The sequence below is a fragment of the Rutidosis leptorrhynchoides genome, chromosome 2 (assembly GCF_046630445.1).
Source record: "Rutidosis leptorrhynchoides isolate AG116_Rl617_1_P2 chromosome 2, CSIRO_AGI_Rlap_v1, whole genome shotgun sequence".
NCBI lineage: Eukaryota > Viridiplantae > Streptophyta > Magnoliopsida > Asterales > Asteraceae > Rutidosis > Rutidosis leptorrhynchoides.
Window position 1 is genome coordinate 17,834,582 of NC_092334.1, and position 72,089 is coordinate 17,906,670.

General features: G+C 34.4%; 4 protein-coding genes across 4 annotated transcripts in view; 1 reads left to right on the forward strand and 3 right to left on the reverse strand.

The window, feature by feature from the left end:
• Positions 1-2,653: 2,653 nt before the first annotated feature.
• On the reverse strand, positions 2,654-3,643 carry LOC139887657 (uncharacterized). The gene is made up of 2 exons (XM_071870726.1): positions 3,058-3,643; positions 2,654-3,012 (listed from the first exon to the last, which is right to left on the reverse strand). The coding sequence occupies exons 1-2, from the start codon at positions 3,641-3,643 to the stop codon at positions 2,654-2,656; spliced, it is 945 nt and encodes a 314-aa protein (XP_071726827.1).
• A 7,109-nt stretch (positions 3,644-10,752) lies between these two features.
• LOC139887658 (uncharacterized) lies at positions 10,753-13,220 on the reverse strand. The gene is made up of 5 exons (XM_071870727.1): positions 12,949-13,220; positions 12,168-12,855; positions 11,790-12,084; positions 11,585-11,679; positions 10,753-11,427 (listed from the first exon to the last, which is right to left on the reverse strand). The coding sequence occupies exons 1-5, from the start codon at positions 13,218-13,220 to the stop codon at positions 10,753-10,755; spliced, it is 2,025 nt and encodes a 674-aa protein (XP_071726828.1).
• Positions 13,221-13,229: 9 nt separating this feature from the next.
• LOC139887659 (uncharacterized) lies at positions 13,230-30,283 on the reverse strand. The gene is made up of 4 exons (XM_071870729.1): positions 29,852-30,283; positions 14,138-14,198; positions 13,729-14,016; positions 13,230-13,645 (listed from the first exon to the last, which is right to left on the reverse strand). The coding sequence occupies exons 1-4, from the start codon at positions 30,281-30,283 to the stop codon at positions 13,230-13,232; spliced, it is 1,197 nt and encodes a 398-aa protein (XP_071726830.1).
• A 25,929-nt stretch (positions 30,284-56,212) lies between these two features.
• The window catches only part of LOC139887660 (uncharacterized mitochondrial protein AtMg00820-like), a 16,900-nt gene continuing 1,023 nt past the window's right edge, over positions 56,213-72,089 (forward strand). The window contains exon 1 of the mRNA XM_071870730.1: positions 56,213-56,572. Coding sequence (XP_071726831.1) covers positions 56,213-56,572 — 360 coding nt within the window. The remainder of the gene's footprint in view (positions 56,573-72,089) is intronic.

The window sequence follows — 72,089 nt, forward strand, 5'->3', positions numbered from 1 at the left end:
TTAATGAATATGTCACTAATTTGGTAGCTTTGTAATTGTTACTCGAACATTTTGTGATCGTTACTAAATCAATTTGCAATCATTCCTAAAACACTTTATTGTGTATGTGTTTCACAACTGTGCAACACTTTAAGTATACTAGCAATTTGCAATCTAACATATCAAGAAGTTTGAATGAGAACTAAAAAAAAAAAAAATGAAGGAATGCAAGTACCATTAAAATAAAGGGGCACATTGCATAACCTGTAAATATCTAATTTAGTGGGAAATTTAATATCTGTGGGGAAAAAAAGAATATTTAAACAAAAAATCCCTTCACTTGCTCAAGTACTAGATACGGAGTACATTCCAAAGATCTCTTCAACTAACACCATCTCTTTCCTTGCAAAAGCTTCTCAACCGCCATCATTTTTCTTCCAGACATTCCTCAGCTACACGCAACCCCTTCCATGGCGAATTCAGGTAATTCCTTTTTCTCAAACAATATTTAGGTTACTTTACAGTTGACGATGCATGCACTCCACCTACATACCAATGATTATCGATATGAAACCCTAAACAAAATTGCTCACACATTATAATCACATAAGTGCAGTTTGTGCCATTAATTTGCACATACATTTATTCTTTGTATTCACCTTTGATTGCACGCTAAACTTACAGCTTAAGTGATTCGCATCTTGATACTTATGAAATGTGTTTTAAGATTTATAATTGTTACCTTTGTTTGAATTTTTTACACATGGTTATTGTAGCATTAGTGATTTTAGAATTTTTTTACACGCAACTCAATCAGGTTAGTGCCTTTTCTCAAACAACATTTAGGTTACTTAACAGTAGGCGATGTGCTTTACATTCATACCAGCTTTTGTGGATATCAAACCCTATAAAATTGTACTCTACCTTTTTAATCACATAAGTGCAATTTGTATCCTTAATTTCGATTTGAAACTACTAATTTAGTTTCTTGCTTATTAAAGCATTCATACTTTTACATCATTTATAATGCTTTGAATGCTATCATGAATTTAAATTCACATTGAATATAATTATAAATTACATTACCTGAAAAACACATATATGGATGCAAACAATGAAGCATGTTCAAGTCAAGCATCTACAAGTCCGACCCGAACACGTGCTCAGGAGCAGTTAGCATTCGCTGAGCGATACAACATCTAGGGCACCGTCGATATTACGTACACCTTCGTCAAAATCCCACACGGAACATTTTGGGTGAGTTGCTTACATTTCAAGATAAATTAGTTAATAACATTTGTTTAAATATCATTCACAAATAATTAGCAACTCTTGAACAATTTTTATCTTGGTATTATTCAGGAACTCCCTGCAGAATTGAATCAACTTAGAGAGTTCGAGGCTGGATGGACCTATCCGTGCTTGGATCTCAATAGCGAGGTGCATATGTGGGGTTTGATTCAAGCTAGGGGTACAAGGAAGAAAGAGTTGTTGGTTTACATAGGCTGGCTCAAGTTTCTAGCTGCAAATTCATATGTTCCAGGTGATAAACTGATGATAGGATTCTCCAGAAGGTTGCGGAGTTTTTTTATCGTCCTGGACAGTAAGCGCGCGCTTTAGGAGTTTGATTCAGGGTGGTAGTTTTTTGAGGCTGCAGCTTTAGCCTTCTTTTGTACACAAGTATTAGTGTAACTATGTTTTGGGGATGTGCCCATTTTGTATGAACTTGTAAGTTCCTGTCCCAAAAACAATTTAGGATTTAGGCTATCCAGATGTTTGTAAATTTCATTTCGTAAACAGTTTAGCGTACAAGCTATCACATGTTTGTACTTGTATGTTTGTTATAACAATGTAATATTTTGGGATGTACATTATGTTCGTAACCAATAGCCGACTTTCGGTAACTTTTACGCCATGCAATACTTTGTCAAGTAAATACAATGTGCGGTTATATTCGATTTGTAGTCAATAACCATCGTGGTCGCATATAATTGTAAGCAGCGTAGCGCGCACCCCTTTTCATACCATAACTAGCATTGATTCCTTCTATTAATTAAATTTATTAATTTATTAATATTCTTAAAGTAAAAGTATTAATATATTTTATTTATTTTATAGGTTTATCATCCCTTATTTTTATTATTGAATATAGAAATAGAATTGTGTCGAAACTTTATGCAACTTGATGACGACGTGAGTTGGAAATCCTTATCGGCAAACTTGTTAATTCCTCTATCTACATCCTTAAAATAATTCATTGGGTCATCTAAAGGTTACCCACTAAAGTGAATCATTAGTGCATAAGTGCATATTCAAGAAATGTGAACTGTAAACACTAGTGCTACATTCTAAATTAATATATTATCATTTCTTTATTTATAACTAATAACTATATAACTAGTAAGTATAAGGATAATGATATTATAACTATAATATATTTTTATTGATTCTATTAAACTTCTTGGCATAAACGTATTTACTAATAATTTATTTATTTTATATATAACCATTAGTTTCAATATACATTTAAAATTACGGGTATTACAACTCTACTCTCCTTAAAAATGATTTCGTCCCCGAAATCAACAATAATCAAACTGTCACATAACTTGGCAATTTGCGCATATCAATACCAATATCAATTATTATAATAATGTAATTATTAGGTTCTACCTTAACACGATCCATCAGTCCTCAATGCGAACACCCTGCCGTTGGTAGTCACTCCTCCGGTATTATCACGTTGGCTCTTGCAATCTCTAGCGACATGTCCCGTTTTACCACAATTATAACAAGCTCCAGTTTCTTTGTAACACGTGTTTGAAGGATGACGTTTACCACAAGTTTTGCATAGGGTGATCTCAGGATCCCCGTGTTTATTACGTTTTGTGTAATGATTATGCAAATTTCCTTCTTGACTTTTCTTTTCATCTCTATATTGGTCATTTTCGTTTCTCTTCCTGTAGCTAGCCGCCTTTGATGCTTTGTAGTCTAATTCTTCCATTTCGATGTTCTTAGCAGCATTTGCAGCCTCTGCCACGTTAGAAAATTGTCCATTGACAATCTAAGATCGAACACGATACTTCACCGCCCACTTAAACTTTTCAGCTTGCTCAGCTGGTGTTCTGGCTGCAGTGCCTAGAAAACTTGCAAGTCTAACAAATCTGGCCATAAAGTCAGTAGTAGATTCGTCCTCAAGTTGACGAATGTTATCATACTCTCGAACGTACGCCTCTCGATCAGCTCTAGAAAAGTATTGTTGATAGAATTCTTGACGAAACTCGTTCCATGAAAGTGCATTAACAAATGCATCACCTCCCTTGGCATGCTTGATTGCTTTCCACCATCTTCCCGCATCACCCTCTAACTTATAAGTAGCTAATTTCACCTTGTGGTTGTCAACACATCCCAAAACCTCAAAAATTTTCTCCATGTGAGCAATCCAATTCTCAGCATCAATCGGAGTCGGTGCTGAGCTAAAGGTTTGTGGTTTCTGCTTCTGAAATCTATCCAACCATACATGAAGATCGCCAAGTTGTATTGTTGTTCCACCAGAACCTTCAGATGTGTTTGGTGGGGTTTCGAGTGTGGTCGCAATGGCATTTACTGGAGTGGGTTGTTCGCGAATGGCATTTACAGTTTGAGTGACTATAGTAGGTATCATACTTGATAATGCTTGATTTATTGCAGTTCAAGATATTCGGGTCCACTGCATTCTCATTTGATCTCGGCATACGATGACGAGTTGTGCTTTGAACCTTACGACGGGAGTTTCTTTTCAAAGCATTGTGAAAAGGAGGCATCTATAAGAAATAAAAAGGTTGAAATCAAAACCCTAATAAGGATACCGAAAAGGAAATTAAGAGAAAGTTGTCGAAAACAATAGCGGAAGTGTAACCAAGTTTCACGGGTCAACACCGGTAAGGTTTCAACAAGAAAGAACCCGGCTCTGATACCATAGCTGTAACACCCCATTTCGTAACCGAAAATGGATGTCACATTAACGATAATCAATAACACTTATTCATCAATAAACAAAACATTAATTGTCTTCAAATGAACCAAACTGAAAGTACATTACATAATTCATATGATAACGATATTAATATTGAAAGAAATCTTGAACAAACTTTTCCAACGGCTTCAACTTCCCTATAGCTTTGTTCCTTATGTTCCTTGATAACCTGCCGTATGGAAAGAAAATTGCGGCTGAGCAAAAGGCCCAGTGCGCGGATACGAATAAAAGAAAATATATACGTTTTATAAAATAATTTGAGTAACGAAAATGAGTTGGCGATGAACTGAACAAGGATAAATATCTATCAATGAGATTCAAACGAATTTAGAGTCAATGGGATTTTTACAAATCCAGAGTCAATGGGATCCAAACGAATCCAGAATCAATGGGGTACGACAATTCGAGCTCAATACAATACAATACAATGGGTACATGGACTGCAGATCTAAGTGTACCAAACAATGGTGAAGAAGGCATTGGGCACTACACCTTCATTCACAACAATATGATCCAATACAATAACTACGGTTAACCAATACGCCTCCTAAAAACCCTACACCACAATGAGGAGACGCCGTAAAAAATCACACCATTATAGTAGTGTCATGCCATCGGTGCCACAATGACATGCCTATGGGCACCTCCATAGGAAGTTAATAGCTCGCATACCCAGAATAGAATAAATAACGCTAATCAAATATTTGGCCATTCAAGTGAGGTACTAACAATGAAGGCAATGACAATAACAATGAGTTCAATAATTAAAGGCCCAATAACGATTTCTCGAGGGTCAATAATTAATAGGAGGTCAATAACGTATAGAGTTCAATAACAATTACCGATCAATAAGATTAATTAAACTAATACGATCAACAATATGGATCAATTCAATTTTATTATATATACAAAGAAACATCAGTATAAAAATATGTTGGTTATCCGTGCAAAACATAAACAAAACAAAATATCATAAGAATTACTACTACATGGTAGTTAACAAACGAATTCTAGTGAAGTATCACGGAGTATATATATTTATAACTATATATATAATGAACATGAAGTAAAAGCAAATCTTTAGTCAAAATTGATGGAGATTCATATAACTACTTCAAATATTTTACTCCGTTTGAACAATTTTGTATATATTTAGTACGTAAAAGAAATTAAAATTAGAATCCGTACCTTTACAATGAAACGAGTTATTACCGACTAACGTAATGATCAAATCTCTCTTGGTGTCTATGTTCTTCGTTTTTCATAATTTGTGGTGATATACATATATATATTAACATGCATGAATATGAATAAGAGACCCATATAAAGAGTGTATATATATAATATAATATATATATATATATGGTCGGTCATTAACAATTATTATTTGACTAACAAAGTGATATGACTATGCGAACCCATGTGTTTTACCGAATTTGTGTCCATTACCATTATTTAATTTCCATTCATTGATACCATAACTAGCATTGATTCCTTCTATTAATTAAATTTATTAATTTATTAATATTCTTAAAGTAGAAGTATTAATATATTTTATTTATTTTATAGGTTTATCATCCCTTATTTTTATTATTGAATATAGAAATAGAATTGTGTCGAAACTTTATGCAAATTGATGACGAATGAGTTGGAAATCCTTATCAGAAAACTTGTTAATTCCTCTATCTACATCCTTAAAATAATTCATTGGGTCATCTAAAGGTTACCCACTAAAGTGAATCATTAGTGCATTAGTGCATATTCAAGAAATGTGAACTGTAAACACTAGTGCTACATTCTAAATTAATATATTATCATTTCTTTATTTATAACTAATAACCATGGTTGCAAAAATCGGGAGAACTCGGCGAGAACTCGGAATTTCATTCCTGGCGAGAACTCGTTTTGAAATCGGCCAAAAAATCGGTCAACGACCAAAAATCGGTCAAAACTCCAAAAAATCGGTCAAATCTCGGAAAAATCGGTCAAATCTCGGAAAAAACTCGATAAAATCTCAAAAGTCAACGAAAGTCAACCGCCGATAACTCCCCGAGTTCTCCGAGTTCTCGTTTTGGAGACCCTGCCGAAAACTCCCCGAGAACCGATTTCTGCAACCTTGCTAATAACTATATAACTAGTAAGTATAAGGATAATGATATTATAACTATAATATATTTTTATTGATTCTATTAAACTTCTTGACATAAACGTATTTACTAATAATTTATTTATTTTATATATAACCATTATTTTCAATATACATTTAAAATTACGGGTATTACACTTAAGGTCTTAGATGTCACCTTGCATCTTGTAATTAGGTTTGAGTGTTTGTCAAAGAGAACTCTTAGCAAACCTATTAAGTAGCTTACACACTTGATCAATCAATCGGGCTAAATAACAAAACTTACATCCAATACCGAGGGTAAAAGATCTAGATAAACATTTCTCAATCTTGATTAATATCACAACTATCCTTATTTGTTTCTTTTCCGATTTGATAAACGTTAAAATACCAAAAACATTTCCTTTGTAAACTAGAACTTATCTTGATTCGCCCATCGTTAAAGGGCAAACCAAAATATCTTGTACCTTTAGTTATTATTTCCTTAGTTAATCATAATTTATTTTTCAATACTAGTTTGGCTAATATATTGTCCTTGGAACGATACACGGATTTACCATTTACTATACTACTCCACGATCGGGTACACTGCCCGTAAGTGTGTGTAATTCTTAAACCGGTACTTTTCCAAACGATAATTTATATACACTATTTCTCACATCAAGTTTTTGGCGCCGCTGCCGGGGACAATAGTGTCAAAATAGAATTGTTAACTATTTCTTGATTAAGTAGTTTCTTAATTTTGATAAATTGACTTTTATATTTGTAGAGTCGGTACGGTTAATGGTTTTGTTAGGTGTGTTTTGACAGATTTCTAGGTTGCATATGCCACATACCCGTACTTCACAATCTCCATTGTATACACCACATCCAGAACCAGAAAGAAAGCTTGGTATAATACCACAAGAAGTACTTGACGTGTTTGAATCTTCAGAGAAGCCACAAAGTTCTTATTCGGAATCATCAAGCACCACCAGGCCACGTTATTCTAAAGGTGAACCCATTGATCCACCAATCTTTGAAATGGCGGATGAAGCTCCAAAACCATCCATGGAGGCCAAGATGAAGGCCACTCGAACTGGTCAAGGAAGTGCCATTGCTCAGCCCTCCATTACGACTGGATTCGAAATCAAGGGACCTATTCTCCAAATGATCAATAACCAATGCCAATTTGGTGGGGATCCGAATGAAGATGCTAACGAACATGTTCGTATTTTTCTAGGAATTTGCAGTTTATTCAAACTTGCAACTGTCACCGATGATAAGATTATCTATTTAAGACTTTTCTCTTGGACACTCAAGGGAGATGCACGCGATTGGTTCGATTCTTTACCCGAGGGTACCATTACCTCTTGGGAGGAAATGTTGGAACGGTTTCTTAAAAGATTCTTTCCGGCTTCTAAAGCCGCAAGACTCCAACAAGAAATCACTCAATTTTGTCAAAAGCCGATGGAAACTTTGTATGAAGCATGGAATAAGTAACATCACCATCAGCCCGTAGTATGATATTGTCCGCTTTGGACACAAGCTGATCACCGACGGGCTACCCGCGCACGAGTACAACCCCGGATCGCACTTCTACCTCACGGATTTGCTTCTCGGGTAAACACCCTCAAAACGCGTCATACCAGAAGAGGTATCCACACCCTTATAAGGAGTGCTTTGTTTTCCTCTCCCACCGATGTGGGACGAGTCTGTTACAACTCTCCCCCCCTTCGGGACACTGCGTCCCCGCAGTGCACATCAATGCGTGCCCCAGCTCTGATACCACATGTCATAACCCGACCTTAACCATAAGGACGAATACAATAACATATGATTTCATCGCGAGGTATTGACCTCTATATGCGACATTTTTCAAAAACTGCATTCGTTTTTACAATACAAACCACAGCTTTTATTACAAATACAAGGTTTAAACAACTTAATAATGATTATCGTTTAGCGATAATCTTAGACTTACAAACTTTACATGTGATAATAACAATACGACCTCCAACATATTTTACATTACAAATCCTCCGATATGCAGTTTTATTTTTGACACAAATATGCATACTCAAGATCTTGCTTAAATTCAACATGTTGCAGCGGAAGCTTTTAGTTATCACCTGAGAATAAACATGCTTAAAACGTCAACATAAAGTTGGTGAGATATAGGTTTAATGCCGGCAGCGTTATAAATATAGACCACAAGATTTCATATATAAACATTTTAATAAAAATATTCTAAGTTGTTGAGCACTTGATAACCATACTTAACATTTAATCAACGTCGCATATTCCCTTTATTATGAAATCTTACTACACCGTACCAAGTGTAGTTACCGAAACGAAGTACTGTGCAACCGTTGAATACTGGTCGTCCAGTCCGGTTGGGATTGTCAGGCCCGATAGATCTATCAACAGGATTCACGTTTACAATACCTCATGTAAATAATAGTTACCAAGTTACAGGGAAGTATGCCAGTGGTACAACTCAACGTAGAATATATATTTTTAATCACTTGTGTCCATAACGTAAATCATAAAATGCATGTATTCTCATCCCGAAATATTTAGAGTTTAAAAGTGGGACTATATACTCACCTTTTCCTTGAAGGTATTTAACTCGACTTGGTCTCCGATAGATATCACGAACCTAACCATATATATAATATATCAACATATTTTCTTTTCAAGTAATCGTTACACATATATATATATATATATATATACTAATAATACTTTTAATATTTTCTTAGTCCGTAGTTAGCAGTCTGTTGTTAATGGTCCATAATTAGTTGCTCAATAAAATAAATAAAGACCCCATCGTATTCGTATTGATCAGAATTAATCTCGACCCATGGTACCATGTTGTCAAATGACGTGTTGCGTACATAAAGTACCGTGTTGTCAGATGACGTGTTGCGTACAATCATGAGGTCTTATGATTAATCTTCTCGTGTTGTTTACGGGTGGTCCTGGAATATATAAAATCAAATCATAAGTAAATATATATTAAATATTATGTTAATTAGCCAAGATATGATTATTCCGATTTTGTCATAATATGATATATTACAGGTTTTGAAGTGTTTTAAAAATCAAATTAGAAGGATCTATTTAGTTTGCGAACAGGTTTGAAATCATTCAAACTATGTTCTTGTTGTTAAAAATTTTATAACACAAAATAAGATAGCTATATAAATATGAATAGAATAAGATTATGAATAAGGTTACTACCTCAAGTTACTTGGATAAAGCTACTGGAAAAGATAGAAAATAATCTTGATCAAACTTTCTTATGATGATTATAGGTTGTTCATGAAGCTAGTTCTTCATGAGTATTTGCTGAGATTGTGAAGAACACTTAGAGTTCCTAAGAGTGTGTTTTTGTTTGGTTAGAGAAAGATGGTTGTAAGAATGAAATGAAAAACCAAGGTGATGGTGATACTTATAGGACAGTCTGGTTGTTGAGGGAACAAGGACAAATTATTGTGTTGAATTTTTGAGTAATAATGTATGCTAGCTTACAAATAAGATTCCCTCTTATCTAGGGCAGATCTAAAGCTGATAAGGATATTGATTTGATGTGTATTTACCAATAGTAAATACGTATGGATGATGGGTATGATACGGTAAAAGAAGCTCAAAATCGGGCTTTTATTTTTGGTCCAACCGGGCCAAAAATAAAATTTTAAGACATTTTTAATAAAGCAATGTTAGCCCAAAAAAAAAATTTCCAAGCTGACCTGGCAGCTCGACCCCAGCCAAGGGCTCTGCCCCTTGGACCCTGCCAGGGGTTGCCACCCTTTGGACCCCGCTTATCGGGGGCGCTGCCCCCGAACCCCCGTCATAATCAAGATAACTTCAAACAAGTGTGCACTCCACACTTCCCCAAACTTGTTCGATATTTATCAAGATTATTTTGGTTACAAATTAATCCCATTACACTTAAATCATATTGGTGACATAAATCACAACACATTATAGACTGTAAGTATATATGTCAAAGAACGTTACATATAGTTATCGTTTTGAAAACTTAAGTTAGTGGTCTCAAAGTATACTTATAACTCATTGTTGTTAGTTCACAATGAAATGTTAAACCATCCTTAAATCATGTTAAATATGTATAGATATGTACATATACATAATCGTATAATTATCGTGTGTTATATAGTTAGTGATATCATCGGTCAAATTGGACGGTCAAACGTTGTGTAAAACTCTTTTCAAAAATATAAGTCTCAACAGTTTGGATTGCTTATCATGTTGGTAAGGTTTAATTTATGTAAATATTAATCTCATAAGTATAGAACGATCGAAAAATTCCGGGTCGTTACACAAAAAAAAAATCATGTAAAGGGTTGATGTAAGATTACCATCTCATCGATTAACATGCAGCAGCACCCGGTTGGCGCTTGAGTGTTAAAATTGTAAGTTACCCACTTCCGGTAATTTCTTGCAGCGATAGTCCTATGTCTATCGCCTGGTGCAAGCTGTGCCAACGCTGTAATTTGTGCCATAATGTGAAACAACAAAAAAGAAATAACATTATAATTCCCAAAAAATTATTTACTATATACATAATGTTCCTGCGGACGTGTTGTTTTAATCTACAGTATGAGCAACCGGGGTTGCATCAGAATCAGCAATTGTGGAAAGGATCTGTGTAGACGATATTTTTCGCGACGTTTGCCTTTTGACCCTCATGCTGCCTAATAAGTATTTTCAAACCATCCGGTGATGTAGCCCTTGAGAGTGAAACGTACAATTGGCCATGACCGAAAATAGGTTTAGGTAGATAAACACCTATTTTGTTTAGTGACTGCCCCTGGCTCTTATTTATGGTCATGGCGTACGAAACTTTGAGCAGGAACTGCTGCCTTTTTAGAACATAAGGTAACGTTGGTTCTTTGTGGATGAGGTTCATCCTCGGAAAGAAGACCTTTTCACCAACCCTTGTACCCGTGATAATCTCAGCTTCAACCGATTTAGATAGGAGCTGAGTGATTATCATCCTGGTACCATTACAAAGGTTGCCTGCGACATTAATATTCCGCAACAAAATAGCTGGTATCCCTGTTTTTAGCTCCAAAAGATGCGGTGGCAGGCCAGGGTAATTTAGCATGTTCAAGTACTCTGTTGGATATAGTAGTTCGGACTCACCACCGTCATTCCCTTGTGGTGTAGCTGTATAATAACTTGCATACGTTGTAACCGGACCATCAACCATATCGATGACCAACTTATTTATAGTGTCTGCTGCATCATTTTTCGGACAAACTATCACCTTTTGATGTAATTCTGTAGCATTTAGATTCTGTAATGTTTCACGAGGATAGATAAAAGAAATTATATTTGCCAATCCATTGTCATCATCAGGAACACAGTAGGCATCAGGAATCCGTACCTAACTACTATTAACCGGGTCTTCCAAATCACGTGTTCCAATCTGGCCATTTCCAATATCTAGTAACCATGTGGAGAAAGCATCGTTCGTTTCTTTTTCCGACTGTGTCAGGCCTGGTTGCATTAATCGCATATTTTCGGTAAGCACAAACACCTTGAATTCCTGACACAAATATGAAGATGTAATGCAAGAACGCACTATTTACGATTACTTTCCTTTTTTATGAACGGGCAATGTTTGTTTAAAGTCACCGCCAAGAATCAAAGACTTACCTCCGAATGGCGAGTTTTTGTTGCCGAGAATATCTCGCAGGCTGCGATCCAGAACTTCGAAGCACCGTTTATTATTCATGGGTGCCTCATCCCACACAATAAGATCGGTGCTTTCTATCAGCTTAGCCATCTGTGTGTTTTTGTTTACATTGCACATTGACTCATCGGTGAGGTCAATTGGCAGCTTGAACCGAGAATGAGCAGTTCTGCCCGAAGGCAGCAACAAAGATGCGATTTCGGATGATGCGATAGCAAGAACAATCTTTCCATTTACCCTTAGCCCCGTGATTATGGCCTTCCATAAGAATGTCTTGCCCGTGCCACCATGACCATAGACAAACACGAGTTCTATTTTTTGTTCAATGAAGCATCACGTACCAGCTCGTAGATTGTTTTCTGCTTCGCAGTCATCCTCGATTCTAACGGAATGCGCTCACTATCAAGTGATTCTAGGTCGTAGTTTCTCTCCTCCATGATCAACCGGTTTGCAAGATCTAGTAGTAGGTCATCTGGCAGAGATGGCAATGCGAAGTCGCTGATTGTCTTTCCACACTGGTTTAGGAGAATTTCAACTTCATATAGAACATAATTATGTAGGTCTTCATTGTTTATGTATAGTTTTTCCATCTTCAAAGAGGCTGCTGCTCGCAGAGGTATGTCGTCAGACATTATTTTCCAGTGCTTTTCCCAAAGAGCAACCGAATTCGAGACTATACAATACACCAGAATGTGGGCAAAAAGTGACCGTAGCTGAGAAGCTATGCCAGAAACTGATGCTTCTTCTAGCGCTATAGTCCATTCTTTATCATTACCAAGTAGCCCAGCGGCCTCGCAATCCGAACGGTATGTCTGATGTTCAACCTGGTTAACGGTTCTAATATCTGCAAAACTTGTGCAACCCTTTTGATGGCACAAAAGCATCCTTAGAAAAAAAGCCTCTCCGAATGCGGGATGTATATATGATATCCTTTCAATCGAAGGCTTGTTAATATTCGCCCTATGTTTCCAGGTTTTTGGTGTTTGATACCAAACAAATTCAGACGGAAAATCCAAATATGTTAGGTGCCTGCCAGTGGAAGAAGAGGCGTTATAACGTAGCCACTCTGTTAAAGTAGTTTTCTTCTTTTCTGTGTTGTCAACAATTTATTGAAGCGATTGCTTGCCACGAAACTTCATAAGCTGCATATTCTCTAAATGGACAGCCACGATCTGAACGGCTGGTTCCCGATGATGAATTGGGAAGTTAAAAATGCGCCAGCAAGCCTCATGCAGGCAAATGAAGCGAGCATCTATGAAATTCTGGATTTCATCTGCTGGTTTAGAGGCCTGTGGCCTGTTGCGGCTGTTACTACCAACTGGTTTGGATATGCGAGCAGCAATGCGGTCGGTACCCTTTGAAATGTACTTGAACGGGTATTTGATGAGACTCATTGAACCGCATCATTCAACATTTATATGAGCTTGGAAAGTCATACAAAGTAGTCTATTGTAAGGAACTACATAACTATTATCGAGTTGGACCCCCGACCGCGTTGTATACACACTAGTATTACGCCTTTGGTAGTATGCACGACCATCAACATCAAAGAAGGTTTTTTCGTTGTATTTTTTGGGAAATTTTTTTGTGCAGGCAGAACTTTCCATGCATGGTGCGCGTGAGTTTGCAATGCCACAAGGTCCGTGCATCATAGTCGCGGAGATCACTGCATAACCAGCGAGGTCGGTTCTCGGGTCAGGAAGTTCAGCAGATATGTAATCATCTATTCTTTCGCTTATAGGTGATGAGGGTGAGGAATGCAACCACACCAATCTGTGACAATGCGGCAACCCTCTTTTCTGGAATTCAATGGTATATACTGGAAAAAAGGAAGAAAAAAAGTCAACAACGGGCAGCATCAAATAAATACAAAAGTAAGGCAAAAATGAACTGTACTATTACCTGCTCTTAAATCACCAAGTGGGCTGTCGTCTTTCAAAAACCTAACAAATTGTTTGACTTTGAAATGGAAAACACGCGCGACAATATCAGCCCGGTCTGATGCGGTTAGCCGAGGAAAAGGCTGCAGATACCAAGCTATTTCGGGCCACCTAACATTGCAAGTGAAAGTGACATAGAACTGTGGATTTCCAAAGACATGACAAATAGCCAGCGCGTCAAGGTAGTGGCTGTACATATAACGGGGACCACCGGTGAAAGAAGCTGGGAGAATAGTTCTGCTACCCACGTCTGTACATATTTGATCACCTCTGCTAATAGCATCATATAAACCCGAAAGGTAATCTTTTCTGATGTCCTTCTACTTCTTCCGAATGTAATCCATCCGATCTAATTCAATACTATAATAGACCGTGACAACGTATTGCTGAAAGAGTCGCCCGAGCCTCAACATGAGGCTGTAAGATTGGAACCTATCATGAAGCTGGTAGCAATATAACATATTCATCGTCATTTTCTTAACCCGACCACCAATGGAACCTGGAGCATTAACTAACTTTAAATCGGTATGGAACCCTCGCTCGCCAAAAAAGAACATCAATGGAAATTGCAGCGACATATACAACGGATGGAGTTTGTTAACCCGCCTTGGGTACTCAGTCTTCGGGTGGATTATTACATCGTAATCCGAAACTGCCTGTGGGCCAGTATCAAAGACAATAGCTGAAACGACCCGTCCATATTACTATAAATGCAGTACGTTATTCATTGGTCCCATAGCGAGGTATTTGACCTCTATATGATATGTTTTTAGAAAATATTGCATTCGTTTCATAAAAAAACACACCATTATTATACATAATGCATGTTTTAAACAGGTGGGTAATTATTTAAGGAATAATCCCCATATTACATCGGTTTACAAATACTACACACGTGCCATAACAGTCGAATATATTACATGGCAAAGGTTTTATTGAATGCAACACTTCATTTAAACAAAAGCATGAGACTCCATGCACAGCTTGCTCAGATAATGCAACAGCGGAAGAGTTTCTTAAGGACCTGAGAATAAACATGCTTAAACAGTCAACACAAAGGTGTAGTGACCCGAACTTTTCCATGTTTATATATATATTAATTGAGATTGATATTTACATGATTAAATGTTTCCAACATGTTAAGCAATCAAACTTGTTAAGACTTGATTAATTGAAATATGTTTCATATAGACAATTGACCACCCAAGTTGACCGGTGATTCACGAACGTTAAAACTTGTAAAAACTATACGATGACATATATATGGTTATATATATAGTTAACATGTTTTTATTATAAGTATGTATCTCATTAGGTATTTTAACAATGAGTTATATACATAAAAATGAGACTATTAATTTAAGAAACTCGAAAACGATATATATAACGATTATCGTTATAACAACGTCTTACTAGGTACATATGAATCATATTAAGATATTGATACACTTGGTTAATTATGTTAAATGATAAGTAAATATATTATTAAGTGTATTAACAATGAAATACATATGTAAAAATAAGACTACTAACTTAATGATTTCGAAACGAGACATATATGTAACGATTATCGTTGTAACGACATTTAACTGTATATACATCATACTGAGATATATTATATATCATAATATCATGATAATATAACAATTTAACATCTCATTTGTTATAATAAACAATGGGTTAACAACATTCAACAAGATCATTAACCTAAAGGTTTCAAAACAACATTTACATGTAACGACTAACGATGACTTAACGACTCAGTTAAAATGTATATACATGTAGTGTTTTAATATGTATTCATACACTTTTGAAAGACTTCAAGACACTTATCAAAATACTTCTACTTAACAAAAATGCTTACAATTACATCCTCGTTCAGTTTCATCAACAATTCTACTCGTATGCACCCGTATTCGTACTCGTACAATACACAGCTTTTAGATGTACGTACTATTGGTATATACACTCCAATGATCAGCTCTTAGCAGCCCATGTGAGTCACCTAACACATGTGGGAACCATCATTTGGCAACTAGCATGAAATATCTCATAAAATTACAAAAATATGAGTAATCATTCATGACTTATTTACATGAAAACAAAATTACATATCCTTTATATCTAATCCATACACCAACGACCAAAAACACCTACAAACACTTTCATTCTTCAATTTTCTTCATCTAATTGATCTCTCTCAAGTTCTATCTTCAAGTTCTAAGTGTTCTTCATATATTTTACAAGTTCTAGTTACATAAAATCAAGAATACTTTCAAGATTGCTAGCTCAATTCCAATCTTGTAAGGTGATCATCCAACCTCAAGAAATATTTGTTTCTTACAGTAGGTTATCATTCTAATACAAGGTAATAATCATATTCAAACTTTGGTTCAATTTCTATAACTATAACAATCTTATTTCAAGTAATGATCTTACTTGAACTTGTTTTCGTGTCATGATTCTGCTTCAAGAACTTCGAGCCATCCAAGGATCCGTTGAAGCTAGATACATTTTTCTCTTTTCCAGTAGGTTTATCCAAGGAACTTAAGGTAGTAATGATGTTCATAACATCATTCGATTCATACATATAAAGCTATCTTATTCGAAGGTTTAAACTTGTAATCACTAGAACATAGTTTAGTTAATTCTAAACTTGTTCGCAAACAAAAGTTAATCCTTCTAACTTGACTTTTAAAATCAACTAAACACATGTTCTATATCTATATGATATGCTAACTTAATGATTTAAAACCTGGAAACACGAAAAACACCGTAAAACCGGATTTACGCCGTCGTAGTAACACCGCGGGCTGTTTTGGGTTAGTTAATTAAAAACTATGATAAACTTTGATTTAAAAGTTGTTATTCTGAGAAAATGATTTTTATTATGAACATGAAACTATATCCAAAAATTATGGTTAAACTCAAAGTGGAAGTATGTTTTCTAAAATGGTCATCTAGACGTCGTTCTTTCGACTGAAATGACTACCTTTACAAAAACGACTTGTAACTTATTTTTCCGACTATAAACCTATACTTTTCTGTTTAGATTCATAAAATAGAGTTCAATATGAAACCATAGCAATTTGATTCACTCAAAACGGATTTAAAATGAAGAAGTTATGGGTAAAACAAGATTGGATAATTTTTCTCATTTTAGCTACGTGAAAATTGGTAACAAATCTATTCCAACCATAACTTAATCAACTTGTATTGTATATTATGTAATCTTGAGATACCATAGACACGTATACAATGTTTCGACCTATCATGTCGACACATCTATATATATTTCGGAACAACCATAGACACTCTATATGTGAATGTTGGAGTTAGCTATACAGGGTTGAGGTTGATTTCAAAATATATATAGTTTGAGTTGTGATCAATACTGAGATACGTATACACTGGGTCGTGGATTGATTCAAGATAATATTTATCAATTTATTTCTGTACATCTAACTGTGGACAACTAGTTGTAGGTTACTAACGAGGACAGCTGACTTAATAAACTTAAAACATCAAAATATATTAAAAGTGTTGTAAATATATTTTGAACATACTTTGATATATATGTATATATTGTTATAGGTTCGTGAATCAACCAGTGGCCAAGTCTTACTTCCCGACGAAGTAAAAATCTGTGAAAGTGAGTTATAGTCCCACTTTTAAAATCTAATATTTTTGGGATGAGAATACATGCAGGTTTTATAAATGATTTACGAAATAGACACAAGTACGTGAAACTACATTCTATGGTTGAATTATCGAAATCGAATATGCCCCTTTTTATTAAGTCTGGTAATCTAAGAATTAGGGAACAGACACCCTAATTGACGCGAATCCTAAAGATAGATCTATTGGGCCTAACAAACCCCATCCAAAGAACCGGATGCTTTAGTACTTCGAAATTTATATCATATCCGAAGGGTGTCCCGGAATGATGGGGATATTCTTATATATGCATCTTGTTAATGTCGGTTACCAGGTGTTCACCATATGAATGATTTTTATCTCTATGTATGGGATGTGTATTGAAATATGAAATCTTGTGGTCTATTATTATGATTTGATATATATAGGTTAAACCTATAACTCACCAACATTTTTGTTGACGTTTTAAGCATGTTTATTCTCAGGTGATTATTAAGAGCTTCCGCTGTCGCATACTTAAATAAGGACGAGATTTGGAGTCCATACTTGTATGATATTGTGTAAAAACTGCATTCAAGAAACTTATTTTGTTGTAACATATTTGTATTGTAAACCATTATGTAATGGTCGTGTGTAAACAGGATATTTTAGATTATCATTATTTGATAATCTACGTAAAGCTTTTTAAAACCTTTATCTATGAAATAAAGGTTATGGTTTGTTTTAAAAATGAATGCAGTCTTTGAAAAACGTCTCATATAGAGGTCAAAACCTCGCAACGAAATCAATTAATATGGAACGTTTTTAATCAATAAGAACGGGACATTTCAGTTGGTATCCGAGCGTTGGTCTTAGAGAACCAGAAAATTTGCATTAGTGTGTCTTATCGAGTTTGTTAGGATGCATTAATGATTCTGGACTTCGACCGTGTTTTCTTTAAAAATGATTGCTTAACATTTTTGTTGGAAACTATATATTTTTAACATATGAATATTATGTGATATATTAATCTCTTAACGTGTTTGATATTATGTGATAGATGTCTACCTCTAGAACAAGTCCCATTGACTCACCTAATAATAATGAAGAGTTAAATGTAAATTGGAATGATTCGTGGACTGATTCACAAGTTCCCGAAGAGGAACCGGAAGAAGAGTCGGAACCGGAAGAAGAATCGGAACCGGACGAAGAATCGGAACCGGAAGAAGAATCGGAACCGGTGGGGGAAATAATAAAACGGTTAAGTAAAAGAGAATCCTCAACCAACCGACCAAGGTTAATTATGGTCAATGGTGTTTCCGCCAAGGAAGCAAAATATTGGGAGGATTACCAATTCTCCGATGAATCGGATTCCGACGAGAATTCCAATGATGTTATAGAAATTACCCCAACTGAATTTAAAAAGGCAAAAGAAAATAATAAGGGAAAGGGCATAAAAATAGAGAAATCTAATTCCAACCCCGATGAACTTTATATGTATCGTCAACCCCCGAAGTTCTTAAGTTGTAACAATGACCCGGGAACCTCTAAACCACCAGGTTTTTCTAAACCAATGTGGACAACGACGGCTCGTATTAGGGGAACATCATATATCCCTAGAAACTTGGCAAAACGAACCAAAACCGAAGAAGAAGAAACGAGCAAGTCGGAATAAGATAGTTGTATTCGTGTGGTGTAATATATGTAATATAGTGTTCTTACAACATGTAAATATTAGTTACCAAGCTATTAGGGAAGATATGCAAGGTGGTGCAACTCAACGTAGAATATATTTTAAGTACTTGCGTCCATAGCGTAAAACATAAAATGCATGTATTCTCATCCCAAAATATTCTTAGAGTTTAAAAATGGGACAATATACTCACGGTAGTAAAAGTATATTAATAATAAGTTTTCAACTTATTAAAAATATGGTCGTCGTCCTTGAATTCACGAACCAATAACAATAATAATGATTCAGATAATAATACGACATATGAATAAAATAAAGCAAGTTCATAGAATACTTATATATTAATTTTTAACGTTTTCATGTTAGTAGTCCTTTGTTAGTAGTCCAAATATAGTCCAATAGTCCAATAGTCCAATAGTCCAACAGTCCAACAGTCCAATAATCGGTATGTATATATAATCTTAGAATTACCCCACGGCGTATTGTATATGTATTGTTATAGACTCAACCATGACCCATGGTACGCGTATTGTCTTAGAATTAACCCAGACGTATTGTGTACATGGTGTCTTTCGATTTATACGAACGTATTGTATACGTATTGTCATGGAACGTACCAAGATTATAATATTTTGTTATACTAATGATAACATGTCCAAATATATATAGGATATAGGAAAAGTTCGCAAGGATATGGTTAATATAGTTTTTATTTGATAAATTTCGTCCATATAAAGTTAATTTTAGCAGGTTTTGTTTTGCTCGCTAAATATTCATTACAACTCCGTTTAAAGTGAATCAAATTGCTATGGATTCCTTAAGAAGTTAATTTTCCAAAACCAATTCGAAAAGTTCAGCCCAAGAAGTAATTTTTAGAGTTTTACCCTCTTTTTGTGCCGGTGGTCAGATTTGGAAGAATCCCGGCATCCACCCGATATATGATTTTTGATAAAATACTTTCACTTTGTCTAAAATCATGAAAAAAAATTACTGGAAGTCTTATTTACATATATTAACATATTTCCAAAGTCTTAGCCTCGAACTCAAAGTCTAAGATAGGTTTTTAATTCCCAACCCAAAACAGCCCGCTTTCAACCGAATAGAGATTAAACGATATATGTTAAGTTTCAAGGTGTTCTTCATGTGTACAAGTTATAAGTTCTTATATTAACTTAATTTAACATCATAATACATATAAATAAGTGTTATTAGAGTTAAGCTAGAAAGATTAGATTAGTTTTTCAAACAAGTTTAGAATCAACTAAACTATGTTCTAGTTTATAAACTCTTATATAGATAGCTATAAACATATGTATTGAACAAGAGTTGAAGTAGAGTTTTTTTACCTCAAGTTTAGAATGTAAAGTTGCTAGAAAGAAGTAGTAGAACAAAACTTGAGAGAGTTCTTGCAAGTGTGTGTGAAAATTGGAAGTAAAATTTGAAAAATGAATGTGTAAAAATGAGTTAGAAATGGTGCTTATTTATAGGCTCATAAATTTGGTTTTTAGTGAAAAATATCTAAGATGAATTAAAAATCATTAGGTCATGCATGACATAATACATCAATAATTGTAGATTACTATTCGTATATACCAATAGTAAATACTTCTAGAAGCTGCGTATAATACGCGTATAAATGCTGTATAAATACGTAATTGTAGATTTCTATTGGTATATATCAATAGTAAATACTTCTAGAAGCTGCGTATAATATGCGTATAAATACCGTATAAATACTATATAAATACCGTATAAATACCGTATAAATATTGTATAAATACCGTATAAATATCGTATAAATACGAGTAGAATTCTTGAGAAAAAATGAACGGAAAATATGAATATATCTATTCCTTATTTGTATATTATTAAGTGTATTCAATACTTTTAAGGATGTATTTATACTCATAATATATTGTATGTAAATACATTTTAACATAAGTTAATTACGTCGTTTAAAAAGTAACGTATATATTGTCCGAAAACTCTTTAAATTAATAGTATGAAAAGGTATATATAATACCTTATTAATATACTTAATGAGATATTTAATTATTATATTTTCAAGCTAAATATATATATATATATATATATATATATATATATATATATATATATATATATATATATATATATATATATATATATATATATATATATATATATAATTAATACAAGTTATGACGTTCGTGAATCGTAGGAATAAAAGGGTAGTCAAATGCTTATATAAAACTCTCTCCGGAGGTTCAAGACTTATTAAAATTCATTGTTTATCAAGTTGGAAATATTAAATAATGTAAATAGTATAATCAAGTAGTCGGAAAAATCCGGGTCATCACCGTACCTATCCGTTAAAGAAATTTCGTCCCGAAATTTGAAGTAGTACCTATTCAATGGGCGGTGTTTGTAAACAGATGTGGATACTTCTGTTTCATCTGGTCCTCTCTTTCCCTAGTGAACTCGGGACCTCTTCGAGCATTCCAACGAACCTTAACTATAGGTATGTTACTTTGCTTGAGCTTTTTGACTTCACGGTCCATGATTTTGACAGGTTCTTCTATAAAATGCAGTTTCTCGTCGATTTGGATTTCTTCAAGAGGAACAGTGAGGTCTTCTTTTGCTAGGTTCGAGACGTGAAAGGTATTGTGTACTCCAGCAAGTTGTTGTGGTAGCTTAAGTCTATAAGCCACTGGTCCAATACGTTCGATGATCTTGAATGGTCCTACGTATCTTGGGTTCAGTTTACCCCTCTTACCAAAGCGTATCACACCTTTCCAAGGTGACACCTTTAACATAACCATGTCATCAACCTGAAATTCCAATGGCTTCCTTTGAACATCGGCATAGCTCTTTTGACGACTTTGGGCGGTCTTTAATCTCTCCTTGATTTTCACAATCTTTTCTGTAGTCTCCTGTATGATCTCGGGACCAGTTAGTTGTCGGTCTCCTACTTCATACCAACAGATCGGGGATCTACACTTTCTTCCATAAAGTGCTTCAAATGGTGCAGCTTTAATACTCGTATGGTAACTATTGTTATACGAGAATTCTGCTAATGGTAGATATTTATCCCATCCGCTTTCGAAATCGACCACACATGCTCTAAGCATGTCTTCAAGAGTCTGTATAGTCCTTTCACTTTGTCCATCGGTTTGCGGATGATATGCGGTGCTTATATCTAAATGAGTTCCTAGGGCCTCCTGTAGTGATTTCCAGAACCTTGACGTAAACCTACTGTCACGGTCGGATATAATGGAGATAGGTACTCCATGTCTAGAGACAACTTCTTTTAAGTATAGTCGTGCCAATTTTTCCATCCCATCCTTCTCCTTCATAGGTAGGAAATGTGCGGACTTGGTGAGACGATCGACAATTACCCAAATGGTATCGTAACCCCATGTAGTCTTTGGTAGCTTCGTGATGAAATCCATTGTAATACATTCCCACTTTCATTCTGGGATTTTTGGTTGTTGCAGCAGACCTGACGGTTTCTGATGTTCCGCCTTGACTTTAGAGCAAGTCAAACATTCTTCGATGTACATTGCAATATCAGCTTTCAAATTTGGCCACCAAAAGTGCGCCTTAAGATCTTGATACATCTTTCCTGCTCCGGGATGTATCGAGTATCTTGTTTTATGTGCTTCGTCTAGTACCGATTTTCTTAACCCTTTAAACTTCGGTACCCAAATGCGTCCAGCAAAATATCGGGTTCCGTCTTCCCGTGTAACAAGCTGCTTATCTATCCCTTTAAGCATCTCATTTCCAAAGTTTTCTTCAGAAAGAGCTCCTTGTTGAGCCTCCTTAATTTGGGTGGTGAGGTTCGTACGAATCTTCATATTCATTGCTCGTACTCGAATTGGCTCTCTTTCCTTCCTGCTTAAAGCATCTGCTACTACATTTGTTTTCCCGGGATGATAGCGAATTTCACAGTCATAGTCGTTTATCAGCTCGATCCACCTACGTTGCCTCATGTTCAGTTGTTTTTGGTTGAAGATATATTGAAGGCTTTTATGATTGGTATACACAGTACATTTAACCCCGTACAACTAGTGTCTCCAAGTCTTTAATGCAAACACCACTGCTCCCAATTCTAGATCATGAGTCGTATAATTTTGTTCATGAATCTTTAGTTGTCGGGATGCATATGCAATAACCTTCTTTTGTTGCATGAGGACACAACCAAAACCTTATTGCGAAGCGTCACAATAAATTACAAAATCATCGTTTCCTTCAGGTAACGATAGAATAGGCGATGTAGTCAACTTCTTCTTCAATAATTGAAATGCGGCTTCCTGCTCAGAAGTCCATTCGTACTTCTTCCCTTTGTGTGTTAATGCTGTCAATGGTTTGGCTATCCGGGAAAAATCTTGAATAAACCTTCTGTAATAGCCAGCAAGACCCAAAAATTGGCGTATTTGTGTTGGAGTCTTTGGGGTCTCCCACTTTTCAATAGCTTCAATCTTGGCTGGATCAACCTGAATTCCTTCACTGCTGACAATATGACCAAGGAACTGTACTTCCTTCAGCCAAAAGGTGCACTTAGAAAAATTTGCGTATAACTGTTCTTTCTTTAACAGTTCCAACACCAACCTTAAATGTTGTTCATGTTCTGTTTCATTCTTAGAATAAATAAGAATGTCATCAATAAAGACGATAACAAACTTATCTAAGTACGGACTGAATACCCTATTCATGAGGTCCATGAATACAGCTGGTGCGTTGGTCAACCCGAACGGCATGACCAAAAATTCATAATGACCGTAGCGTGTCCGAAATGCGGTTTTCGGAATATCTTCGTCTTTAACTCGCAACTGATGATAACTCGATCTTAGATCGATCTTGGAGTACACACGTGATCCTTGCAGCTGATCAAACAAGTCGTCAATTCTCGGTAATGGGTACCGATTCTTGATAGTTAACTTGTTTAGTTCACGATAATCTATACACATGCGGAAGGATCCATCTTTCTTCTTAACGAATAAAATCGGAGCACCCCACGGTGAAGTGCTTGGTCGAATGAATCCACGGTCCAGTAGTTCTTTTAACTGGCTTTGTAACTCTTTCATCTCAGATGGTGCAAGTCTGTATGGAGAACGAGCCACTGGTGCAGCTCCTGGTACTAGATCTATTTGAAATTCTACAGATCTAAATGGAGGTAATCCCGGTAACTCTTCCGGAAAGACTTCAGGAAAATCTCTTGCCACAGGCACATCATTGATGCTCTTCTCTTTCTCCTTCGTTTCAACTTTATTAACATGTGCTAAGATAGCATAGCACCCTTTCTTCAAGCACTTTTGGGCTTTCAAACAGCTAATAAGTTTTAGCTTTGAGTTACCCTTCTCTCCATAAATCATTACTGGCGTTTTATTCTTATGAGGAATGCGAATTGCCTTCTTGGCACACACAACTTCAGCTCCTATTTTGGACATCCAGTCCATGTCGACTATTACATCAAAACTTCCTAATTCTATGGATATCAAATTAATTTTAAACACTTCTCCAGCTAAATTTATTTTACAATCACGGCAAATTTTATCGGCTTTAATTAGTTTACCATTAGCTAACTCAATCATGTACTTAGCATCTAGAGGTAATGATGAACAATTTAATTTAGCGTAAAAGTCTCTACACATGTAACTTCTATCGGCACCAGTATTAAATATAATAGATGCTGATAAGTTATTAATGGTAAACGTACCCGTAACAAGCTCCGGGTCTTCATACGCCTCTCTAGCATTAATATTAAACGCTCTTCCACGTGCAGGTCCATTATTCTTCTATGGATTCGGGCACTGGCTCTTAATATGACCCTGTTTCCCACACCTGTAACAAGTAACAGTAGCCAAGGCAGTTCTATTTGCATTGGTTGCAGGAGTCTTGGTGCCATTTGTATTTGTAACGAGAACCCTACAATCTTCAGCCTCTTCGATCACAATTGTTGCACACCACATTACAAAAACCAGAGTGATGTTTGTGGCATCTGTTACATAAGGGATTTCGTCCTTTGTAACCCGAGCTTGAACCACTACCCGCACCTTGCATGGTTTCCTGTTTCTTGAGAGATTGTTGTTGGTGACCTTGATCACGGTTTCCATTCCACTTTCTTTTGTTATCTGATACCTTGGCATTGGTATTTGATGCATTCTTATCCAAAATGATCTGATCTATTAGCTCGTTTGCCATGGTGATAGCTTCATGAATTGTCTTAGGTTTGGATGCTGTAACATTGGCCTTGATGTTTTTTGGCAGGCCATCCTTGTACAATTCAATCTTTCGCTCTTCTGTTGGTACCAATTCAGGACATAACAAGGCTAATTCCATGAATCGCCCGTTATAGTTGGTAAGTTCCGTGCCGACAACTTTCAGATTACGTAACTCGGCTTCCATTTTCCTAACCTCGTTCCTTGGGCAGTATTCGTTGATTAGCATATTTTTCAACTCCTCCCAAGGAGTATCATATACTGCATCGCCCCTACAGCTTTTACATAGTTTTTCCACCATGTAAGTGCACCATCTTGTAATGTGCATGAAGCATACGTTGTCCTATCCCCTTCCGCACAACCACTAATTTTAAATATAGACTCCAGCTTTTCGAACCATAGGGTTAAACCGACTGGTCCTTCTGTTCCGCTGAATGATGAAGGTTTGCAACCTCGAAACTCTTTATATGTGCATCCAACACAAGGGTTTGTGTTGTTTGCTGCTGCTCTTGCCGCTTCAACCCAAAGCACTCGGTCGTTTACGCGTTGGTTGATAAGCTCTTCAATTTCTTGTTCCGTCATTCGATTCACTCGAGCCATGTTTCTTCAATAAACATATAAGATAATTAATCACATAGAATATTATAGATGTAGCGAGTAATTAATGGTACATCGTGGCATATTAATAATATGAACCCATTATTATAAAAGCCTTTTCTTCTTATTAGCATTTTATAATTATTTCTAGGGTATTACCTACCCGTTAAAGTTCATACTTAATAGCTTAGTACAACAATTAACTACTACCATCCAAATAATATTCTATCATGAAAAACTAATGCATTATCATTTCACGCTTTATTCATCAATGCATTATGGTACAACAATACAATACCACTTATTCACATAAATTTATTTTACATAAAACATATGTAGGATAAAGTAAAGCACACTAGATAATATTATATAATGCGTGAAGTGATGTCGTAGCGGAAATGGTTTTAAAAATGAAGGGACCTCTTGTTATCAGGTACTGGCATAACGCTTATTCGAGCGGTACGTTTATATCTTGGTCGGGGTTCTGAGGTACTTGATACCTCAATAGAGTTGGTAAGACAAAGATGATTAGGGGTAGAAATGTCAGGAGTACTTTGTACAACAAATGCTTTATTAATTTCCGGATTTGGAAATTTTGGTTTGGTGACTACAGGTTCCTTTCCCTTTTTAAATTCTTTCTCGGTAATCTCTTTTACTTCCTCCTCCTCCTCAGGATCGTTTTCAGGTTCTTTCACTTCCGGTTCTTTCTGAAATTGTGAATCTTCCCAAAATGTGTCCTCTTTCGGGTCTTCATCATCATCAGACAAATTGATGATCGATACCTTTGCTGAAGATTTGGATTCGATTTCGGAGTCGCTGAAAGTGAATACTAATTCGAAGCTAGATGCAGACATCTATCATATAATAACTAGTGCGTTAGTAATATACCACATAACATTTACATTTTAAAATATTCAATTTCTGACCAAAAATGATAAGCAATGGTTTTCAAAACAGACGCGGTCAAAGTCCAGACTTACTAATGCATCCTAACAAACACCGGTTAGACACACTAATGCAATTCCTGGTTCGCTAAGACCTCCGCTCTGATACCAACTGAAATGACCCGTCCATATTACTATAAACGCAGTACGTTATTCATTGGTCCCATAGCGAGGTATTTGACCTCTATATGATATGTTTTTAGAAAATATTGCATTCGTTTCATAAAAAAACACACCATTATTATACATAATGCATGTTTTAAACAGGTGGGCAATTATTTAAGGAATAATCCCCATATTACATCGGTTTACAAATACTACACACGTGCCATAACAGTCAAATATATTACATGGCAAAGGTTTTATTGAATGCAACACTTCATTTAAACAAAAGCATGAGACTCCATGCACAGCTTGCTCAGATAATGCAACAGCGGAAGACTTTCTTAAGGACCTGAGAATAAACATGCTTAAACAGTCAACACAAAGGTTGGTGAGATATATAGGTTTAAAGCTAGCATCGATATAAATATAGACCACAAGATTTCATAGTTATAAACATTTCAATAAAGATATTCTATAAGTTGTTGAGCGCTTCGGTAACCATACTTAACCAATAATGTGGCATATTCCCTTTATTATGAAATCTCCCTACACTGTACCAAGTGTAGTAAAAACGAAGTACTATGCAACCGTTTACGATACTAGAGCGACTAGCCCGGTTGGGGTTGTCAAACCCGATAGATCTATCAATAGAATTCGCGCTTACATGTTCTTACAACATGTAAATATTAGTTACCAAGCTATTAGGGAAGATATGCAAGGTGGTACAACTCAACGTAGAATATATTTTAAGTACTTGCGTCCATAGCGTAAAACATAAAATGCATGTATTCTCATCCCAAAATATTCTTAGAGTTTAAAAATGGGACTATATACTCACGGTAGTAAAAGTATATTAATAATAAGTTTTCAACTTATTAAAAATATGGTCGTCGTCCTTGGATTCACGAACCTATAACAATAATAATGATTCAGATAATAATACGACATATGAATAAAATAAAGCAAGTTCATAGAATACTTATATATTAATTTTTAACATTTTCATGTTAGTAGTCCTTTGTTAGTAGTCCAAATATTGTCCAATAGTCCAATAGTCCAATAGTCCAACAGTCCAACAGTCCAATAATCGGTATGTATATATAATCTTAGAATTACCCCACGGCGTATTGTATACGTATTATTATAGACTCAACCATGACCCATGGTACGCGTATTGTCTTAGAATTAACCCAGACGTATTGTGTACATGGTGTCTTTCGATTTATCCGAACGTATTGTATACGTATTGTCATGGAACGTACCAAGATTATAATATTTTGTTATACTAATGATAAGATGTCCAAATATATATAGGATATAGGAAAAGTTCGCAAGGATATGGCTAATATAGTTTTTATAAGATAAATTTCGTCCATATAAAGTTAATTTTAGCAGGTTTTGTTTTGCTCGCTAAATATTCATTACAACTCCGTTTAAAGTGAATCAAATTGATATGGATTCTTTAAGAAGTTTATTTTCCAAAACCAATTCAAAAAGTTCAGCCCAAGTAGTAATTTTTAGAGTTTTACCCTCTTTTTGTGCCGGTGGTCAGATTTGGAAGAATCCCGGCATCCACCCGATATATGATTTTTGATAAAAATACTTTCACTTTGTCTAAAATCATGAAAAAAATTACTGGAAGTCTTATTTACATATATTAACATATTTCCAAAGTCTTAGCCTCGAACTCAAAGTCTAAGATAGGTTTTTAATTCCCAACCCAAAACAGCCCGCTTTTTACCTAATAGAGATTAAACGATATATGTTAAGTTTCAAAGTGTTCTTCATATGTACAAGTTATAAGTTCTTATATTAACTTAATTTAACATCATAATACATATAAATAAGTGTTATTAGAGTTAAGCTAGAAAGATTAGATTAGTTTTTCAAACAAGTTTAGAATCAACTAAACTATGTTCTAGTTTATAAACTCTTATATAGATAGCTATAAACATATGTATTGAACAAGAGTTGAAGTAGAGTTTTTACCTCAAGTTTAGAATGTAAAGTTGCTAGAAAGAAGTAGTAGAACAAAACTTGAGAGAGTTCGTGCAAGTGTGTGAAAATTGGAAGTAAAATTTGGAAAATGAATGTGTAAAAATGAGTTAGAAATGATGCTTATTTATAGGCTCATAAATTTGGTTTTTAGTGAAAAATATCTAAGATAAATTAAAAATCATTAGGTCATGCATGACATAATACATCAATAATTGTAGATTACTATTCATATATACCAATAGTAAATACTTCTAGAAGCACCGTATAAATATGTAATTGTAGATTTCTATTGGTATATATCAATAGTAAATACTTCTAGAAGCTGCGTATAATACGCGTATAAATACCGTATAAATACTGTACAAATACCGTATAAATACCGTATAAATACTGTATAAGTACCGTATAAATATCGTATAAATACGAGTAGAATTCTTGAGAAAAAATGAACGGAAAATATGAATATATCTATTCCTTATTTGTATATTATTAAGTGTATTCAATACTTTTAAGGATGTATTTATACTCATAATATGTTGTATGTAAATACATTTTAACATAAGTTAATTACGTCGTTTAAAAAGTAACGTATATATTGTTCGAAAACTCTTTAAATTAATAGTATGAAAAGGTATATATAATACCTTGTTAATATACTTAATGGGATATTTAATTATCACATTTTCAAGTTAAATATATATATATATATATATATATATATATATATATATATATATATAATTAATACAAGTTATGACGTTCGTGAATCGTAGGAATAAAAGGGTAGTCAAATGCTTATATAAAACTCTTTCCGGAGGTTCAAGACTTATTAAAATTCATTGTTTATCAAGTCGGAAATATTAAATAATGTAAATAGTATAATCAAGTAGTCGGAAAAATCCGGGTCATCACAATAGCCCCTATTGCATCAGAAGTAGGAAGGCTATGCTGCTTTGACCCGACAATACTGAACAACCGAATCTTGAAAGTAGGAACCTCGTCAGCATCACATTTATCTCTGGCCGTCCAGAACAGCTTCACAAGTTCATTATGCGAATCAAGCAAATGAATCAGCCTTCGCACAATAGCTTCACAGATTTGATCTGAATCTCGGCCACCAAAATGGGCCATTCTGTTTTCAACCTCGGTACCCGTATCGTAAATGTAAAGCTGCAGAAATCTCGGGCGAGTTCCCGACTGAGGGCACAGAGAACCAATCCAATGGTAAATCTGGCCAGAAATTTTGAAAACGTACGGAGACCGGCCATCATTTATGGCTTCATCAATGTGAGCACCGAAAGAGGTCATACTGAACATCTCGTTGTAAGCACGGACGTAATCCATGAAACCGCGTATCTCTAAAAGTTCCTTCAAAGCCTGAGGAGGTCTTCATAACTTGGCAACTGCACACGACCGTTCTCACAGCAACAATGATAGTGAAGTTTTCTGTACTTGAAGTATGCTTTTATGTGCTCGGCATGCCAAAACAGGGCCCCGCATTGGCCACAAACGTATGTGCAATCACCACAGTCATGATACAAAGGAGAGATAGCTGCAAGAAAGTGGAAAATCAATCCATGAAACAAATTGAAGGGCTGTAAACGTTAAAAAATACAAAAAAAACTAAAAAAGGTCAAGAATACCAAATATACGGCAACATTCGCAAAGTATGAATAAAAGTACTAGCTATAAAACCTCCAAAGAAACACAAAAAATAGGCAATGAGTACAATGAGAGAAGTACACCACCTGAAGAATCGAAAACTGCTGACAAACTATATATGGGTGTAACTCCAGGTTGAAGTAACGGAGCAAGTAACTGCAGCTCAGGCCCGGAATTAACGACACCTGGATAAAAAGGAATTCTAAAATAAGATTTGAAAACAACCAACGGCCAAAGAAAAAGAAAGACATAAAATTGATCAGGCTTGCAAGCGCACCTGACGTATGATCGTAAGTTGTTGACGACGATGATCCAAGATGAGACTTGCGCAGAAACGCCCGCTTTGCCGTTTGTTTTACAGAGACAATATCATCGGATAAATCTGTCGCATCACCTTTTTTTTCTTCCTTTTTCTGGTGCCTTTTGTAACTCTAGGTTGAAGTAACGGAGCAAGTGACTGCATCGCAGGCCCGTAATTAACGACACCTGGATAAAAAGGAATTCTAAAATAAGATCTAAAAACAACTAACAGCCAAAGAAATAGAAAGAAATAAAATTGATCAGGCTAAGGTATGATCGTAAGTTGTTGACGACGATGATTCAGGATGAGGCTGGCGCAGAGACGCCCACTTTGCCGTTTGTTTTACAGAGATAATATCATCGGATACATCCGTTGTATCACCCTTTTTTTTCTTTTTCTGGTGCCTCATACCATTATAAGCAGCAACACAATTATGAAGACAAAAAAAATTAACAGCACTATAGAGACGAAGCACTCCATTAACGAATGGTAGCACATACTATCGAAGGAACAAGATAGCCAAAAACAACAATGTATTAAATAAAAGAAAGTGCCAAGAAAATACCTGCAAGGATGAACTGCAACCCAAGAACCTGAATTAAACCCAATAATTGAAAATGGTGTCAATAGGAATCAATACACCCCATTGTAGTTTATTTATAAGATTAGAGTGAAAAACAATAACAAAAAAACACAATATAAATGAATAAACTCCATTTCAGTAATTTTATATTAGGCTAAAACAAATTTAAATGGCTAAGATTAACAACAAAGGAAGCACCTCTCAAAGTATTCTTTTTGTCAATTGAAAATGCAAAACATACACACATTTGCATTCAAGTTTGACTGTTGAAAAGATGCAAAATGTGTTTGAAGGTATCCTGCTTCTCAATGGAAGTTGAAGAGGTTGCCAGAAAAAACATAACCATGTTGTTTCGTATCTTGTTTTTAAACGAAAGTTCATAATGGTTCAAAGTAGTATATGATACATATAAATATAACTTGTCAAAACATACACAGATACAAAGATATTTTCAAACAGGTTCTAAAAAAAAATAAACATGTTGTTCAGCAATTAACAAATATATGTTGATTACTCAGACTATTTTACACATCATCATTCAATAGCTTTTAACAAAATAACATAAACAGAGTAAGTTAACAAATATATGTTGATTACTCAGACTATTTTACACATCATCATTCAATAGCTTTTAACAAAATAACATAAACAGAGTAAGTTGAAGAGGCTGTATACACATCATGATTCAATAGTTTTTAACAAAATAACATAAACAGAGTAAGTTGAAGAGGCTGTAAATCATGCGCATTCCATACATATAAATCGAAACTCTGATCAACATGCAGCAATCAATAACACTAATTATTAAGAAATTCAATAGCAATCATTAATCAAAAAATAGAATAGCAATTACCTTTGCTGGTAAACCGAGAACTGCAATCAACAGAAAATGGAATTGACGAAAACTGGAATTAGAGCTGCAACTGGAGAAGATATTATTGGTAAATTGATAAAAAGAAACAAAGAAGTATGTCGTTCATTAAGACCCAGGTGTCTAAGGCATGGGAAGCATGGCTCATCGGTACTTGTTTGCACAGATGATGACGCAACCCCTCGTGCGCGCCTTTTTTATAATATTTCCGGGCAGGTACCGGCCGGTCGGGTTAATACCCTTGTCCCGGCTCAGAATTTCGCCGGTCGAAATGGGGTGCAAATGGTGAACAGGAAGGTTGCAAACGATGAGCAGTAGCCGTTTGTGAGAGGAGGGGCAACACGTAGACCAATGGGAGAAGAAAAATCCAACTTGTTTTTAGTATGTGGATAATTATCTATATATATTAGACAAAAAATATGATAGCACCAAGGGCATTTTCATCCTTTCACTTTTTTTCCTTCCCCCTAACTAAAATCGGTTTTGCCAAAAAAACCCCCACCTTTTGTTCAACTACAAATCGACCCCTCACACATGGTGTTAAAGCGTCAAATCCCAAATCTTACAAAATATCTTAAAGAAACTCCACCTAAAACTTCAACGGCCCATATCTTCTCGCTCGCAACGAGTTAAATTTTTCCGACACCACCGTTTAACTCGAAATAATTTTCCGAACACAAAGTCACTGACTATACGCAAAATGGACGTTTTTTAAAAAACGCTAAATATTGGAGTCCACCTTTCATACACGTTGATTTTTTCCTCACGGGCTCCGTAACTATTTTCATCTATTAACAACATATACATATGGGTCTTATTATTTTTTTTAAAAATTATTTAGTAATTTTTTTGATATTACTCAGTAAATATTCTATTCTTAAGTCATACAGAGTGTTAATATAAGCTAACGAGTTAATTGCGTTAAATTTTAAAAAGTCAACAACTCCATAGCGAAACGCGGAAATACACATATATTGTTAATTTAAGATAACATCTAAATCTTTGACGAGTTATACCTTTTCGTTCGACTCGAGTTGTGCTTCAACGACATCATCGTTAGCCACGAAATAATTTTGCAAAATAAACGCAATAAAATACATTATAAACTGAACCCCGGCTCATATCAGCGTCACATCAGTACAAACACTTTAACAATCTTTTCACATTCCTTTCAATAAACCCTCACTATCTTACACTCCATTTCAAACTTTAACCAATTAAAAAAATCATAAATAAAAGTTAGTGTTAGGTCCAAAATGTTAGTGTGAAAAATGAAATAGAATTGTAAAGGGAGGGTTCCTTAGAAGAGGGCTATTTAAGGAATCCATCAATCCTAGATTCATAGCCAATGCATTATAACTGAGTTCAAGGAAGGTGTGGAATGAAATTTTAAGCTTTTTGCTCTGCCTCCGAATCTCATCTCATTCCTCCGAATCTCATATTACACATTCGTAACTCACTAATTCTGTTGATTCAATCATGATTTGACCTATCATTTGGTATCAGAGCTACCAGGAAGTGATCCTATATCACTCAATCGATCCAGGGTCAATAGAAACAAAGATTCAATCACATTCGCAACTTTAGAACGGATTCACAACTTTCAAATTCTTCTGTTCTGACGTGTAGAATTGATTGAAAAGCTTAACGAAGGTGTTATATAGCTCAGGAATCAGTTATCAATCATGAGATCAATCCAATTACAACATTTCAATTGAATTATGGAGATTTAGCTGTTCGTAAGTGAAGTTCATACAGATTCGCTAGTTCTCTATTCTATCCGTTGTTTTGGAAGCTGTTTTGGATTCAGGATAATTCGTCTAGTATCTACGCAACTTTTTGAACATTTAATTTCAACAATTGAGTTGAATTTGTGATTATCAACTCAGATTCGCAAGTGTAACCGCCAGCGAATCTGTTCATCTTTACAAATTGAACGTTAAGTGTTATTAGTTTTCAAGTGTTTGTGATTCTAGAAGATTCGCAGATTCAATACGAAGCTATAGCAATTGGATTCAAGTGTTTTGGTGTTGAATTGATCAAAATCAGAGATCAAATTCGCAAGTCTTCATCAGATTCACAAGTTCTAGCTACAGCACAGATTCGCAACCTCACATTCGGTTCCGAATCCAGATATTTTTGTTATTTCTAACTTGTTTTCTTTTGTAGAAAGCATTAGACTCAATCACAAGTGTTAATTCATTTCACATTCGGTGATTTGAACCAGAGAATCCAGTTCCGAATTTGGTTCCAAATCTCAATCCTACGAATCTCAGATTATTTGTGTCTTAAGCACTTATAATCTTGTGTTTCAGTTACTATTTTCATCAGATTCGCAACCCCTGCGAATCTTAGTGAAAATCAAGTGTTTAGTTCAGAATTTCATTACTTGTGAATCTATCTCCTAATCTGTCACATTCGGTGATATTTTGTATTCTCCAAAGCACCTCCGAATCTGATTCTTGTTTCAAGAAGTTGGTTACTATTGTTACTTCAGAATCTAAGGTTCAACCTCCGAATCTTAGACCTCCGAATCTGGTTCCGAATCTCAAGTTCTGAATCTCAAGTTTGATACTTGTTTTCTAGTTTCATTTGGTGTTTTCATTTCAACAACTGTTAAAGATGACAACTCAAGATGCATTGATTATTGGGTCTGATTCAAAGCCACCAGTTCTTTTTGCCGGTCAATATTACCAATGGGTTCAACGTATAACTCAATTCATTGATTACAAGGGTGAGAAAGCAAGGTACAATTCAGCTTCTATCAGAGAAGGTCCAGTTGTTGAGTATCATCCAAATACAGGTTTACCAATCCCGGTGTATCAGCTTTCAGGTGAGAAACGTGAAAGAGCTCAAGGTGATATTGAAGCTAAGAACATTATCATGCAGGCAATTCCTTATGATCTCTTTGAGAGTGTTAACAGTAATACTACTGCTAAGGAGATATGGGATGAAGTGAAAAGATACCAGGAGGGGTATGATGAAATGCCCCGTTCATATTAATTATAAACGTTTCATATTAATTGGTTTCTTTGCGAGGTTTTGACCTCCATATGAGACGTTTTCAAAGCTTGCATTCGTTTTAAAATAACCATAACCTTTATTATTGAATAAAGGTCTAAAAACATAAGTTCTGATTGTCGATCAAAGATAATCTCCTCAAAATACATGAATTTTACACACATCATTACATACTTGCCAACAATATATTACAAATACAAATCCCGAATGCAAGTTTATTTATTATGAAAAGCATAATGACTCCAAATCTTGACGTTGAGTATACATGCAACAGCGGAAGCTTTTTAATAATCACCTGAGAATAAACATGCTTAAAACGTCAACACAAAATGTTGGTGAGTCATAGGTTTAATTCCTATATAATAATCATGATATTAATAAGCCACAAGATTTCATTTAATAAAATGCGCAAGATCATTACAACTGCAAAAATCATTCATACGTTGAGTGCCTGGTAACCGACCTTAACATAAAGCGCATAAGATATCTGGCATCATACATTCCCCTACTCGAAATGTATGACAAGAACCCTTCGAATTACTAAAGCATTTCCACTATTCGAAAATGGGGGTTGTTGGTGCCCGTAGATCTACCTTTAGGATTCGCGTCAATTAGTGCGTACACTAATTCTTAGGTTACCAAGCAAAATAAATAAATACGGATATCCGGTATAACAAAACAATCGTAGAATGTAGTTTCATGAACTTGTGCTTATTCTGTAAAACATTTATAAATTTGCATGTATTCTCATCCCAAAATAATTTGATAGTAAAAGTGGGACTATAACTCACTTGTGATGATGATTTGCAAATAGTCGGAAATAAGATTTGGCCTTGACAAATTCACGAACCTAATAATAATATTTTACGTCAAAATATATATAATTAATACTCCATACTTATGATACTTTTAATTTGTCCAATGTTAGTAGTCCAACGTTAGTAGTCCAAATATTGTCCAATAGTCCGATAATACATATATAATTATAAATAAATATAAATGCGTATATCGTGTTAGAACTTACTAACACTATAATATATTGTCTTAATATAGTAAGACACATAATATGTATATTGTCTGAATCATCCCACGACCCATTGTATACATGTCTCAGGCTCGATCACAACGCAAAGTATATATACAACCTTGACCCATTATATGTGAACTCGAACATTACAGCATATAGAGGTCTTATGGCTTGTATATATAGTTGTGTCAATATGATATGTCAAAACGTTGTATACATGGCTATGGAGATCAAGTCATATATATATATATATATATATATATAGTGGCTTACGATTTTTATTAAGACTATAATATATTGTCGTAGAACTTAATCACGACTATTATAAATTGTATTTCTATTAGTACGGGAACAAGACATGTAAAAATACATGTAGGATATAAGCTAAGTTAGCTAGGATAAGGTTAGCTTAGATTTATTAGAAAAATTCACGTTGCTAAAACAAGCAAAATTATCCAATTTTGTTTTACCCATAGTTTCTTCGTTATAAATCCGTTTTGAGTGTTTCAACTTGCCATGGTTTTGTATCAAACCGATATTTATTAATCTAAACAGAAATAGTATAGGTTTATAGTCGAAAATACAGCTTAGGTGTTGATTTAACGAAGATAGTCATATCCGTCGTAATAACGACATCTTGATGACCCTTTTGAAAAACATACTTCCTCTTAGAGTTAAACCATGGATTTTGGATATGTTTCATATCCATATGAAATAACATTTTTCACCAAAGGAAAACTTTTAATTCAAAGTTAAAGATAGGTTTTCAAAATCAAACCCAAAACAGCCCCCGATGATCTATGATAGCGTATGTTCAGTTTTAAGGTGTTCTTCGTGTTTACAAGTTTTATATCATTATGTTAACTTGACATACTATCATAATACATGTGTTGAAGTATTTTAAAAGTCAAGTTAGAAGGATTAAGTTTATTTGCAAACAAGTTTAGAATTAATCTAAACTATGTTCTAGTTGTTGTAAGTTATAAACTCATAATAAGATAGCTATATAGATATGAATCGAACGAGATTATGAATAAGGTGACAACCTCAAATCAATTGAACAAAGTTGCTGGAAAAATAAGATGATAATCTTGAGATCAAAGATATCCTTGATGGCTTGGAATTCTTGAAGTAGAATCATAGAATGAACAAAAGATCGAATAAGAATTCTATCTTAAATTTAAGATAGTTATGATTATATAAATTGAACCAAAGCTTATATATGATTATTACCTTGATTATGAGATGGAAAGCTACTGGAATTTAAGTAAGATTCTTGATCCTAAAGTGTGGTTGAGTTGGATTGAAAGTTGGAAGCAAACTTCTTGAAGTTGGAAGCTTATCTTGATATGTTCATGATCAAGCTTTCTTATGATGATTATTTCTTAGATTATGAGGCTAATACTTGCTGAATTGTGTTGTGTTCTTTAGAGAGTAGTTGAGTATGTGTTTATTGAATAAAATGGAAGTAATTAACTTGAATCAAATGGATGAGTATTTAACTCAAAGTTGGCGTGAGTTTTAGGATGGTGTATAGTCTCCATGGTTTGTTATTTTGCTCATAAGTCTTGCTAGTAGTTAAATGATTGTTCCCACATGTTTGATGACTCATTGATATCTACTAAAATGCAGATTTTTATGGGTATATACTCATAGTATATACATGTAGAAGTTGTGTATGCTAAGGGTATGAATACCGAATGAATACGAGTAGAATTCTTGATGAAATCGAATAAGGATATGAGTATAGCTATCTTTGTTGAGTATAAGTATATTAATGTATGTCTTTAAGTCTTTCAAAAGTGTATTAATACATCTTAATACAATACATATACATTTAGTTTAAATTAGGGTTTATGACGTCGATAAACGTTACATATATGTATATTGTTTCGAAGTCTTTAAGTTAGTAGTCTCATTATATATATATATATATATATATATATATATATATATATATATATATATATATATAACTGTTTGTTAATATATTTAATGAGATACTTAAATATCATGTAATAAATATATATTCATATATATATATTCCATTATATAATTATTACAAGTTATGACGTTCGTGAATCGTCGGACAAACTGGTGGACAAACATTCGTATGAAATTCATTTCAAATAGACAAGTCTTAACAAGGTTGATTACTTAACATGTTGGAAATATTTAATTATGTAAATATTAATCTTATATATATTAGCGGAAAAATCCGGGTCGTTACATTACACACCCGTTAAATTAAATTTCGTCCCGAAATTTGGAATAGTACCTATTCAACGTGCGATATCAGAAACAGATGTGGATACTTCTGCTTCATTTGGTCTTCTCGTTCCCAAGTGAATTCAGGTCCTCTACGAGCATTCCACCGAACCTTAACGATTGGTATATTGCTTTGCTTGAGTCGTTTGACCTCACGATCCATAATTTCGACGGGTTCTTCGACGAAGTGTAGTTTTTCGTCAATCTTAATTTCGTCTAAATTAATAATGAGATCTTCGGTAGCTAAGCATTTTTTTAGGTTCGAAACATGAAAGGTGTTGTGTATTTTTTCTAATTGTGGAGGTAGCTGAAGTCGATAGGCCACCGGCCCAATACGTTTAGTAACCTCAAATGGTCCAATGTATCTTGGTCCCAATTTCCCTCGTTTTCCAAAACGAATAACACCCTTCCAAGGTGATACCTTAAGCATAACCTTATCACCAACTTCAAACTCTAAAGGTTTTCTTCTAACATCCGCATAACTCTTTTGTCGACTCCGGGCTGTTTTCAATCGTTGCTGAATCTGGATGATTTTCTCGGTGGTTTCCTGGATAATTTCCGGACCCGTAATTTGTTTATCTCCCATATCACTCCAAAAAATCGGAGACCTGCACTTCCTACCATAAAGTGCCTCGAATGGTGCCGCATCAATACTCGAATGGTAACTGTTGTTGTAGGAAAACTCAGCTAATGGTAGATGTCGATCCCAACAGTTTTCAAAATCAATAACACATGCTCGTAGCATGTCTTCAAGCGTCTGAATCGTTCTTTCACTTTGCCCATCGGTTTGTGGATGATAGGCAGTACTTAAGTCTAAACGAGTTCCCAATGCTTCGTGTAATGCCTGCCAGAATCTGGAAGTAAACCTGCTATCACGATCAGAGATAATAGAGATTGGTATAACGTGTCGGGAGACGACTTCTTTTAAGTATAACCGTGCCAATTTCTCTATACTAACCTCTTCTTTTATTGGCAGAAAGTGTGCGGAATTAGTAAGACGGTCAACTATTACCCAAATCATATCATAGTTACCTGCGGTTCTTGGTAACTTAGTAATGAAATTTATGGTAATGTTTTCCCATTTCCATTATGGGATTTCTGGTTGCTGAAGTAGACCTGATGGTTTTTGATGCTAGGCTTTGACTTTAGAACAAGTCAAACATTCTCCTACATATGTGGCAATATCGGCTTTCATCCCCGGCCACCAAAAGTTTCTCTTGAGGTCTTGGTACATTTTCTCCGCTCCGAGATGCATTGAATATCTAGTTTTATGTGCCTCATCAAGTACCAGTCTCCTCGAATCCCCATACTTTGGTACCCAAATTCTTTCAGCCAAATATCGGGTTCCGTCTTCCCGAATAGTAAGCTGTTTTTCTAATCCTTTGGGTATCTCCTTCTCAAAACTTTCTTCTTTCAAAACCACCTGTTGCGCCTCTTTTATTCGAGTAGTAAGGTTAGTACGAATAATCATATTCATAGCTTTTACTCGAATAGGTTCTCTTTCCTTTCGACTCAAGGCATCAGCTACTACATTTGCCTTCCCCGGGTGGTAACGGATCTCACAATTATAATCATTTAGCAGCTCAACCCACCTACGCTGCCTCATGTTTAATTGCTTTTGATTTAAAATGTGTTGGAGACTTTTGTGGTCGGTGTATATAATAAATTTGACCCCATATAAATAATGTCTCCACATCTTTAATGCAAAAACAATGGCGCCCAATTCCAAATCGTGTGTGGTGTAGTTTTGTTCATGAATTTTGAGTTGTCGAGAAGCATATGCAATTACTTTCTTCCGTTGCATAAGAACACACCCAAAACCCATTCTCGATGCATCACAATAGATTACAAAATCTTCCATCCCCTCCGGTAACGATAAAATAGGTGCCGTAGTTAACTTCTTTTTCAACAATTGAAAAGCACCTTATGTGTCAATGCTGTTAAAGGTTTGGCTACTAGGGAGAAATCTTGAATAAATCTCCTATAGTAACCGGCTAAACCTAAAAATTGACGTATTTGCGTTGGAGTTTTCGGGGTTTTCCAATTTTTGATGGCTTCGATCTTGGCGGGATCAACTTTGATTCCATTACTACCAACTACATGGCCAAGAAATTGTACTTCATTTAACCAAAAAGCGCACTTAGAGAATTTTGCATAAAGCTGTTCTTTTCTTAACAACTCTAACACAAGTCTCAAGTGTTGTTCGTGTTCTTGGTTATTCTTTGAATAAATAAGAATGTCATCAATAAATACAATAACAAACTTATCTAAGTATGGACTACATACTCGGTGCATGAGATCCATGAAAACTGCGGGTGCGTTGGTAAAACCGAATGGCATAACCATGAATTCATATTGACCGTAATGAGTTCTGAAGGCTGTCTTCGGAATGTCGGCTTCTTTAACCCTCAGTTGATGATAACCCGACCTTAAGTCGATTTTGGAGTATACGCTTGAACCTTGGAGTTGATCAAATAGGTCCTCTATTCGGGGTAAAGGGTATCGGTTTTTGATGGTTACTTTGTTTAGCTCACAGTAATCGATACACATGCGAAAAGACCCATCTTTCTTCTTGACGAAAAGAATTGGAGCTCCCCATGGTGACGTACTCGGTCGGATAAAACCCCGTTCATATTAATTATAAACGTTTCATATTAATTGGTTTCTTTACGAGGTTTTGACCTCTATATGAGGCGTTTTCAAAGCTTGCATTCGTTTTAAAATAACCATAACCTTTATTATTGAATAAAGGTCTAAAAACATAAGTTTTGATTGTCGATCAAAGACAATCTCCTCAAAATACATGAATTTTACACACATCATTACATACTTGCCAACAATATATTACAAATACAAATCCCGAATGCAAGTTTATTTATTATGAAAAGCATAATGACTCCAAATCTTGACGTTGAGTATACATGCAACAGCGAAAGCTTTTTAATAATCACCTGAGAATAAACATGCTTAAAACGTCAACAAAAAATGTTGGTGAGTCATAGGTTTAATACCTATATAATAATCATGATATTAATAAGCCACAAGATTTCATTTAATAAAATGCGCAGGATCATTACAACTGCAAAAATCATTCATACGTTGAGTGCGTGGTAACCGACCTTAACATAAAGTGCATAAGATATCTGGCATCATACATTCCCCTACTCGAAATGTATGACAAGAACCCTTCGAATTACTAAAGTATTTCCACTATTCGAAAATGGGGGTTGTTGGTGCCCGTAGATCTACCTTTAGGATTCGCGTCAATTAGTGCGTACACTAATTCTTAGGTTACCAAGCAAAATAAATATATACAGATATCCGGTATAACAAAACAATCGTAGAATGTAGTTTCATGAACTTGTGCTTATTCTGTAAAACATTTATAAATTTGCATGTATTCTCATCCCAAAATAATTTGATAGTAAAAGTGGGACTATAACTCACTTGTGATGATGATTTGCAAATAGTCGGAAATAAGATTTGGCCTAGACAAATTCACGAACCTAATAATAATATTTTACGTCAAAATATATATAATTAATACTCCATACTTATGATACTTTTAATTTGTCCAATGTTAGTAGTCCAACGTTAGTAGTCCAAATATTGCCCAATAGTCCGATAATACATATATAATTATAAATAAATATAAATGCGTATATCGTGTTAGAACTTACTAACACTATAATATATTGTCTTAATATAGTAAAACACATAATATGTATATTGTCTGAATCATCTCACGACCCATTGTATACATGTCTCAGGCTCGATCACAACGCAAAGTATATATACAACCTTGACCCATTATATGCGAACTCGAACATTACAGCATATAGAGGTCTTATGGCTTGCATATATAGATGTGTCAATATGATATGTCAAAACGCTGTATACATGGCTATGGAGATCAAGTCATATATATATATATATAGTGGCTTACGATTTTTATTAAGACTATAATATATTGTCGTAGAACTTAATCACGACTATTATAAATTGTATTTCTATTAGTACGGGAACAAGACATGTATAAATACATGTAGGATATAAGGTAAGTTAGCTAGGATAAGGTTAGCTTAGATTTATTAGAAAAATTCACGTTGCTAAAACAAGCATAATTATCCAATTTTGTTTTACCCATAGTTTCTTCGTTATAAATCCATTTTGAGTGTTTCAACTTGCCATGGTTTTGTATCGAACCGATATTTATTAATCTAAACAGACACAGTATAGGTTTATAGTCGAAAATACAGCTTAGGTGTTGATTTAAAGAAGATAGTCATATCCGTCGTAATAACGACATCTTGATGACCCTTTTAAAAAACATACTTCCTCTTAGAGTTAAACCATGGATTTTGGATATGTTTCATATCCATATGAAATAACATTTTTCAACAAAGGAAAACTTTTTATTCAAATTTTAAGATAGGTTTTCAAAATCAAACCCAAAACAGCCCCCGATGATCTATGACGGCGTATGTTCAGTTTTAAGGTGTTCTTCGTGTTTACAAGTTTTATATCCTTATGTTAGCTTGACATACTGTCATAATACATGTGTTGAAGTATTTTAAAAGTCAAGTTAGAAGGATTAAGTTTATTTGCAAACAAGTTTAGAATTAATCTAAACTATGTTCTAGTTGTTGTAAGTTATAAACTCATAATAAGATGGCTATATAGATATGAATCGAACGATATTATAAATAAGGTGACTACCTCAAATCAATTGAACAAAGTTGCTGGAAAAATAAGATGATAATCTTGAGATCAAAGATATCCTTGATGGCTTGGAATTCTTGAAGTAGAATCATAGAATGAACAAAAGTTCGAATAAGAATTCTATCTTAAATTTAAGATAGTTATGATTATATAAATTGAACCAAAGCTTATATATGATTATTACCTTGATTATGAGATGGAAAGCTACTGAATTTAAGTAAGATTCTTGATCCTAAAGTGTGGTTGAGTTGGATTGAAAGTTGGAAGCAAACTTCTTGAAGTTGGAAGCTTATCTTGATATGTTCTTGATCAAGCTTTCTTACGATGATTATTTCTTAGATTATGAGGCTAATACTTGCTGAATTGTGTTGTGTTCTTGAGAGAGTATTTGAGTATGTGTTTAGAGAGTAAAATGGAAGTAATTTACTTGAATCAAATGGATGAGTATTTAACTCAAAGTTGGCGTGAGTTTTAGGATGCTGTATAGTCTCCATGGTTTGTTATTTTGCTCATAAGTCTTGCTAGTAGTTAAATGATGGTTCCCACATGTTTGATGACTAATTTATAGCTACTAAAATGCAGATTTTTATGGGTATATACTCATAGTATATACATGTAGAAGTTGTGTATGCTAAGGCTATGAATACCGAATGAATACGAGTAGAATTCTTGATGAAATCGAATAAGGATATGAGTATAGCTATCTTTGTTGAGTATAAGTATATTAATGTATGTCTTTAAGTCTTTCAAAAGTGTATTAATACATCTTAATACAATACATATACATTTAGTTTAAATTAGGGTTTATGACGTCGATAAACGTTACATATATGTATATTGTTTCGAAGTCTTTAAGTTAGTAATCTCATTTTATATATATAACTCTTTGTTAATATATTTAATGAGATACTTAAATATCATGTCATAAATATATATATATATATATATATATATATATATATATATATATATATATATATATATTCCATTATATAATTATTACAAGTTATGACGTTCTTGAATCGTCGGACAAACTGGTGGACAAACATTCGTATGAAATTCATTTCAAATAGACAAGTCTTAAAAAAGTTGATTGCTTAACATGTTAGAAACATTTAATTATGTAAATATTAATCTTATATATATTAGCGGAAAAATCCGGGTCGTTACATATGATATGACGGATATCTCCAAACTCAACAAAGCTCTCAGGATGTATGAAGACTTCAAACAAGAACCTAATGAATTATTGAGAGATACTTACAAAATGTTCAATCTTGTGCTAAATGAATTAAAGAAGTGCAAGATTTCAAAGATTGAAGCTGAAATCAACATGAAATTCCTGAAGAAGCTTAATGCTGAGTGGGCTCCTTATGGTACGATCATTCAGTCAACCAAGGACATAGACAAGATGAATGTCCATGAATTGATCACTGTGCTTATGCACTACCAACCAGCTGTTCTGAAGGCCCAAGAAGAGAAGAAAGAGAAAGAGTCTTCTTCTAATGATCCGCTTGCTCTTATTGCCAAACGGAGGAGCCAATCTTACACAACTTCAAGGAGTCTATCAAAGAAGCTTACTATTGATGACTCTTCTGATTCCGAAGAACTTCAACTGTCTAATGTTGATGAATCTCATCTTGAGATTGTTAAGATGGCTGTCATGTTACAAGAAACCTGAAGCGTCAAAGTCTGTTGCAAAGCGGGATGATCCTAAGAAGGATGATTCAGTGTGCTATAACTGCTGAAAGGCATGTCATTTCTCTCGGGAGTGCAAGATGCCAAAGAAGAAGGACGCTGCTTACTACAAGAAAAAGATGCTGATGGCTAAGGTGATAGAGACTGGGGGAGAGCTCAAGCCAGTTGATGATACTTGGTACAATTGGACGCATGACTCCGACTCTGAAGAGGAGCATGCCAATGTGTGCAAGGTGACAAAGCTGATCAAGGTAAAAGAAGCAAAGGAATACTCTCACTCTACATCTGATGATGAAGAGGTACAACAGAATCCTCTACCTTCTGAATTCTTGACAATGCAAAACTTTTTGATGAAAAATTTAGTCTCCATGTCTAAAGAAGTAAAAGGTTTAAAAGCGAAAAATAAAACTTTGAAAGATAAACTTAAATCAAATGAGACTAAATTTTCATCAAAATCATCTCAATTGGAAACAACTCAATTACGAGTTCAACTCAGTGCTTTAGATACCGAGTTGGAAGAGTTGAAATGTTCAATACTTCCGATTAAGATTGAAAGGACAAACTTTCGTATGAAATCCGAATGTCTCGAGGAGAAAGTACAATTCCTTCAACGGGATATTGAAAACTTACAAAAGGAACATGAACCGACGATTTCCAAACTTAATAAGAAAATTATTGAATTGGAAGAAACCCTTTTAAAGAAATCTGAAATAAGTCTATTTACCAAAGAGACACTTGCAATGAAAGCTGAACTTGCTAAATACGAAGAAATCTTATTTAGAACTGAACAATCTAAGGTTGTAGCAACAACAAATCTTTCAAAACAAGTAATCTTTATGCATAGACCAAAAACAATCTATGGTGATAAATGGGGGGTTGGTTTTGTTGATCCTCAGACATTAGATAAGGGTATGAAAGCTGTTCATGGCTTATATCACAGTGCTTACATACAAGCTGGTCTTCCGAGACATTTTGTGCATTCTTCTGATGCAGACATAGAATCTATTACTACTAGACGAACATCTAGAAAGTATGCCCAGATTAGCTTAATGTATGAACGGATAAATGCCAAATTAGGAAAGGAACATCCCAGTTTCTTTAATGAGTTAATTGAAGAGGAACGAAGTATGCAGAATGCGGACTATGTGCCTAAGCGTAGACTAGTTTACATTCCAACACTTATATACATTCGTATGCTTGAACATGAAGTATTTAATGCTCCTAATTCTAGTTCCAACTTTAGTGTACAAGAAGCGTTTGATCCACCTGCTTTAGATAGTAAACCTAGTCTATTGGCCTTACCTACACCTGTTCATACAAAAGTTCACATCCGTGAAGATCTAGCACATGAACTCAACGACATTAGCTCAAAGTTATTCTCTAAACTAGAGACAGTTGAACGTAAGGTTAACATAGCTAAGTCGAAATCACTAGATTGCCGAGCTTATCTTCCTAAGGTAGTGCCTACCATTGTTCTAAAAGTAGAACCTAAGGAGGATATACCAAGTTCTCAAACTCAGGATGACACTCTTCATGCTTTAGTTCAAAAGGTTAACCGACTTGAGAGAGATAATTTAGACCTTCAGGTTAAATGTCAGACTCTTAAGACTGTGTTAAAAATAATTGAAAGAGTACCTGAGCAACCTAGAGTAGAATGTACTTATGCCTTTAAAGATGGAGAAGTTCTAGTTTCTTGTGAGGATCTTTTCCTTGAGATAAGAGACTTGAGAAAGTGCATTAGTCTACTTCAGGATGAGAACAACAAACTGCACAATGCTTTAAGAGAAAACCAGATTAGGAGTACTTCTTGTGTGAATTCTTCTATTTCTGATTCTGTTTGTGCATCATCATGTTTATTTGATTCTATTCATGCTCATTCTTTGCAAATTGGTACCATTGATTGTCCTAAGACTGACATGCCAAAGAAACTAATTACTATACTGCAGAACACATCTAGGATTAAACTTAAAAAACAAACCAGTAAGCCTAGTGTGCCTCCAGTAGTCAAAGAACAAGGGGTTAAAAAGAAATTCATCTTACCTAGAGACAACACAAGTAAACTGACCAAACACATTCCTCAGGATACGAATAGGTCAAACTTGGAGTTTAACAAGATTAAAGATGAAATTTCACCCAAAGAGCTTAGAATCAAACAGGAGATTATGGATACTAATGCTAGAAAATCCAAACCAACACGCAAACAACCAACAACGAAAACACCTGCCTGTTAAGAAATCTCCTAAGAACACTTCAGAACATAAACCAAGTACTGACCCTAGTGTTTTGTGTTCTACAGGTTTAGCTAATAAGATGACCACCAAGACATCATGGAAACCTAAAACTAGCTTAGTCCAAGCCACTGAGAATCTTGCTAAGAGAGTTAAGGATAGGAAGTACAAGTCTCGGTCATTTCGTTTTCAAACTTTTGATAAGAAATCTGTAAGGAACCATGTTAAGGCTACTTGTGTTCAAATGTCTGATTGTGTTAAGACTAAATTTGCATTTGTTGACAATAATTGTAATGTGTTGAATGCTGCTCTTCATGCTAAATTGTTAGATGCATTTACTGTTACAAATTTTCATAAACTGCAATGTTATGGTGTCACTAACCGTCGAGGACCCAACCAGTTTTGGGTATTAAAACACTAGGAACATTTTCATTTGCAGGGTTTCGACGTATGTGTGTGGTATTTAGATTCAGGATGTTCAAGACACATGACGGGCGATAAATCACTGCTTACGGATTTTTTTGAAAAGTTCCTAGGCACGGTTACGTTTGGTAATGATGAAATTGCTGCGATAACGGGTTATGGTGATTATGTGCGAAATGGTATCACTATCAAAAGAGTTTCTTATGTAGAAGGTCTTGACAACTGTTTGTTTAGTGTCAGTTAGTTTTGTGACAGAGATCTCAAGGTTTTATTCGAACGACATCAATGTGCTGTTAAGTCAACAGATGGTGAAGATCTCTTAGTTGGAAAACGATGTGCTTCATTATATACCCTTGACCTAGACAACCCACCAACACAGGACATCTTGTGTTTGGCAGCCAAATCTACAAAAGAAAATTCCTGGTTATGGCATCACCGGATGTCAGACCTAAACTACAAGGGAATTAATTGTTTAGTGTCCAAAGGCTTAGTTGACGGTATCCCTAGTTTTCATTATGACAGACATCACGTGTGCTCATCATGTGCGATGGGAAAGCTTATTCAAAATCTACATTCTTCTAAGCTTATCCCAAGTACCACAACTTCATTGCAATTATTGTGCATGGATTTGTGTGGGCCCATGAGAATCTCAAGTCTAGGAGGTCATAAGTATATCTTTGTTATAGTTGACGATTATTCCCGGTTTACTTGAATTTTTCTTTTGAGATCCAAAACGGAAACTTCTACCCTTATCATTGAGTTTCTCAAGAAAACACAGCGTTCTTTTAGCAAACTTGAAAGTATCCGCACCGATAACGGGACGGAATTTAAGAATGACCATTTAGATAGTTTCCTAAGAGACCAGGGTATTACACATGAATTATCTGCTGCTAGAACACCCAACAAAATGGCGTGGTAGAAAGGCGGAATCGCACCTTGTGTGAAGCTGCTTGTACAATGCTTGCATATTCAAAGCTACCTCCCAAGATGTGGGGTGAAGCCATTTCAACAGCTTGCTTGTGATGACCCGGAAAATTTTGACTAATTTTAAACCACACTCTCGATATGAATCATATTTTTGACACGATAAGCAAAGTCTGTAATGTTGAGTCTCAAAAATTTTGAACTGTTTCATATATTTAATTGAACTTCGACTACTCTCGACGATTCACGAACCACTTTTTGTAAAATAGATATATATATATATATATATATATATATATATATATATATATATATATATATATATATATATATATATATATATATATATATATATATATATATATATATATATATATGAATATATAATAATAATTTGAAATATAATTTGAAATATTATGTATTGTAATTGTTAGAATTAATTATGTAAAATAATAATAATATATAATAATTATTATTTAAAAAGTATCTACATATATAAATAAAGTATATAAAATATATATTTTGTGATTTCGAAGTTATTTAGTGAACGACGGTAACGCTCAATTGTCATTTGATTGATAGTAAACGAGTTAAAAAGGAACATATGTGATTTTAAAATGAACGGTGATCCGAAAATGAGTTTTATAAATTATAGGCTTATTAAAAATATATTTAGGAACAATTTGTTGAATTTTAAAACTTTTTTTATTTTACTTGGGGTTAGGAGTGAATAATTAAGGTAATTTTTATTTAATAGTTAATGACCAAATTTTATACCATAATGAATGAAATAAAGAAAGATAATTACTGTAAAAATTTAGAATTTTTCTGAAGACTTTTATCCGCCACTATTTAACAACGGAGTACGAAACTCAGACCGTGAAACAAATTTAATTCAATAATTGACAGGCAGCTTCACTATGCAAATTAGATGGCACGTTTTATTCTTCTTCAATTCTTTATTCTTTATGATTAAATTATTATTACTTTACAACTTTGAAACAAGTTGTATAATTATAATTATATATGTGTGATGTTTCTGCAAAACAACACAACCATGGCAAGCTAGCCACCTTCTTTTTCGGTTTACAACCCACCAACCCTTTACACCATAAACGATTACCATGCTACTCGCCAGTTTATATTTCTATGATCAAACCCCACGGCCACCACCTGAACCAGCATGAATTACCACTCGCACACAAATCCCATTTATTCGCTGCTGCGTGTTTCCCTTGAACATGCTTGTTCTAGTTCCGGTTTATTGCTCGAACTATCACATCACCAAACATTCATATATTACCGTTTTGGCTCGCTAATGATATTTTTGCGGCTATACTCACGTTCCTTCTGTTTCCTATTGAGAACAACCACCCAAGACCGCCACTTGCTGTTTATTTATGTCTGACCAAATAGCCATCAACTTCAATGCTGCTGCGTACTATCACACCCCCAGTTAGGGCCTGGGCAAAATGTGACTTAATATCAAACAAACCAACATATTATAATATACGAGAACAATACTAAATGATAAAATAAACTTTATTGAGTACGCAGCGGAATAAATGAAATGTCGTTACAATGATGGAAATAGCAATATAGTAAATGTTCAAATGACATAGTAATAAATGCGATATCTCTTGATCCTATGTCCAAGTAACATCACATAAGCAGTAGTTAAGTAACTTGATCAAACAGCACCTGAGACAAAACATGCTAAAGTGTCAACCAAAAAGGTTGAGTGAAGTTCATAGGTTTAACAAATGAGTTTGACCGTTGTTTTAGACCACAAGATTTAGTTTATAAAGTTGATCTCGCAGGGATCAAAAAGTTATGCCAATTCGTGATATTTAGACTAAACTTTCAAGTTTGCCCCAAAGACAAGTTGTGTATATACTTGTCGGTTTAAATTTCATTATTAAGTAATACAATGACTTGGTCAAATGTATCGGGGACGTTACTCCCGATAGGCCTACCCTCAATAATTAAGCATGCATTCAACGAGCAATTAAAAATATCACTGTAGGGACTTAGTCGGACATAGCCGGGTATAGCATAGTTTTAACAGTTGGCACTTGTGTCTAAATTGTAAAATGTAAAAGTAGCATGTGTCTCACCCCAATAAAAGTAAGTAAGTTGTGCACAATAAAGAGTGGGGCTATGAATTCACCTTAGTAAGTAGAGAGATGGATGGTTATTCCTTGGAATAGAAAGTTGGATGAGTGAGCAGAAAAGTCAACCTATTGACATTTAAGAGTAGTAAGTGTTTTGCCCATGTTTAAGTTTAAGTGTGTAAGTATAGTTTGTTTTACTAAGTTTCCATTCCTAGTAAGTTTCCACTTTTAGAAAGTTTCCATTTTTAGAAAGTTTTCTCATTTTAGAAAGTTTTTATTTTTAGTAAGTTAGTGTTGAACACTAGTGAGTTGTCCTTAATAAGTCTACCACCTATTAAGTGTGAAAGTAACTAAGTGTATGATCACTATAGTCGGGTTGATATTGTGGATCGTACCCAAACATCTATGCCACCGCCGAGTCACCAAGATGAACTATTGATACCGGTTGGCCCAGGATTTCTTGACCAAAATCTAAGTTTGGCATTCGTAATCCACAAGCGTCCCATAGTGGTACCGATGAACACCCTAGGCCTTAAGCAGCTTCGATGTTTAAGTAACTTCACGCTATCGTGAATGACTATTATAACCTTAAAAGTAGTAGTATAGTTTATGTGTTAATAATACTATAGTGTATAAATGTTAAATAATAGTATAGGTAATATTAGGGTTTCATTAATTAATTATGGTTTAATAATTAAAGTAGTATTTAATAATTAGGGTTTAATTAATGTCTAGGGTTTAATAATTAGGGTTAGGTTTAATGAATTAGGGTTTTAATAAATTAGTTTTTTAATTAATGTAGTATAGTTTAGGTGTAATTAGGGTTTAATATATATATATATATATATATATATATATATATATATATATATATATATATATATATATATATATATATATATATATATATATATATATATATATATATATATATGTATGTAACTCGTGTATATGTATATATATATATATATAATATATTTTTTTACATGTATATATATATGTATCGATTTGTATATGTATATATATAAGTTTATTTTGTTTCCTTAATTAACACAAACAAATCTCCTAATTGTTATCTAGGGTTTTGAAGATCAAACTTTCCTTTTCCTTTTTTTTTTCTTTTGGTCGACATACATATACATACATATTAATTTTTTATTCTTTCATGTATAGATCTAGGTGTGTTTATGTATATGTTTATGAATAAGTTTATAACATGAATATGAATTAAACAAAGATTAAAGTTTATGTAAATAAGTTAGGGTTTATGTTATACCTTTGAAGATTCGAAGATGATTAACGAAGAAAAGATGAACACGATGAAGATCGAAGATCAAAGCCTTTGAAGATTCGAAGAACACCTTGAAGATTCTTGAAGAACACGAAGAACGCGAAGAACACTTGAAGATCACTTGGAAATCCCTTGAAGGTGGTGGTGGATTTCGATGGTGATGGTTTCGGCTTTGAGCCGAAAATAGGGAGAGGGGGAGAGATTTTTGGGAGAGAATTGTTGTTGTGATTTGGTACAATGAAAAAGTTTAGGTTAGGCCTCTATTTATAGAAGTGCTAGGAAAATTCTAGAATTAGGGTTAGGGTTAGATTTACTTAGGGAACAAGTTAAACTTGGAGAGGGGGTAAAGAGTGTTGCTTGGGCCGAAATTTGGGAGGGTAAAAGGGTAATTTTGCCCCCTTAAAATCGGCTAGGGTTTATGGGGATTAGGGTTTAACTTTTTCACTTAAGTCCTTGTACTTTAATTTAGCTTAAATGGTTCCTTAATTATCCAAGTTTAATTATTTTAAGTACACAAGTTTTAAAGTTATTTATTTATTCACTAAAGTTAATAAGCTTATTATTTTTATCTTTTATTAACTTATTAATTATTACATAAAGTTAATTATTATAATTCTTAACAATCGTTAATTAAAGTTTAATTGTTAAGTTTAATTATATGGTTGGGCATTTAATAAGGAAAAGTATAGAATTGAAAAATGAGGGTCATTATAGTACCTCCCCGTTATTGAAAACTTCATCCCGAAGTTTTTAGGTAGATTCCTCGTTTGCATCAGCAGTTGAGAAGAGATGGGGATATTTCCGTTTCATGTGGTCTTTGCGTTCCCAGGTATATTCGGGGCCTCTACGCGAATTCCAACGGACTTTAACGATAGGTATGTTGCTTTTACGCGTTTGTTTGACCTCTCCTTCAATGATTTCTATAGGTTCTTCAACAAAGTGCATTTGCTCATCAATGCGGACATCATCCAAAGGAATAACCAGTGTGTCATCAGCAAGACAACGTTTAAGATTCGAGACATGAAACATATCATGTACTTGACTGAGTTCAGTAGGTAGTTCTAAGAAGTATGCCACGGGACCGACTTTTTAAGTGATTGTGAAAGGTCCAATATATCGTGGACTGAGTTTACTTCGTTTACCGAAGCGGACAACACCTTTCCAAGGGGATACCTTCAACATGACTTTATCTCCAACTTGGTATTCGATGTCTTTTCGTTTCTTATCGGCATAGCTTTTTTGTCGGCTACGGGCAGTTTCTAAACGTTGCATAATCTGAACGATCTTTTCGGTAGTTTTGTGAATGATTTCAGGACCAGTTAAGTGTCTGTCCTCGAGTTCGTCCCAACACAAAGGGGATCTACATTTCCGTCCGTATAAAGCTTCAAAAGGTACAGCTTTAATACTAGAAAATTAAAGAAGACGATTACAAGAGTTAAAATAAATTAAATTCCAAATAATTCAAAAACGAACAGATATAACAATGGTTAGAGGCGTTGTGTTTAACCGAGAGGTCTCGGGTTCGAGTCTGGTATGAGGCATTATTTTTTTTAAAGGCCTTTACTTTGAGGTAGTATTCTCTTATTATTATTATTATTGTTATTATTATTATTATTATTATTATTATTATTATTATTATTATTATTATTATTATTATTATTATTATTATTATTATTATTATTATTATTATTGTTATTATTATTGTTATTGTTATTGTTATTATTATTAGTATTATAACTATTATTATTATTATTATTATTATTATTATTATTATTATTATTATTATTATTATTATTATTATTATTATTATTATTATTATTATTATTATTATTATTATTATTATTATTAAGTATTAAGTATTATTATCTTTATTATCATCATTATTATCATTATAAGTATTGTTATTAGTAATAACATTATTATTATCATTATTAGTATTGTTATTATTAAAAATTATTATTTTTACGACTATATTATTATTATTATTATTATCATTTTTACTACTAGTATCATTATTATTATTATTACAACTATATTATTATTAAAAGAATCATTTTTAGTAAAGTTATCATTTTTATTAAAGTTATTATTAAAATTTTCATTTTAAAAATTAACATTTTATTTTTACTATTATTACTATCATTATTATTATTATCCTTAATCTAATATTATTACAAGTATTAATTTAACAAATAAATTATCTCTATATAAAAATATATTTAATACCCATAAGTTAACTATATTAATACCTTTACTTATTTACAATATATAAAATGAATATATTTAATTATATAATGAAACCTATAAGTTATTAATATAAAAGTGTTATCACTAATAGATATATATATATATATATATATATATATATATATATATATATATATATATATATATATATATATATATATATATATATATATATATATATATATATATATATATATATATATATATATATATATATATATATATATATATATAAATTTGTTCGGATATAATTATATGTGTTAATATATATATAAATGATATAGGTTCGTGAATCCGAGGCCAACCTTGCATTGTTCAGTTCCGTCGTATGCATATTTTTACTACAAAATATCGTATCGTGAGTTTCATTTGCTCCCTTTTTAATTGCTTTTGCAATATATATTTTTGGGCTGAGAATACATGCGCTACTTTTATGTTTGACGAAATAGACATAAGTACTTAAAATATATTCTACGTTGAGTTGTACCACCTTGCATATCTTCCCTAATAGCTTGGTAACTAATATTTACATGTTGTAAGAACATGTAAACGCGAATCCTATTGATAGATCTATCGGGTTTGACCACCCCAACCGGGCTAGTCGCCCTAGTATCTTAAGCAGTTGCATAGTACTTCGTTTTTACTACACTTGGTACAGTGTAGGGAGATTTCATAATAAATGGAATATGCCACATTAATTGTTAAGTATGGTTACCGAAGCGCTCAACAACTTATAGATTACTTTTATACACTTGCGAGTGTACATATATTCATGAAACTGAAATCTTGTGGTCTATCAAAATTACGAATGTTATTGTTTATGATAAACCTATGAACTCACCAACCTTTTGGTTGACACTTTTAAGCATGTTTATTCTCAGGTATGAAAGAAATCTTCCGCTGTGCATTTGCTCATATTAAAGATATTACATGGATTCATTCATGGCATATTTAGGTCAGTACCTTGCAATGGGACCATATGTTATTGACTTCGTCCAGGTGGATTAGGATGGGTCATCACATTGCTACACCCAGAATCGCTCAATCATTCACAAGAGATTTGATAAGACACCGTATGAAGTTCTTTATGGTTGACGCCCGAACGTTAAATATTTTCGTATCTTTGGTTGTACATGCTACATTCTCAATGATTTCGACAACCTCAGAAAGTTTGATGCTCACGGCGATCAGTCCATATTTCTCGGTTATTCGTCAAACAAGGTTACTTATCGTGTTTATCACAAATGCTCAAAGATGATAAGGGAAAGCATCAATGTTAAGTTTGATGAATTAGCGGGAATGCCTTTTGAACAACTCGGTTCAAAACCCAATCCTAAAACGATAAAAAATTCTTCCGCACGTAACTCTAATTTTTCAAAAAAAAGTGTACCGACGGTCACAACAGTTGAATTGAATCTTTTGTTTGATACAATTTATCCACACCAACAGAATTCCACTATTAATGTGCCGGCGGATACACAAACTGAATCAATTTCTGAAGAAACTCCTTCCAGTTTCTTAGATGTAGATCTCACACCGACAAATACATCTGTTGAGACTTCATCTATTCTCCCAAATCAGGATGTTACACCTGATCCCACTCAAGAGACTTCTTTTCTGGATGTTACTCTTGATACTTCACCATAATCTTCAACAAGTGTTCACACTGAACCACTTATTCCAGGAACTCCAACGGAAGATCACGGATCAACTTCTTTGACTCATGATGATTCTCATAATGTTGTTCCTGATCCTCAACCACATCACACCCGAAGGACCAAAGATCATCCAATTGAATTGATTATTGGCAATGCTACAGATCCAGTTCGTACACGACGAGCTTCTCGCAATGTGTGTTTGTTTGCAGCTTTTCTAAGTAAGATCGAACCAACAATGGTTGCTCAAGCTCTCCAGGATCCGTATTGGGCAATTGCTATGCAGGAGGAGATCAGTCAATTTGATAGGTTAAAGGTTTGGCGGTTGGTTCCACGACTGGAGAACCAGAAACCTATTGGGGTTAAGTGGATATTCAAGAATAAGAAAGATTCTGATGGTATCGTGGTTCGAAACAAGGCACGTCTTGTGGCCAAAGGGTATCGACAACAAGAAGGACTTGACTACGATGAGACATTTTCTTCGGTTGCAAGAATCGAGGCTATTCGTATGTTTCTAGCCTATGCTTCTTTCATGAAGTTCACGGTCTACCAGATGGATGTCAAGATGGCATTTCTTAATGGAGATCTTCAAGAGGAGGTATACGTAGATCAACCTGAAGGCTTTGTTTGTAGTGACCCGAACTTTTCAATGTTTATATATATTAATTGAGATTGATATTTACATTATTAAATGTTTCCAACATGTTAAGCAATCAAACTTGTTAAGACTTGATTAATTGAAATATGTTTCATATAGACAATTGACCACCCAAGTTGACTGGTGATTCACGAACGTTAAAACTTGTAAAAACTATTTGATGACATATATATGGATATATATATAGTTAACATGATACTATGATAAGTAAATATATCATTAAGTATATTAACAATGAACTACATATGTAAAAACAAGACTACTAACTTAATGATTTTTAAACGAGACATATATGTAACGATTATCGTTGTAAAGACATTTAATGTATATATATCATATTAAGAGATATTCATACATGATAATATCATGATAATATAATAATTTAAAATCTCATTTGATATTATAAACATTGGGTTAACAACATTTAACAAGATCGTTAACCTAAAGGTTTCAAAACAACACTTACATGTAACGACTAACGATGACTTAACGACTCAGTTAAAATGTATATACATGTAGTGTTTTAATATGTATTAATACACTTTTGAAAGACTTCAATACACTTATCAAAATACTTCTACTTAACAAAAATGCTTACAATTACATCCTCGTTCAGTTTCATCAACAATTCTACTCGTATGCACCCGTATTCGTACTCGTACAATACACAGCTTTTAGATGTATGTACTATTGGTATATACACTCCAATGATCAGCTCTTAGCAGCCCATTTGAGTCACCTAACACATGTGGGAACCATCATTTGGCAACTAGCATGAAATATCTCATAAAATTACAAAAATATGAGTAATCATTCATGACTTATTTACATGAAAACAAAATTACATATCCTTTATATCTAATCCATACACCAACGACCAAAAACACCTACAAACACTTTCATTCTTCAATTTTCTTCATCTAATTGATCTCTCTCAAGTTCTATCTTCAAGTTCTAAGTGTTCTTCATAAATTCCAAAAGTTCTAGTTTCATAAAATCAAGAATACTTTCAAGTTTGCTAGCTCACTTCCAATCTTGTAAGGTGATCATCCAACCTCAAGAAATCTTTGTTTCTTACAGTAGGTTATCATTCTAATACAAGGTAATAATCATATTCAAACTTTGGTTCAATTTCTATAACTATAACAATCTTATTTCAAGTGATGATCTTACTTGAACTTGTTTTCGTGTCATGATTCTGCTTCAAGAACTTCGAGCCATCCAAGGATCCATTGAAGCTAGATCCATTTTTCTCTTTTCCAGTAGGTTTATCCAAGGAACTTAAGATAGTAATGATGTTCATAACATCATTCGATTCATACATATAAAGCTATCTTATTCGAAGGTTTAAACTTGTAATCACTAGAACATAGTTTAGTTAATTCTAAACTTGTTCGCAAACAAAAGTTAATCCTTCTAACTTGACTTTTAAAATCAACTAAACACATGTTCTATATCTATATGATATGCTAACTTAATGATTTAAAACCTGGAAACACGAAAAACACCGTAAAACCGGATTTACGCCGTCGTAGTAACACCGCGGGCTGTTTTGGGTTAGTTAATTAAAAACTATGATAAACTTTGATTTAAAAGTTGTTATTCTGAGAAAATGATTTTTATTATGAACATGAAACTATATCCAAAAATTATGGTTAAACTCAAAGTGGAAGTATGTTTTCTAAAATGGTCATCTAGACGTCGTTCTTTCGACTGAAATGACTACCTTTACAAAAATGACTTGTAACTTATTTTTCCGACTATAAATCTATACTTTTTCTGTTTAGATTCATAAAATAGAGTTCAATATGAAACCATAGCAATTTGATTCACTCAAAACGGATTTAAAATGAAGAAGTTATGGGTAAAACAAGATTGGATAATTTTTCTCATTTTAGCTACGTGAAAATTGGTAACAAATCTATTCCAACCATAACTTAATCAACTTGTATTGTATATTATGTAATCTTGAGATACCATAGACACGTATACAATATTTCGACCTATCATGTCGACACATCTATATATATTTCAGAACAACCATAGACACTCTATATGTGAATGTTGGAGTTAGCTATACAGGGTTGAGGTTGATTCCAAAATATATATAGTTTGAGTTGTGATCAATACTGAGATACGTATACACTGGGTCGTGGATTGATTCAAGATAATATTTATCGATTTATTTCTGTACATCTAACTGTGGACAACTAGTTGTAGGTTACTAACGAGGACAGCTGACTTAATAAACTTAAAACATCAAAATATATTAAAAGTGTTATAAATATATTTTGAACATACTTTGATATATATGTATATATTGTTATAGGTTCGTGAATCAACCAGTGGCCAAGTCTTACTTCCCGACGAAGTAAAAATCTGTGAAAGTGAGTTATAGTCCCACTTTTAAAATCTAATATTTTTGGGATGAGAATACATGCAGGTTTTATAAATGATTTACAAAATAGACACAAGTACGTGAAACTACATTCTATGGTTGAATTATCGAAATCGAATATGCCCCTTTTTATTAAGTCTGGTAATCTAAGAATTAGGGAACAGACACCCTAATTGACGCGAATCCTAAAGATAGATCTATTGGGCCTAACAAACCCCATCCAAAGTACCGGATGCTTTAGTACTTCGAAATTTATATCATATCCGAAGGGTGTCCCGGAATGATGGGGATATTCTTATATATGCATCTTGTTAATGTCGATTACCAGGTGTTCACCATATGAATGATTTTTATCTCTATGTATGGGATGTGTATTGAAATATGAAATCTTGTGGTCTATTGTTACGATTTGATATATATAGGTTAAACCTATAACTCACCAACATTTTTGTTGACGTTTAAAGCATGTTTATTCTCAGGTGAATACTAAGAGCTTCCGCTGTAGCATACTAAAATAAGGACAAGATTTGGAGTCCATGTTTGTATGATATTGTGTAAAAACTGCATTCCAGAAACTGATTTCGATGTAACATATTTGCATTGTAAACCATTATGTAATGGTCGTGTGTAAACAGGATAATTTAGATTATCATTATTTGATAATCTACGTAAAGCTTTTTAAACCTTTATTTATGAAATAAAGGTTATGGTTTGTTTTAAAAATGAATGCAGTCTTTGAAAAACGTCTCATATAGAGGTCAAAACCTCGCAACGACATCAATTAATATGGAACGTTTTTAATCAATAAGAACGGGACATTTCAGTTGGTATCCGAGCGTTGGTCTTAAAGAACCAGAATTTTGCATTAGTGTGTCTTATCGAGTTTGTTAGGATGCATTAGTGAGTCTGGACTTCGACCGTGTTTACTTGAAAAATGATTGCTTAACAAATTTTGTTGGAAACTATATATTTTTAACATGTGAATATTATGTGATATATTAATCTCTTAACGCGTTTGATATTATGTGATAGATGTCTACCTCTAGAACAAGTCCCATTGACTCACCTAATAATAATGAAGAGTCAAATGTAAATTGGAATGATTCGTGGACTGATTCACAAGTTCCCGAAGAGGAACCGGAAGAAGAGTCGGAACCGGAAGAAGAATCGGAACCGGAAGAAGAATCGGAACCGGATGAAGAAATAGAACCGGTGGGGGAAATAATAAAACGGTTAAGTAAAAGAAAATCCTCAACCAACCGACCAAGGTTAATTATGGTCAATGGTGTTTCCGCCAAGGAAGCAAAATATTGGTAGGATTACCAATTCTCCGATGAATCGGATTCCAACGAGAATTCCGATGATGTTATAGAAATTACCCCAACTGAATTTAAAAAGGCAAAAGAAAATAATAAGGGAAAGGGCATAAAAATAGAGAAATCTAATTCCAACCCCGATGAACTTTATATGTATCGTCAACCCCCGAAGTCCTTAAGTTGTAACAATGACCCGGGAACCTCTAAACCACCAGGTTTTTCTAAACCAATGTGGATCACGACGGCTCGTATTAGGGGAACATCATATATCCCTAGAAATTTGGCAAAACGAACCAAAACCGAAGAAGAAGAAACAAGCGAGTCGGAATAAGATAGTTGTATTCGTGTGGTGTAATATATGTAATATAGTGTGCTTATGCTTTATGATATATGTAAAAATTGCTTGTATTAATAAGTATTTTTTTTTATGAATCTAACTCTTGTCTATTTTACAGTATAAAAACACAAAATGGATAGACAACCCAATATTTTAAGAGACCTACCCGGAGACATGATTGATGAAATCTTGTCTAGAGTCGGTCAGAATTCTTCGGCACAACTATTTAAGGCGAGATCAGTTTGTAAGACATTCGAAGAACGTTCCAAGAATGCCTTGGTTTATAAAAGGCTTTCGTTCGGAAGATGGGGGATATCACATTGGGAAATCCATAAGTTACGATGTGTTTACTTTGGCGCATATATTGCGGGGAACCCAAATGCTATTTTACGTAATGGGTTAAGAAATTATTTTGACTCAATATATCCGAATATTGGACTTCGTGATTTAGAAAAAGCGGCTAACATGCAACATAAAGAAGCATGTTATGCTTACGGATTAGTAATGTTCGCTTCTCACCAAAGTGAGAACAAGAACATCGGGCTACAACTATTAAACAAAACGTTCCCACAAGTGACGGAGTCGGTAATTGGGGTAAGAAATGAGGTTTTTAGATTGTTACGGGACTGTTGGACATTACGTAACCCTCGTCCCTTTGACGACGTTACAACACGCTGTCTTATCAACGGCCATAACGGTTATGTTCCACAAGACCAAGGATGGGAAGTAATCCTAGTAAAAACCAGAATGCATGACTTGTTTCTGGACGTATGAATTACGTGTCTTTATTGCCTTTGCTGAACGACTTGTGTACTAGCTAGAATTATCTTCACAACCATCTTGTATCAAATTTATTGTGTGCTATATTTCATGCTATATGTAAAATAAGCGGTATTGTAAGTTTGTAAAATATTGTGTAAAAGTTTGAACGCGAAATATTATTATAATCAGTTTTTCATATAGAATTGTAGTAGTTGAATTGTATATTAGCTACTAAGTATGAACTTAACGGGTAGGTACTACCCGAATTTAAACTTATAAAACGCTAATATGAAGAAAAAGCTTTTATAAATGAGTTCATATTATGCTACGAAATACTATTAACTACTCTTAATATTCTGTATGATTAACTTGTTCCATTTAACTATTTTGAAGGAAATGGCACCAACTACTCGACACACCGTGAATATGAATGAAGAGGAATTCCGTACTTTCTTAGCTTCAAACATAGCCGCAGTACAGGCTGCACTACATACCAACAATAACCTTGGATCTAGCAGTACAGGAAATCGTGTAGGATGCACCTACAAAGAATTCACTGCCTGCAAACCTTTGGAATTTGATGGAACCGAAGGATCGATCGGATTGAAACGGTGGACCGAGAAGGTTGAATCGGTGTTTGCCATAAGTAAGTGTACTGAAGAGGACAAAGTGAAGTACGCTACGCATACCTTCACAGGTTCTGCGTTAACATGGTGGAATACCTATCTAGAGCAAGTGGGACAAGACGATGCGTACGCACTACCGTGGTCAGCATTCAAGCACTTGATGAACGAGAAGTACCGTCCCAGAACCGAGGTCAATAAGCTCAAGACATAACTTAGAGGGTTACGAACCCAAGGATTTGATATTACCACGTACGAAAGATGATTCACAGAATTGTGCCTATTGTGTCCGGGAGCATTCGAAGATGAGGAAGAGAAGATCGACGCGTTTGTGAAAGGATTACCGGAAAGAATCCAAGAAGATATAAGTTCACACGAGCCCGCCTCCATACAACAGGCATGTAGAATGGCTCACAAACTAGTGAACCAGATTGAAGAAAGAATTAAAGAACAGACTGCTGAAGAGGCCAATGTGAAGCAAGTCAAAAGAAAGTGGGAGGAAAACGGTGATAAGAATCACCAATACAACAACAACAGCAATTACAACAATAATCGCAACAATTATCCCAACAATCGCAACATCAATCGCAACTACAACAAACGGCCCAACAACAACAACAACAACAACAACAACTACAACAATCATCCTAACAACAATAATAACCGCAACAACAACAACAACAATCAGAAGCAGCTATGCCAAAGGTGTGAAAAGTATCACTCGGGGTTCTGCACCAAATTTTGCAACAAGTGTAAAAGAAACGGTCATAGCGCGGCGAAGTGTGAGGTCTACAGACCAGGGGTTAATAGAACGAAAAATGGCGGAGCAAGTAGTGTCGGAGCAAGTTATGCCAATGTAGTTTGTTATAAATGTGGAAAACCAGGCCACATTATTAGAAATTTCCCGAACCAGGAGAACACGAATGGACAAGGCCGCGGAAGAGTTTTCAATATTAATGCGGCAGAGGCACAGGAAGACCCGGAGCTTGTTACGGGTACGTTTCTTATTGACAATAAATCTGCTTACGTTTTATTTGATTCGGGTGCGGATAGAAGCTATATGAGTAGAGATTTTTGTGCTAAATTAAGTTGTCCATTGACGCCTTTGGATAGTAAATTTTTACTCGAATTAGCAAATGGTAAATTAATTTCAGCAGATAATATATGTCGGAATCGAGAAATTAAACTGGTTAGCGAAACATTTAAGATTGATTTGATACCAGTAGAGTTAGGGAGTTTTGATGTGATAATCGGTATGGACTGGTTGAAAGAATTGAAAGCAGAGATCGTCTGTTACAAAAATGCAATTCGCATTATACGAGAAAAAGGAAAACCCTTAATGGTGTACGGAGAAAAGGGCAACACGAAGCTACATCTTATTAGTAATTTGAAGGCACAAAAACTAATAAGAAAAGGTTGCTATGCTGTTCTAGCACACGTCGAGAAAGTACAAACTGAAGAAAAGAGCATCAATGATGTTCCCATTGCAAAAGAATTTCCTGATGTATTTCCGAAAGAATTACCGGGATTACCCCCACATCGATCCGTTGAATTTCAAATAGATCTTGTACCAGGAGCTGCACCATTAGCTCGTGCTCCTTACAAACTCGCACCCAGTGAGATGAAAGAACTACAAAGCCAATTACAAGAACTTTTAGAGCGTGGTTTCATTCGACCAAGCACATCACCGTGGGGAGCTCCTGTTTTGTTTGTCAAGAAGAAAGATGGTACATTCAGGTTGTGTATCGACTACCGAGAGTTGAACAAACTTACCATCAAGAACCGCTACCCACTACCGAGAATCGATGACTTATTTGACCAACTACAAGGCTCGTCTGTTTATTCAAAGATTGACTTACGTTCCGGGTATCATCAAATGCGGGTGAAAGAAGATGATATTCCAAAGACTGCTTTCAGAACACGTTACGGTCATTACGAGTTTATGGTCATGCCGTTTGGTTTAACTAATGCACCAGCTGTGTTCATGGACCTTATGAACCGAGTGTGTGGACCATACCTTGACAAGTTTGTCATTGTTTTCATTGATGACATACTTATTTACTCAAAGAATGACCAAGAACACGGTGAACATTTGAGAAAGGTGTTAGAAGTATTGAGGAAGGAAGAATTGTACGCTAAGTTTTCAAAGTGTGCATTTTGGTTGGAAGAAGTTCAATTCCTCGGTCACATAGTGAACAAAGAAGGTATTAAGGTGGATCCGGCAAAGATAGAAACTGTTGAAAAGTGGGAAACCCCGAAAACTCCGAAACACATACGCCAGTTTTTAGGACTAGTTGGTTACTACAGAAGGTTCATCCAAGACTTTTCCAGAATAGCAAAACCCTTGACTGCATTAACGCATAAAGGGAAGAAATTTGAATGGAATGATAAACAAGAGAAAGCGTTTCAGTTATTGAAGAAAAAGCTAACTACGGCACCTATATTGTCATTGCCTGAAGGGAATGATGATTTTGTGATTTATTGTGATGCATCAAAGCAAGGTCTCGGTTGTGTATTAATGCAACGAACGAAGGTGATTGCTTATGCGTCTAGACAATTGAAGATTCACGAACAAAATTATACGACGCATGATTTGGAATTAGGCGCGGTTGTTTTTGCATTAAAGACTTGGAGGCACTACTTATATGGGGTCAAAAGTATTATATATACCGACCACAAAAGTCTTCAACACATATTTAATCAGAAACAACTGAATATGAGGCAGCGTAGGTGGATTGAATTATTGAATGATTACGACTTTGAGATTCGTTACCACCCGGGGAAGGCAAATGTGGTAGCCGATGCCTTGAGCAGGAAGGACAGAGAACCCATTCGAGTAAAATCTATGAATATAATGATTCATAATAACATTACTACTCAAATAAAGGAGGCGCAACAAGGAGTTTTAAAAGAGGGAAATTTAAAGGATGAAATACCCAAAGGATCGGAGAAGCATCTTAATATTCGGGAAGACGGAACCCGGTATAGGGCTGAAAGGATTTGGGTACCAAAATTTGGAGATATGAGAGAAATGGTACTTAGAGAAGCTCATAAAACCAGATACTCAATACATCCTGGAACGGGGAAGATGTACAAGGATCTCAAGAAACATTTTTGGTGGCCGGGTATGAAAGCCGATGTTGCTAAATACGTAGGAGAATGTTTGACGTGTTCTAAGGTCAAAGTTGAGCATCAGAAACCATCAGGTCTACTTCAACAACCCGAAATCCCGGAATGGAAATGGGAAAACATTACCATGGATTTCATCACTAAATTGCCAAAGACTGCAAGTGGTTTTGATACTATTTGGGTAATAGTTGATCGTCTCACCAAATCAGCACACTTCCTACCAATAAGAGAAGATGACAAGATGGAGAAGTTAGCACGACTGTATTTGAAGGAAGTCGTCTCCAGACATGGAATACCAATCTCTATTATCTCTGATAGGGATGGCAGATTTATTTCAAGATTCTGGCAGACATTACAGCAAGCATTAGGAACTCATCTAGACATGAGTACTGCCTATCATCCACAAACTGATGGGCAGAGTGAAAGGACGATACAAACGCTTGAAGACATGCTATAAGCATGTGTTATTGATTTCGGAAACAGTTGGGATCGACATCTACCGTTAGCAGAATTTTCCTACAACAACAGCTACCATTCAAGCATTGAGATGGCGCCGTTTGAAGCACTTTATGGTAGAAAGTGCAGGTCTCCGATTTGTTGGAGTGAAGTGGGGGATAGACAGATTACGGGTCCGGAGATTATACAAGAAACTACCAAGAAGATCATCCAAATTCAACAACGGTTAAAAACCGCCCAAAGTCGACAAAAGAGCTACGCTGACATTAAAAGAAAAGATATAGAATTTGAAATTGGAGAGATGGTCATGCTTAAAGTTGCACCTTGGAAAGGCGTTGTTCGATTTGGTAAACGAGGGAAATTAAATCCAAGGTATATTGGACCATTCAAGATTATTGATCGTGTCGGACCAGTAGCTTACCGACTAGAGTTACCTCAACAACTCGCGGCTGTACATAACACTTTCCACGTCTCGAATTTGAAGAAATGTTTTGCTAAAGAAGATCTCACTATTCCGTTAGATGAAATCCAAATCAACGAAAAACTTTAATTCATCGAAGAACCCGTCGAAATAATGGATCGTGAGGTTAAAAGACTTAAGCAAAACAAGATACCAATTGTTAAGGTTCGATGGAATGCTCGTAGAGGACCCGAGTTCACCTGGGAGCGTGAAGATCAGATGAAGAAGAAATACCCGAATCTATTTCCAGAAGATTCGTCAACACCTTCAACAGCTTAAAATTTCGGGACGAAATTTATTTAACGGGTAGGTACTGTAGTGACCCGAACTTTTCCATGTTTATATATATTAATTGAGATTGATATTTACATGATTAAATGTTTCCAACATGTTAAGCAATCAAACTTGTTAAGACTTGATTAATTGAAATATGTTTCATATAGACAATTGACCACCCAAGTTGACTGGTGATTCACGAACGTTAAAACTTGTAAAAACTATATGATGACATATATATGGATATATATATAGTTAACATGATACTATGATAAGTAAATATATCATTAAGTATATTAACAATGAACTACATATGTAAAAACAAGACTACTAACTTAATGATTTTTAAACGAGACATATATGTAACGATTATCGTTGTAAAGACATTTAATGTATATATATCATATTAAGAGATATTCATACATGATAATATCATGATAATATAATAATTTAAAATCTCATTTGATATTATAAACATTGGGTTAACAACATTTAACAAGATCGTTAACCTAAAGGTTTCAAAACAACACTTACATGTAACGACTAACGATGACTTAACGACTCAGTTAAAATGTATATACATGTAGTGTTTTAATATGTATTTATACACTTTTTAAAGACTTCAATACACTTATCAAAATACTTCTACTTAACAAAAATGCTTACAATTACATCCTCGTTCAGTTTCATCAACAATTCTACTCGTATGCACCCGTATTCGTACTCGTACAATACACAGCTTTTAGATGTATGTACTATTGGTATATACACTCCAATGATCAGCTCTTAGCAGCCCATGTGAGTCACCTAACACATGTGGGAACCATCATTTGGCAACTAGCATGAAATATCTCATAAAATTACAAAAATATGAGTAATCATTCATGACTTATTTACATGAAAACAAAATTACATATCCTTTATATCTAATCCATACACCAACGACCAAAAACACCTACAAACAATTTCATTCTTCAATTTTCTTCATCTAATTGATCTCTCTCAAGTTCTATCTTCAAGTTCTAAGTGTTCTTCATAAATTCCAAAAGTTCTAGTTTCATAAAATCAAGAATACTTTCAAGTTTGCTAGCTCACTTCCAATCTTGTATGGTGATCATACAACCTCAAGAAATCTTTGTTTCTTACAGTAGGTTATCATTCTAATACAAGGTAATAATCATATTCAAACTTTGGTTCAATTTCTATAACTATAACAATCTTATTTCAAGTGATGATCTTACTTGAACTTGTTTTCGTGTCATGATTCTGCTTCAAGAACTTCGAGCCATCCAAGGATCCATTGAAGCTAGATCCATTTTTCTCTTTCCAGTAGGTTTATCCAAGGAACTTAAGGTAGTAATGATGTTCATAACATCATTCGATTCATACATATAAAGCTATCTTATTCGAAGGTTTAAACTTGTAATCACTAGAACATAGTTTAGTTAATTCTAAACTTGTTCGCAAACAAAAGTTAATCCTTCTAACTTTACTTTTAAAATCAACTAAACACATGTTCTATATCTATATGATATGCTAACTTAATGATTTAAAACCTGGAAACACAAAAAACACCGTAAAACCGGATTTACGCCGTCGTAGTAACACCGCGGGCTGTTTTGGGTTAGTTAATTAAAAACTATGATAAACTTTGATTTAAAAGTTGTTATTCTGAGAAAATGATTTTTATTATGAACATGAAACTATATCCAAAAATTATGGTTAAACTCAAAGTGGAAGTATGTTTTCTAAAATGGTCATCTAGACGTCGTTCTTTCGACTGAAATGACTACCTTTACAAAAATGACTTGTAACTTATATTTCCGACTATAAACCTATACTTTTTCTGTTTAGATTCATAAAATAGAGTTCAATATGAAACCATAGCAATTTGATTCACTCAAAACGGATTTAAAATGAAGAAGTTATGGGTAAAACAAGATTGGATAATTTTTCTCATTTTAGCTACGTGAAAATTGGTAACAAATCTATTCCAACCATAACTTAATCAACTTGTATTGTATATTATGTAATCTTGAGATACCATAGACACGTATACAATGTTTCGACCTATCATGTCGACACATCTATATATATTTCAGAACAACCATAGACACTCTATATGTGAATGTTGGAGTTAGCTATACAGGGTTGAGGTTGATTCCAAAATATATATAGTTTGAGTTGTGATCAATACTGAGATACGTATACACTGGGTCGTGGATTGATTCAAGATAATATTTATCGATTTATTTCTGTACATCTAACTGTGGACAACTAGTTGTAGGTTACTAACGAGGACAGTTGACTTAATAAACTTAAAACATCAAAATATATTAAAAGTGTTATAAATATATTTTGAACATACTTTGATATATATGTATATATTGTTATAGGTTCGTGAATCAACCAGTGGCCAAGTCTTACTTCCCGACGAAGTAAAAATCTGTGAAAGTGAGTTATAGTCCCACTTTTAAAATCTAATATTTTTGGGATGAGAATACATGCAGGTTTTATAAATGATTTACAAAATAGACACAAGTACGTGAAACTACATTCTATGGTTGAATTATCGAAATCGAATATGCCCCTTTTTATTAAGTCTGGTAATCTAAGAATTAGGGAACAGACACCCTAATTGACGCGAATCCTAAAGATAGATCTATTGGGCCTAACAAACCCCATCCAAAGTACCGGATGCTTTAGTACTTCGAAATTTATATCATATCCGAAGGGTGTCCCGGAATGATGGGGATATTCTTATATATGCATCTTGTTAATGTCGGTTACCAGGTGTTCACCATATGAATGATTTTTATCTCTATGTATGGGATGTGTATTGAAATATGAAATCTTGTGGTCTATTGTTACGATTTGATATATATAGGTTAAACCTATAACTCACCAACATTTTTGTTGACGTTTAAAGCATGTTTATTCTCAGGTGAATACTAAGAGCTTCCGCTGTAGCATACTAAAATAAGGACAAGATTTGGAGTCCATGTTTGTATGATATTGTGTAAAAACTGCATTCCAGAAACTGATTTCGATGTAACATATTTGTATTGTAAACCATTATGTAATGGTCGTGTGTAAACAGGATATTTTAGATTATCATTATTTGATAATCTACGTAAAGCTTTTTAAACCTTTATTTATGAAATAAAGGTTATGGTTTGTTTTAAAAATGAATGCAGTCTTTGAAAAACATCTCATATAGAGGTCAAAACCTCGCAACGACATCAATTAATATGGAACATTTTTAATCAATAAGAACGGGACATTTCATTGTTGACCCAGCTCATCCCAACCACGTTTACTACCCAGCTCATCCCAACCACGTTTATAGATCTTTCTTTCTTACTATATTCCCCTGCCCCCTATATTCAATTAAAAGACTAGAAAACCTCTCTTGTGCGTCTACGTACCCGTCTTACCAATACTGATTAGCTTAAGACTTAAAATCTTAGTTAGATAACATCTATTGTATTGTCTATCAACATTCGCTAAAAGCCTTACTTTCAACTCGGCCTCCCGGTCTGTATATCTGAGTTCGAATTAAATAGTCTCGGTGGCTTTGTACGGGTTGAAACAAGCACCACGTGCTTGGTATGAGACTCTCACAAAGTACTTGCTGGACAATGGATTCTCCAGAGGAACCATAGACACAACGCTCTTCATACGTAAAACCCGAGGTCACTTACTTTTGGTTCAAATTTACGTTGATGATATTATATTTGGTTCTTCATCCCTTGCTCTCTGCAAAGAATTTGGTGACCTTATGGCCAACAAATTTGAGATGAGCATGCTACACAAGCTCAGTTTCTTCTTGGGGTTACAAGTCAAACAATTAGAAAACGGTATTTTTCTTAAGTCAAACTAATACATTAACGATATGTTAAAACGTTTTAAAATGCAAGACTTAAAGACAATGTTAACCCCAATGAGAACTTTGCTTACTGCTGATGAAGATGGGGAACCCTTTGATATTACCTTGTATCGTTGCATGGTAGGCTCATTAATGTACCTTACTGCTAGTAGGCCAGACATTACTCTTCCGGTAACTGTTTGTGCACGCTTTCAGTCAAATTCCAAGAAATCCCATTCAAAAGCAGTGGTTAGAATCTTCCAATACCTCAAAGGTACACCTAACCTTGGAATTTGGTATCCTCATGGATCTGATTTCCACCTTACCACATACACGGATGCTAACCATGGTGGTTGCCATGTTGATCGCAAAAGCACATCTGGATCACTTCAGATGTTGGGGAATAGGTTAGTCAATTGGTCATCCAAGAAATAGAACTATGTTTCTCTATAAACTGCTGAGTCTGAGTACATTGATGTAGCTCACTGTTGTTCACAAGTTCTGTAGATGCAAACCCAACTTATAGACTACGGCTTTCATATTACCAAGACCCGGATCTATTATGATTCTCAAAGGGCCATAGCTATCACTAGTAACTAGGTTCAACACTCTAAGACTAAACACATTGACATTAGATACCACTTTATCAAAGATCATGTAGAAAAGGAGGACATCGAACTATACTTCGTGCCTACGAAAGTACAATTAGCTGATATGTTTACAAAGCCCTTAGATGAGGCTAGATTAAAATTCTTAATTCAGCAAATTGGAATGGTTGAACATAATGCCTCTTAGTACTCTAGATCATTGTTAGGGTTAGTGTGTTTAGGGGGCGTTTCTTAATTTGAGGGCGAGTTTCATGCTTGATAGGTTAGTGTTTAAGGGGGAGCTTTAGTGTAGACAACTTAGGCATTCTAGATACGATCCTTCAAGACTACTCTGATAGGTTGCCTTAGTTTGTTTCTACACTTAGGGAGATTTCCATTTCTTTACATTCATTTTGTTCCTGGGATATGCTCTTAATTAGTTATGTTAGGGGGAGGTAACTAATTCATGACCCGTTTTGATCCAAAGGGGAGCATATGTTTGTTTACAATTTTTGTGGGACATCAAAATGATGATTTACTTATGTATATCACATTTTGAGGGGGAGAAAAGAAGGAAAATTGGTTCAACAAGTGAAAACAAAAACATTTTTGTTTAAAATTTATTAAAATTTTCACTAAGGCTTGTATACACTTCAGTATACAACCCGGACAACACTTGGTATCACTGAAATTTTGTACAACTTGTGTTTTTAATTTGAATAAGTACAAAATTTCATTTTTTGAAAAATTATAAAAATCGAAAACATTTAAAACCCAAAAAGATTTGGATTTTAATAAGAGTTTATCATTTAAACTCAACCTCCGAATCTGACAAAACCCCAGATTCGGAAGTTCCCAAAAGTTCAAGATTCGGACTTTCAAATTATTCAGAAAAATAAAGGTTAATATTGAGATTAAAAGGTCAAAAAGTCAAACGGGTAACAGATTCGGAAGGCCTTCAATTTCATTTTTAAAAACTTAATTGGGCCTTAGTAATCAGATTCGGAAGGCCCAAGTCCAATTCAGATTCGTTTATAAATAGGAAAGTCAAAAGGTCAAAACCTTCACTTTTACATTTGACCCTGCGATTCTGAAGTGAACCTGCGAATCCGATATACCTGCGAATCTATTAACTCAAAACCTTCAAAACTTGGTAAATCTCACTTTTAATTCATGTTTTAATCAGAAATCATAACAATAAATCAGATTAAATGACAATTTCATAGATCCAACACTTATAGCTCT

What these genes read in the sequence shown, in the direction of transcription:
- LOC139887657 (XM_071870726.1), bottom strand. Translation starts at nt 3,643, where the DNA reads ATGATACCTACTATAGTCACTCAAACTGTAAATGCCATTCGCGAACAA. An exon ending in TAAGTGGGCGGTGAAGTATC is followed by an intron (nt 3,013 to 3,057) that starts GTGTTCGATCTT and finishes CTAACGTGGCAG; the next exon opens with AGGCTGCAAATGCTGCTAAG.
- LOC139887658 (XM_071870727.1), bottom strand. Translation starts at nt 13,220, where the DNA reads ATGAGTCTCATCAAATACCCGTTCAAGTACATTTCAAAGGGTACCGAC. An exon ending in CAAAAACTCGCCATTCGGAG is followed by an intron (nt 11,680 to 11,789) that starts GTAAGTCTTTGA and finishes TATTTGTGTCAG; the next exon opens with GAATTCAAGGTGTTTGTGCT. An exon ending in AACGATGCTTTCTCCACATG is followed by an intron (nt 11,428 to 11,584) that starts GTTACTAGATAT and finishes GAAACATTACAG; the next exon opens with AATCTAAATGCTACAGAATT.
- LOC139887659 (XM_071870729.1), bottom strand. Translation starts at nt 30,283, where the DNA reads ATGGATTACGTCCGTGCTTACAACGAGATGTTCAGTATGACCTCTTTC. An exon ending in CTGATGCAATAGGGGCTATT is followed by an intron (nt 14,199 to 29,851) that starts GTGATGACCCGG and finishes GCTTCATGATAG; the next exon opens with GTTCCAATCTTACAGCCTCA. An exon ending in ACTTGGTGATTTAAGAGCAG is followed by an intron (nt 13,646 to 13,728) that starts GTAATAGTACAG and finishes CCTTTTTTCCAG; the next exon opens with TATATACCATTGAATTCCAG.